Here is a 72089-nt window from a genome sequence, read left to right on the forward strand (position 1 = left end):
AACCAAAATTTTCAGCAGTAGTGTTAAAAATGTGTTAGAAATCACAGATTCCTGTTTCATCACAGAAAATATTTATAGCACACTCTTCCTCTGGCTACTTGACATCCTGGAATATAACACACTTGCATCATAAATTTAATGCATCAGTCAAATGAAAAATTTCCTGCATCCTGTGTAGTCTTGTCAGAATTGCTATGATAAAAATCTGAAACATAGGGGCTGGGATTCTGGCTCAGTTGTAGAGTGCTTGCCTAGCACATAAGAGGCACTGTGTTTAAGCATCAGAACCACATAAAAATAAATATATAAAATAAAAGTTATTTGTCTATCTATGACAAATAAATAAATAAACAAATAAATAAAATATTTAGAAGTAAAAAATAAAAATCTGAAAGATAGTAGGTATTCCAGAGCATATGAACATCCATACAAAGACTCAGTTGTAAAAATGCTGATGAGAATATAAATCGAATAAAGCTATTTTTCAAAATGGTATTAAGGTTCTTCAATAAGTTAAAATAAAAATGCCATATGATTCAGTAGTAGTAATTCTGGGTATTTAGCTAAAAAAATTGGAGTCATTACATCATAGAAAATACTACATTTATATTTTCATTGTAGTATTTTTCACAGAACCTGGTAAAAGAACTGAAGTACCTTTAAGGTAAATGGTAGGTTCTGCGTGGTGCCATATGCCTGTATTCCCAGAAGATTGGAAGGGTGAGGCAGGAGAATCATGAGTTTAGAGCCAGTCTCTGCAACTTATCAGTGAGGCACTAAGCAAATCAATGAGGTCTTGTCTCTAAATAAAATATTTAAAACAGCAGCTGGTGATGTAGCCTGGTGGTTGACTAGTTCTGATCTCAACACACAATAAATAAATAAATAAATAAATAGTCCCAACACATTGACCCTATGCTTTATTTTCCAAGAAGCAATTTACTTGCTTCCTTTCTGGATAAACTGGACAGGATGTTTCATATTCTTTATCAAACTATTTTCTGCAGGAGAAATATAGATTCAAAATAATGTTCATAAAAGGAACATAAGTTACCCTGAAGGGGAGACTTTTGTGACCCTGTTATGACCAGATTCTGGAACTCAGGGAAATAAAGATAATTTCTACTAACCATAAAATCTGCAAGAGTTTAATCTTAAAGAATTCAATTAAAAATCGTAAACATGAGGCTAATTAACATAAAGTTGTCATGGCAGTAGATACTTGAGAGTTTGATGTTATCCTGGGGTCAGCCCAAAGTCAAGAAGTGTACCTGAGCAGGACTCTTTGGAATCTTTTTTTTTTTTTTAGATGTCCAATAAAATTGGAGTGCAAGAGAGCCATGCTATTCTTTTTACAGAGAGGACACATTCTCTCCCTTTAAAGTGTCACCTTTTTCTTCCTTCACTCCTTTACATCACTTCTAATAAACTCTTTGTGTCTGCTTTTCTCTCATGTGAAATGCTCACAAAGAGAAAGCAAAATCTTTAAACTGCCATCTGGTTCTTGGAGAAAAATTAGAAATACTGCATCCATTTGAAATATAACATAAGAAATAGTTGATAAGGCAAAGAGGGAATGCTGGCATTAAAAATGTGAACAGAGCTGAGTGCAGTGGTGCACTCCTGTAATCCCAGGGTCCTGGAAGACTGAAGCAGGATGATCATGAGTTCAGTGCCAGCTTCAGCAAGGGAAAAGTGCTAAGCAAATTAGTGAAACTCTTTCTTTAAATAAAATACAAAATATTGCTGGGGACTTGGCTTAGGAGTTGAGTGAGCCAATAAGTTCTAAAATGACTTGTTATCCAGTGACAACTAATTGACTCACTATAGGCAGAATGTCAAGATTCAATCACAAATTTCACAGAAGTCATATGGAAAACAGATGGTGTCTTATACATAGTGTGGTGAAGGTGTTCCTGCACACTCTATCTGACAGGGTCACAGCATGGGGGATGCTGTGGCAGGGATCCACCATCTGGAAACTGGAACCATGGGGAACGTTAAGTGTTTGGTTTATGATACTCATAATATGGATAATAGGGTACATATTAATCAATAATAAAATATGTGTGAACTGAAATTGCAGGAAAATTGCCAGAATGAGACTAAGGATACAATTAAGACATACCTGGAGATGTGTTTTAATATCTCTCAGGATACAAACCGATAGTGTTATTCCTCAAGAAATTTATGAAGAAAAGATTGCAAATCAAGGTTCTTGAGAAAAGCTTAACAATTTACACTAAGCCCCACATTCTAAAGCTACAACCTGTGCAACATACATTCCCCCCACTAACAGACCCTCCTTTGCCTTACACAGGCATGATAAAAATGGGAAAATGGGAAACACATTGTTAATATTAATGGCAAATGGGTTGAGGTGAAGAGCTGCTCTTTTGTTAAAGATTACAAAGACATAAGAATTGTTGTATTTCACCAAGGATCAAAGAAACTCTTTAAGAAAGCAGTTAAATAGGTCATATATAAAAAAGGAAATTACCTTGGAAATTAAAAATAGGATAATATAAAATTAATATACATATATTTTAGAGGCACTTCAGATTAGTAGGCTCTTAAAAAATAGGCTTTCACTATTTTAAGTGTGCTTTATTGGGACTTTAGAAGTAAGAAAGCTTACCAATAATCATAGGTATGCTTTAAAGTTAAAGGTTAATGATATAATTATAGGTATGTTTTAAAATTAAAATTAATAATAGGTCAAGATACATGTAGTCCAGTTGTGTAGTCTAGCACCTAGTGATTGAGCTTAATCATGATTGGCAAAGATTACAGAAAAATATTTTAAACAATGTACTCAATATCTTAGGTAATTAATACATGTCTGAAAATATTGTAACTCTTGAAAATTATGAAAATCAAAAAAGGTTTGAGCTTTGAAGCTATCCATTAACTACATGAAAAAATACCTATAAAAAAGGTATAAAAATAAAAGCCCCTCTAGGGCTTCAGATACTTCTGAAGGCTTCTTGTAACTTGCAACTGTAGTCCTGCCTCCTCTTCTTTCACCTAAGCCACTCATCCTTCTGGACCCCTGGATCTCTGCTAGGGCTTGACCCTAGAAATAGAGATTTAATTTTTTTAATTTAAATTTAAAGTTGACTTTGTTGATGGGCTGTACTGAACTATAGAAAAAATATCTATATTTATATCTATATCTAACTATACACACACACACACACACACACACACACACACACACACACATATATGCCTGTGATTCATATTCTCATAGTACCCCATACAAAATAGGGGAAAAAAATACAGCATAATCCTACCATTAGGCTCAAAGAAACATTGCAAATAAGTTTATTTTTTGTACTCCATAGTCTGGGATACTGAAAGATCTATAGACTCTGCACCCTCCATCTTTTTTTTTTCATTTTAATGTTAATACTAGAAAAATTAAATTTTATTTGTGCCCCATATTTTTAGGGGAGGAGGGACATTGCTGCCTTAGGGAATTACTTATGAGTAGAAATGTCAAGATGTTTTCTCATAATACCAGAGAACAGAAATATTAAATAAAATTTTTAAATTGTGATATTTATTTTTATAAAAATTTATACATATATATTCACAAATTGATTTAACCTTATATACAGTGATAAATTTAAATGAACTTCTATCTGGGCTGGGTCTATGTATTGGGAGAAAACACTGCCATAAAATGATTCCATCCTGAGACACTTAATGCAATTCACAGCAAATTAAAAAAAAAAAAAAATCAGGGCTGGATAGCATTATTGTAATATCAGTTACAATAATCTCTGGAGATTTAAAGACCCTGGCCCAGGAATCTACCTATCTATGTTTCTATCCATCCATCAATCCATCCATCAACTCTGGGGTCATGGGGCTCTCTAGTGAGTACCTGTGGATCTGATCCCCAGTGGTTTTTTGTTTGTTTGTTTGGTTGGTTGGTTTTTGCTACTGGGGATTTAACTCAGTGTCATATGACCACTGAGTCACATCAGCAGCTGAAAAACCAGCCTCTGTCTCAGAGCAAAACCTGTCCAAGGAAGGGACATGGGCTTTGTCCTTGGAAAGACCCACAGAGCACTCCTAAGCACATTCCCACCCTGCTGAGTTGTTTATCTACAAATAACAGGAGAGATCTTCTGCACCAGGTGTCCCTGACTCAGTCAGGCTAGGTGGGGATCCATAGCAGTCCCCTAGCAGCCACCAATCAGCATGAGACAGGGAAATACCTGGGATGCCAGATGACCCTCCTCCCAGTAGTTTATGGCAGTTGATAACATGTTGGGAAACCATGTAGTTCAGCAGGTACACCCCTCTTGGCTTAAACCAATCAGTTCAAATGAATACCCCTTTTGTACTGACCAATCCCCCCTACCCAACTTGTTCCCGCCAGTGAATGTGCTAATCATGTTTTAGAGTTGTTATTTGATTTTCCCGCGGTGTGTGATGACTTGCTATGATGTATGTGAAGTCGCTGCCCTCTCCAAAGAATGTATAAAACTGCTGCAAACCCTGGGCTCGGGGCTTCTCAGCATCACCAGTTGCTGTGTGTGTGTGCGGGGACCCAGCTAGCTCGCAATAAACACCTCTTTGCTGCTTACATCGATCTTGGGTCTCTGGTGGTCTTTGGGGGTCCTGAATTCGAGCATAACACAACCATATTTGTATTTTATTTAGAGAGAGAGTGTCTTGTTATGCTCGAATTCGGGACCCCCAAAAGATCACCAGAGACCAAGATCGATGTAAGCAGCAAAAGAGGTGTTTATTGCGAGCTAGCTTGGTCCTCCACGCTCACACTGCAGCTGGTGATGCTGAGAAGCCCCGAGCCCAGGGTTTGCAGCAGTTTTATACATTCTTTGGAGAGGGCAGGGACTTCACATACATCATAGCAAATCATCACACACCGCGGGAAAATCAAATAACAACTCTAAAACATGATTAGCACATTCACTGGCGGGAACAAGTTGGGTAGGGGGGATTGGTTACTACAAGAGGGGGATTCCTTTGAACTGATTGGTTTAAGCCAAAAGGGGTGTATGTGCTGAACTACATGGTTTCCCAACACTTTATCAACCACCTTAAACTACTGGGAGGGTCTTCTGGCATACCAGGTATTTCCCTGTCTCATGCTGATTGGTGGCTGCTAGAGGGTTGCTATGGATCCCCACCTAGCCTGACTGAGTCAGGGACACCTGGCACAGCAGATCTCTCCTGTTATTTGTAGATAAACAACTTAGCAGGGTGGGAATTTGTCTAGGAGTGCTCTGTGGGTCTTTCCAAGGACAAAGGTGATGTCCCTTCCTTGGACAGGCTTCGCTCTGAGGTAGAGGCTGGTTTTTCAGTCTCACTGAATTTCTTAGTTCCTAACCATTGCTAAAGCTGGCTTTGAACTCACAATCCTCTTCATCAGCCTCTCCAGTTGCTGGGAGACTCATGCACCACTGCACATGGTTGATCCCTAGTCTTTTATCCACAAAAAAAAGAGCAGCCAAAGACCTGTCTTTCTGACATTATTTGTTTCTGGGTTGGATCCAATTTAGTGTCACTCAAAGAGTTGGCCTACTAGGCTCTGTTTGGAAGAAGTGCCTGAAGCCCTTTCCAATCTGTCTGTTAGGTGAGAAGCGTCCAATCCTCACGCAGCCAGTGATGAGGGGGCGGACTTCCACAATCTTCTGTTCCTTTTGTTTCTGGAGTCTGCCATTCTTTGAATCCATTTCTATGCTTCCAATCCTAGATCAGGAGCCCCAGGTTTCTGCACTACACAGGAACTGAAAGAAACTATCAGGGAGAAGAAGTAAGCATACTGAAAGCCAGGAAATGGTAAGTGTGTTCATATTTTGAGACTGGGTAGCAAGGCTATTTGAAGCAAGCGGGACTGGCAATGTTGGGAACTGGAATTGGTGGTCAGGGACTCCTCAGAGGTTTCTCTAGTGTCTGGTGGCCAGAAGGTCTCTCTGTGGCAACTCAGTCTTCAGTTTGCTCTGACTAGTCTAGTGGAGCTTAGATCAGCATTTGAGAGCCCTGGCATTCTTTGCCATCACTGTATGGTATTATCAGGGCCTTCCTGAATTCCTATGTGGAAATCTGTATGCCACTAGCTGTGTGCCACTAGCCAAGCATGACCCCAGATTGTGTGGTGAAGACTGAGGTAATCCTCAGGAGAGGAGACCAACTACATTGGCTGTGTTCCTGCATAAGAGAAGCTGTGTTTTTACAGAAGCCGTGTTTTTGCTCCTCCTGAGTTTTGTTGTTGTTGTTGTGTGTTTGTTTTTTTAAAATATATATTTGTTTGTGATCAGGAATTAATTCCAGAAATGTTTATTTACTGATTCACAATCCCAGCCTTTTTTATATTTTTATTTAGAGACAAGTTCACACTGGGTTGCTTAGGGCCCCAATAAGTTGGAAGGCTGGCTTTGAACTCTTCATTCTCAGCTGCCTGAGCTCTGTAAATCTAGGATAAGCAGTATTTCAAATCCAGAACAGCTATCTTATATGCAGAACTCCAGTTTAGCTATCCATAGGTCTGAGAATGAATCTCTAGATTTCCAGCTCACACCACATTTGCAAAGTCAGGGTTCCCTGCTCACCTTGATTGAGGATAAATTGAATAGATAGTAAAATGCCCAGGCAGCTGTATACTGGAGAGCTTTCTACCACACCTGGAGCTAATGGATAGATATGTTAATGAGCATCTTTAAGGCCTATTTCAAATGTTAAAAACCTTGAGGCTCACTTGTGCAAATACCTTCAACCAAATTATTTGTCCCAGGGGTGAAGCCAGGTGGAAGTTACAGGAAGAAGGATGGGATACAGAAAGGACAGATGTAAAACCAGGTGGTAGCCAGGGTACTTTTTTCAATATCTATTTTAAGTAGATTTTGACTCATACTCTTCTCAAAGCCATACATATACTCCAATGCTGGCACACCAAAATGGGGTTTTCTGCTATTATGCCCTCTCCCACAACCTAAAGTTCTATTTTCTCTTGCTTAAATAAATCTTATTCTTTTTACTCTTAATTTCACTGAGTGTTCATAGATTTTATTCTTCAAACTTTGTCAGACAGAATCTCAGAGAAAATTGTTAAATGGGAAAATTTAGTTTTGCAAGGGTAAAAGAAATTGAAGTTAAAGCGTAAAAGTTAAAGGGTAAAAGACCGGGTGTTGCAAAGTTTCTAAGCTGCAAGGTCTGAGTTAAAATGTAAAGGATTAGGTATTGTTAGGTTCCTATGCTACCTGCAAAACCTGAAATTTCTGTAGCTGTTAAGACAATGCTTGGAACTGCCCAGTAAATATTTCCCCTGACTGTTTGGTTGTTTAATAAGGGCTCTGTGTGGTCACATGTAGGCATTGCAGGGCCTGGACCAATCAGTTTAAATGTAACCCCCTCCTTAGGAATGACCTATCACTCCAGCCTGACTTGTTCCCGCCAATGAATGAACTAATCATGTTTAGGAGTTGTTGTTCAATTTTCCTGCACCTCATGATGATTTGTTCTGATGTATACAAAGCCCTCTGCCCTCCCCAAAAAGTGTACTTAAGCAGTGCTCAGCCCCTGCTCGGGGCTCTGGGCTGCTTTCCCTTCTTGAGTGGGCATGGAGCCCCAGCATGCTGGTTCAATAAATCCCCCTTCTGCCAATTGCATGAGTGGTCACTTGGTGGTCTCTTTCTCCGACGTTTTGCGGGACCCTTACAGTTTCATCTCAAAACTCCAGTTTTCACATGATCAATTTTTTTTCCCATGTTTCATATTGAAGGGATGACTTATCTGTAATTTTCTTTTCTCCAAGAACTGGAGAGCAGTTTTGAAAGATTTTGCTTTATCTTTGTGGGTCTTTCACATAAGAAGAAAGGAAAAAAATTAGAAAATAAGGTGACATTAAAAATAATGACTTTTCTAAATAAAATAGTATAGTTAATGTGTCCCAATTAAAGATTTTTTTCCCTTATATGTGAGACCACTTTATTAAAATGACCTGTAAAATCATTTCAAACATTTCAGCAATCATCTTTGTGGTGGTGTGGAGGAAAATAATAATGGGACTAGACTTGTTGTAGACGACAGGAAAGTTTAATCACAAGGGCTAGAGTGCACATGAATTTGAAAGTCAAAAGCCTTGTATATAACCTGGTCCATTTTTAATAACCTGTTATTGAAAAACCAGCCTCTATCTCAGAGCAAAGCCTGTCCAAGGAAGGGACATGGCCTTTGTCCTTGGAAAAACCCACAGAGCACTCCCAAGCACATTCCCACCCTGCTAAGTTATTTATCTACAAATAACAGAGAGATCTGCTGTGCCAGGTGTCCCTGACTCAGGCTAGGTGGGGACCCATAGCAGCCCCCTACCAGCCACCAATCAGCATGAGTCAGGGAAATACCTGGGATGCCAGATGACCCTCCCAGTAGTTTATGGTGGTTGATAACATATTGGGAAACCATGTAGTTCAGCACGTACACCCCTCTTGGCTTAAACCAATCAGTTCAAATGAATACCCCTTTTGTACTGACCAATCCCCCCTACCCAACTTCTTCCCACCAGTGAATGTGCTAATCATGTTTTAGAGTTGTTATTTGATTTTCCCGCGGTGTGTGATGATTTGCTATGATGTATGTGAAGTCCTTGCCCTCTCCAAAGAATGTATAAAAATGCTGCAAACCCTGGGCTCAGGGCCTCTCAGCGTCACCAGTTGCTGTGTGTGCGCGCGGGGATCCAGCTAGCTCGCAATAAACACCTCTTTGCTGCTTACGTCGATCGTGGTCTCTGGTGGTCTTTGGGGGTCCTGAATTCGAGCATAACATTATTACCACTGTGTACCAGTGATGAGTCCTTGCTTCCCTGAATGCTGAAATATAACACTGCAGAAGCACACCTAGGCAAGTATAGAGTGGAAAGTAGAAGGCTTTATTAAAGGATAGAAGAAAAGACTTCCCCCCCAGAGGAAGAAGGGGACCTGGAATCCCTAGAAAGAGGAGGTCTTTCCTTTTTTTAGAGCTAAGATTTTTTAGTCCTTCCACATTCCTGTCCTTTGTTTCCCTCTATCATCCTGCAGTGATAGAATATAGGTGGGAAGGCTTAAAGGTGGGAGAGAGGTGGCCTGGAGGAGTAATCTGGGCAGGAAGGGCCTGGGGTGGTTTGATTAGCACCTTGCTGTTTGCTGGGTTCTACTTCATTAACAATTCTTTAGGATGGGTTCCAGGCGTTGGGGACATTAACATTTCAATATCACCAGATGTTCTGGTTTCCTGGACTCCCTTCTCAGTAATGGTTTCCATTTTCTTTATCTTACTCAATGTTAGACCCAATTTACCTAACTACACTAACTACCAATCTTTAAATCTGGCTGCTCTGTTTTATATTAATATTAACCAGTAGCTTTAATACTTTTCCAATATCTGTTTGGATTGAATCAGTGAAGGAATCAGTGAAGCAGAGAATCTAGTTTTATTTCCAAGTGTGGTTTCAGTTATCACAGTGTCTGAGTTAAGATTCCCCATTGAAGGATTTACTGTGTATTGTGTTCTCATTACAACCTCCCATATTTGTTCAGTCCTTAGTTTTAGAACAGTCTGATATAAGGTGCCCACAGATACAAAAGTCTCTTGGCCTATTTAGTAAATATCAGTTTCTGAGTCTTGCCTTCTAGAGATAAGTCTGAACTGTATGTGTGTAGCCTCAAGGGGAGCAGTTGGTTGCTATGAAGCTGGAAGGAATCTTCTGATGTTCCTTTCATCTAAAAGGAAGTTCATTTTGGGAGGACCATACCAGGAAATGAATTCAGAGGCATTCAACCACTTAGCCACATCAACAACCCTACTCTACATTTTATTTAGAAACAGTTTGCTAGTGCCTCACTATCGCTGAGGCTGCTTTGAACTCTCCATCCTCCTGCCTCAGACTCCCAAGCCCCTGGGATTACAAGCATTCCCACTGTTAGACCAGGATGCAAGAAAAGACCACTGACTCCAATTAAAATCAAATTAAAGCAAGCTTATTATTTCGACCAACCAGGCTGCCTCTCCCAAAATGGCAGGAACAAGACAGCAGCCACAGCTTTCCTGCAGTCCAGCTTTATAGCCCAGAAAGTTACACAAAGGGGGGTTACAGATAACAGAACTCTGACAAGCATCACACTAATGGTAGTTTACATTTTTTGCTGGCCCCGATATCAGAATTTATGAGGCCCATTAGAGCCTCAGAGAGGGTCGTTGTCTGGCCAGGGAAGGCCAATATTTATGAGGTGTCACTAAAGTTTCAGAGAGGGCTGCTATCTGGTCAGAGAGCCAGGCATGGGTGAGTTCAAGACATGGGCAGGCATTTCAAGCAGATTCAGAATTTGCAGTAATTTATAGTAAAGCCGAAATTATCTTTTCATGGCATTGTGGCGAGATGGCTCCCAATTTTAAGAAAAGATCGGGTTGGGTCTATCACCACCATGCCTGACTGAGAGTTAATTTTTTTTTCTTTTATTGAGTACTGTGAATAAAGCTACAATGAAAATGGAACTGCAGTTATTTCTTTTGAGAAAAGTTTCCAAATTTATTTAGATATATACCCAGAAATATTATTACTGGATTGTATGGCTTTTTAAACTCAGATTTATTATTATTTTATTTTATTTAGGTACATGAGATTAACCCATGGGCACTTTGTCACTGTGGTATAGCCCAACCTGTTCCTAATTTTTGAGACAGTGTCTCATTCATTGGCTTAGGACCTTACCAAATTGCTGAGACTGGTCTTGAACTTAAGATCATGTTTTCTTATCCTCTTGAGCCACTGGGAGCACAAGCATGTGCAGCCTTGCTTTGCTATCCAAAATTATTATTAGTGGAATATATGTCATTTTTTTGTTAATCTTTTGAAGAACCTTAACACTTTTTTTTCAAAAGCATATTTATTAATTTTATATTTCACCAGTATTTTTACATGTATATGTAGTCTGGCATCCCTGTAATATATTTGTTTGCTTTTGTTTGGTTTGGTACTGGGAACTGAGCAACATCCCCAGTCCTTTTTATGTTTTATTTTGAGACAGGTTTTACTAAGTTGCTTAGAGGCTTACTAAGATGCACAGACTGGCTTTCAAGTCACAATTCTAAACCTCTGGGATTACAGGCCTCTGCCACTATACCTGTCTCTCAGATTTTTCCAAAAGCCATTCTAAGAGCCCTGAAGAGAGTGCAGGTAATCTATTGGACTCATGCATTAAATCCCCCAGGCAAGTTTATGTGAAGTAGCCAGAGTAGGAGTATTCTGCAAAGATTTGTTTCAATAAACAGGGATTTCTTCTTTCTAACCCCTTTTCTGAACCACTATTGGGTATCATAGTCCATAAAGGTGCTAGAAAAACAATGTACACTCATTGGTTTTCAATATATAGATTTGCATAAGCTCAGTCACCTTTGCTTCCAGAGCTTGGAATTTCAGAACATAGTAACTTAAACAAAATATGTTCAAGTTGAGAAACTCAGCGTACAAGCAAACTCCTTTTAGAGCAATTGATAGTTCTGGCTTGATTACTGGGGTGAGCATGTTTGGGGCTTTTCTCATGAAGTGCTAAAATCTCACTCAGGGTACCAGTTTTTTATTGTATTTCCCCCTATTACATCCACAATACAAACTAGGGAGAATATTTTCTGACAGCAACAGCCACTGGGAAAATATATTGGCAAATGTCTTTTTGAGATAAACTAACTACTTTGATATTTGGCTATTTATCCTGGCCTAGAACCCAGCTGATAAAACACTTGCAGAGGCTTTCATGGCTCCTAGAAATCACCATATTTTCTGTTGCTTAGACACTTGTATGTCACTTCTCCTACATTTCTGTTTACTGTGGGTGATGCTGGCCAATGGGGATTTAGTCCCAAATGCAGTGCTTTGCTCAAGACAAGACTAATATTCAGTGTACCCCAGCTTTTCATTCTGATGGATGGTAGATATTTTATAAATTGTCAAATGCATTTAAGTCTTTCTACTCATTTATAACTTTGTCAATGAGACACTCAGAACATGAGTAGCTTTTTATTAACTGTATTTATAGATGGAGGGAGAATGCAGAATTTTAATATTCTGATTTATTTTCAACATCATCCCCCCCTTAACATCTGCCTTTTATTGTGTTTCTAAGTTTGGAACTGAGTACCTTGCACATTCTGCACAGACACTCTAATAGTGAACTTCGATACTAATACCAAATTCCAACTTCAGATTGCATAATTTCGCCATTCATGTCTAATATTATTTTTAGTATGGATGGTTTTATTTAGGCCTTTCTATTGCTCTTAACAATGCCAAAAAATGACATATGTATGGATTCATGTTTGGTTAATTTATGATTCATTGTTTGTATTATTGCATATATTTTTATAATATGCATTGATGTCACAAAACAATAGCAAGTTTATTTGGGCTTCAAAATTGGAGGTTTTGAGCTACTTTACATATTTTTTTCCTAGATAGATTTTAGAAAAACATTTTAAATATACTAAAATTTTAATGGGGTGATATTATATATTGAACTGAGATAAATACATTTTTGTAATTTTGAGTTTTATTTACACACATGGTGTGTATAATGGAGCATTTTATGTCCTCTTCAAATTTTTGTTTTTTGATAAGTTGCATATATTGTATTTGAAAGCTTCTATACATGTAATATGTTACATAGATATCACTTGTATGTAATACTTATGTAATATTTTGTTCTGTCAATTAAACTGGTTATGATGAAGTTGTAGAAACAGACAAGGCAAGGCACAGAAGATAGAAGGAAACAGTTTTATATAGCCAGGCTCAGAGGGCACAGCTTTTGCTGTAATCAATCAATCCCCTGAACCCTGAATTCAGGTAGTTTTAGTTTTATACCCAGCATGTAAGGGGAGGGGCTCAGAAGTTCACAGACTGCAGAAGTCACATAAAAGCATTTTTTTTTCTTTCACTTTTCTGGGCAAGTTAACCCTTCAAGGACAGTACCTGAGAAGAAGAGAGCTTTTTCTCCCCTTTCTTTCCTCACCTTCCCGCTATTACCATGGAGCCCAATTGGTAACTTCTCTTTTCTTAGAAATGTAGACATCTGTGTGAAGCCCCAGCTCAAGGCCAGAGGCTTTGCTTACACATTTTTACAAACTACTCTACTGGATACATGTTTGTGAGAAACTAGTAAGGGGTGTCCATCACCTGGAGTGCTGATTTTTTCCTGGCCAGTGGCCAAGTAAAACTGAGAAACATGAAAATTAGAAGTTTATCTACATTGCACTCTTTTGTAGAGACTCTTTTGCTGACAGTCCTAAAATCAGCCAATGTGAAGATTTCTGGAGAAGCCCAGTTAAGACTTTCCTGTGGAGAAAGGGGGTGCAACTTCAATAAAACTAAAAATGTGTCTCATTCCAAAAAAGCAATTTTTGTTTTCAAACTTATATAGTATATAGTATTTTGAATGTACGCCTCTTTGCACCTATTTCCCTTGTTTCAACTGCATGGGCTAACATTGTCGTAACCTTATGCTATCATGTAACTATATATTATCAGGGTTCAGAAGCACAGTAATTTCTATAGGCTATGCTTCTGGTTAACGAATATCATATATATAAAATAAATACACACAAAAATATAAGCAATATACATTCCTTCTCTAATTCAAGATAATTTCTTTGTCCTGATCAATACTGTGTAATTTTTTTGTATCTGATTTTAGTTTGTATTTTTCTAATTTGTTAAGATGCTGAGAGGTTTTAATTTCTGAACATTTTTTCCAACCAAAGGTATCATTTCCTTTTTTATTAAACATGCTTAATTTTATGTGAGGTTATTAGTGTTTTTCCATTTTGTCACTTCTCTTTATATGTTTTTTGTTGTTGTTGTTTTGTTTTGTTTTTAAATATTTTATTATGTAGCTATGGCTGGACACAATACCCTTATGGTTTTTATTTATTGATATGGGGTGCTGAGGATGGAACCAAGGGCCTCACATGTGCCAGGTGAGTGACCTACCACTGATCCACAACCCCAGCCCAACTTTGTACTATTTAATGAACAAAATTTTTATTTTAATGCTACACTTATAAATTTTTAACATATTTGTGTAACTTTTTGAAAGTAAATAACTGGTCTGTTTTGTGGTTCTTGAGATTTAAACCAAAGTTGCCATTATACTCATTAACATCCCCAGCCATTTTTTAAACTTTTATAGAGACAGGTTGTCAACAAGTGGCCCACACTGACCCTGAAATTTTAATCTTCTTGCCTTAGTCTCCCAAATAGATGGCATTAGAGGCATGTACTATGGCATTTTTGGTATAAATCCCTTTTATTCATGCTGGGGATTGAATACAGGGGCACCTGACAAATTAATCACATTTCCAGTATTATTTTATATGTTATTTAGTGATATGTTCTCACTGGGGTTTTTAGTGACTCATTTGGTGAGGGTGGCATAGAACTCACAATACTCTTGCCTGAGTCTTCAGAGTTTTGGGATTTCAGGCTTGTGCCACTCAACCTAGAAGAAATCCTTTGTTATAGTTTTGACAGATATATATTAGGTATTAAACCTAGGGGTGTATACCCTTAAGCCACAGCCATATACCCAGGCCATTTATTATTTTATTTTGAGACAGGAACTTTCTGACGGTGGTCATGGCCTTGCCAAATTGTTGATGCTTTCTTTGAATTTTTGGTTCTTCAGCTTCTGCCTCCCAAGTCATTGAGATTGTAAGTGTAATACCATTCACAGCTATATTTTATTTTTGTATTGAAGTATATATTACTTCTGAAAATGATGTTTTTTTTTTTCTGGTATTTAGAAAGCATATAATATAGTTTCTGCCCCCCTCCAAAAAAAATCTCCTTGTCCCAATGGTTTTTCTTTGAAAAAAATGTCATATTTCTATTTATGAAAAGCACTGCAAACTTTCTCTAAATTTCAACTATTTTTTTCTTTTTCTTTTTCTTAATAAAGGTTCTATGTTACTTACACATGTCTATTTATTTATATTACAATAAGGTATATACATATTTCTATAAATTCATACTATACAACAATGTGTGGTGAAATCATCTATTGTTCAGTGATGTACTTCAAGTAAATATAATATGTAGACTAAACATTTGGTAATACAATAATCTATATGTCATTATTTACTCTGACATTAAAAACAAAGAAGTTTAGAGTGCATTTCTTGCAATGAATACCCATCATTAATTGAGGCATATTTGGTACAGGTACATATATATTACATTATATACAATTAATGTTTTATTGTTATACCTCAATTTATCATCTCTCTTTTAATTGAATTTGTCATTTGGAAGCACCCACACATGACACTCTGTGCATATGTACATTTAGTGTGTATTTAAAATTTTCAATTTTGCTTAGTATGTTCTGCCCTTTACTCTCCTTTTTATGAAATTTTCTTTTCAAAATTATTAATTTTTATTAATTTTAGGCCTTTTATTTTAACTATGAAAGTCTGTAAATTTTCTTTTTGTCCTCAGCTTTAGAGGCATTCCACTATATATAGCTTTAATGTTGTGTAATCAACCTCTAATTTTCTATATATTTTACCCCAATTCTGAGCACTCCGCACTATTGTTGTCTGAATGGAGGGGATCTCAAAATTATTCATGCACAAGGCATAAAATGGATGGAGGAGAATGTAAGACTGGTGGATACTGTGTATATAGATGCCATTATTATTATTATTTTTTACATAAGTGTATTTGTGGAGGGTCTGGGGGTTTGGCTCAGCTCTAGAGGGCTCACCTAGCATATAAGAGGCCCTGGGTTCAATCCTTAACACCACATAAAATAAATAAATAAAATAAAGCTATTGTGTTCAACTACAACTGAAAAATAAATATTTCAAAAAAATTGTGGAATATATGGGGGTAGGATGGAAAAGAGCAATAAAGAATAAGAAAAAACTTGAGCAGTAGAAGGGTTCAGATGCAACAAGTCTACAATAGCATCATGAGGGTAGAGGGGTAGTGTTCTTGGAAGCAGAAATAAAATTGGGGGAGAAAGAAAAAGGTAACTGTTGAACAGTTCCCAAGTAAAAGAGCCAGGTGAATGGCTTCTGTGTTTAACTCTTCCCATCTAGAAGTCGAATTGGTAGTTCATAAGGTATTCCTCAGTAAGTAGTAAATTTATTGAACAACTAACTACCATTTTATTCCCAGAGTTTATTCTGTTACCTCTTTAGGACTTAGTAAATGGTCTTCTTTCTTCTTCTTAGAATATGGGTGTCTCTTTTTATCAAATGAGTCTATGATAAGTGTGTTGAAAATTATGATTCTAAACCTATCACCAATCCCCACAATTCCAAGAGTATTGAGGGCAGAAAAAAACAATACTCATAACTAATGAATCACTTTCAGTGGAAGCATGGTACCAGTGACCAAGATGGAATGCAATCAAGATGCTTCAGTGGTAATGTGGTGTCAGAACCACCACCCTAGGGATTTGGGAACCTCTAAAGCACCATATGCATCTCAGAATCTTTTACTCACCTTTTAAATACAATTACTGCTGCTTGCATAAAAAATAAAACACTATGTATAAGAAGGGTGAGTGAGAATTAAATCCTCTGGAGGCACTGAGGTTGGTCTTTAATTCTAGTGGATAATTAGTCAAATAGGGAAAACTTGAAATTGCCCCATCTTTCCCAACTACATGGAATGGAACATTTAGTTGTACTGAACTAAAATGACAAAAATGCATTTCAGGGAGGTGGTATCAAAGAAATTTTTATGGCAGAATCTTGGAAATGTGGGATAAAAAAATACACATCCATATACAGTTATATCGAGAAAAAGATAAATGATAAGTTCATAAATGCAGGGGTAAATTCAGTGTGCTATATGAGTTGTATGTACAAGATAATGGTAACATCCAAAAGATGAAGAAAGTAGTAATTGAAGTGATTTAGAACTCTATAATTGTGGGAAATAATAAAAAAAATTTAGTAAAAAAAAAAAGATACTGTTATATCTGTTTGGATATGCCTCTGTCGTCTGCTATTCACCTGAATTTGATTCTCTCAAATGAGCTTAGGAGAGTAAAGTGCTTTCTGAATTATTGTTTTCTCTTGTTTTCAGGATTTTGTCAGCTATGTCTTGTAATGCCCAGTCCTGAACTCACTTTTGTGGCTCTTTTAGAATTTATTCTCGCCGACAGAGGCACAGAATCATTTCACTCATTTGGTTTAACGAACTGACTTTTCTCTATCTTTACAAACAATATTTGGAAGAGCCAGTCTACTGGGGGGTCTTCCATATCATATAATATGGTTCTCAGACCCTGTGAGGTTTGAGGGTAGTTCTCTGCTGTATTACTACCATCTTCCCTGTGAGAGGGCTTACCTGTTTTCTGTGTTTTGAGTGTTCGATCAATTCAGAAGAAAAGCATTTGTGGTCACAAGCTAAGGAATACTAGAAGCCATGAGATTTGAGAAAATGAAAAGGAATAATTTTCTCTTAGAGCTTTCATAGGTAGTATGGCTATTTCATCATTTTGAAATACTTTGAAATTTATACATTCATAGTCACTCACACTGTGAACATCTTGTATTTAAATAATCCAAAATTGTAAGAAATAATTTCTGATTATTTCATTCCAATAAGTGTCTAATTCTCTTTTTTTCACTATATTAAAAATCAGAAATTACTGCAAATTAAATCTATGTATTTAAATTTCCATCATGATAATGTGATCAGCATTAAGTAGTAATTAAGAGTCCATTGAACAAAGTTGCTATAAAACATGATTGAAACTTCCCTTCCTTTTCTGAGAGTCAGAAACAGGTTGATCAGGCAGTTTTAAATTTCAGAATAGAATGTAAGTTTATTTGTGATTCATTTCTCAGTACCAGTTTCTTGGGCGGGGGATATAGCTCAGTTGGTAGAATGCTTGCCTTGCATGCACAAGGCCCTGTTTAATCCCCAGCACCAAAAACAAAACAAAACAAAAAACAACAAAAGCAAAACAAAACAAAAATAACAGTTTCTTTGTGATGTAACATATTGGTGTTCTTTGGTAAACTATTCTCTTTATGCTAGACACTCACATGTTCTCTTTGCTTTTAGTTACTTCTGGTAACTTCTTCCTTAAGTATTATTTCCTTATGATCCTAATAGGGATACATTTTATTATTTGGAACTAAAAAAAAAAAAACTGATTTTCAGAGAAGGAGGTTTTACACTGTTATACATATCTTGATCACTTTTGTTTTATATTTTGGAGATTGGCTGATACATTTTTAGCTTTTTAACCTACTCAATTTAAACGTGGTCAATTTGTTGGCTAGTTTTCTATCATTTGTTTCATTGAGTGAATGTTGTTTGATCAATTTTAGGGTCCCATTCTCTACTTTTTCTACCTCATTGTTATTGGTTTCTTCAAAGTTTCCCATCAAAGTCTCTGATTGGTGGTGGGTATAACTAGCAATTAAACGCAGGGCTACTGGACTACTGAGCCTCATACCTAGCCCTATTTTGTGTTTGTTTCAGAGACAAGGTCTCACAGATTTGCTTAGTGCCTTGTTGTTGCTGAGGCTAGCTTTGAACTTGAAATCCTTCATCCTCAGTCTCCAGAGCTAGTGGGATTACAGGTGTGTGCCACCTTGCCCAGCTACCTCTTGCATCTTTTAATTTGATGTTATTTTAAACTTGCAAATACAACTGTATTGCACTAACAGAAATATATTTCCATTCAGTATATAACTATTATTGTGGTAGCAATTATGGGGGGTAATGTTTCTCTATGATTTTTATATACTACATATTAAATTAAATATTTGATATATCATTGTTAGTGTCATTTCCTTGACAGTGTTTTACAACATGTAATATTTTTGTAGCTATGCTGTAACTAAAAATAAATAAGCTCATATTTCTTCAATCTTATTTGACCCCAATCTAGCTACTTTCGGACACACTTTTTAGTGTTTGTACTCAAATTTGTCATTTTATGATGAGTAGGCCAAGGACAAAATTTTGATTCATCCAAAAAAGAAACATTTAATTTTATTTATTCCAGTCATCATCACATCTGATAAGCCTATAAAGAACATAGTAATGTGACTACTTCATAAGTGATTGTGAATTGTTTTAGTTTAATTCTGCTTAGTAATTAATGTGTTGCTACAATGTGTCCATTAGAAACATAGCCATAATTTATTTATTATACATTCATTAAAATATGATCTTTTGAGAGAACTTTAGCATGACAGCATGAAGATATTCATAAAAGTTTAGCCCAACAGAACTAATGAACAGAAAGAAAAACAAAACAAAACAAAAACAACAACAACAACAAAAAAAAAAAAACCAGTTCCAACTATTTATAAATGCTGGTCTAGAAATGTATATCAAGAAAATAGACAAGTAAAGGTATAAACAAAAGTATAAAAGGCAATAGAAATACACATTTTTCTACTTCTTAATGGATATTGAAAGGAACATATAAAACTGTATATTTAGAATATATGTCCCTAGTACCAGAAAAATTAAAAATAAACAAAAAAAACCTCACACCATGTGGGAAGCATTCTCAGTATTCTTCCTTATATTCTTTGACACATATTTTGGGGTTTCTAACGAAAAACATGTAAAAAAATAGGGTGTTTAACATTTTTATCCATCTCCCCCACACACACATTTGGTTTGTTACAAAAATCCTGGTTTAATTTTACCAATTTACACTTTTTTTTCAGGGTGCAATCAATAGCTTCAGCATGTACATCTTGCAGTCTACCATGTGCTTGGTGCCACATTAGTTATTCATCAATGGATAGTCCTCATATGGGCTGAGAAAAACTATCATTCAATTTCAGTTAATCCAGCTTTTCTCTTATTGAATGTGCAGGAGCAACTCTTGTAAATTCTGTAAGTCTACCAACTTAACTAAGGCACTGATTGATTAATTAATTAAAAAACAAATTTACTTTGGGGCCCGGGCTGTGGCTCAGAGGTAGAGCACTTGCCTAGCATGTGTGAGGCCCTGGGTTTGATCCTCAGCACCACATAAAAATAGATAAATAAAATAAAGGTATTGTGTTCAACTACAACTAAATAATAAAATTTTAAAAAATTACTGTGGATTTGACTTAAGTGAATGTGAGGCTCTTTATTTTATTCTTCTTATTCTTGTTTTTCTTTGTACTGGGGTCAAATGTAGCAGTGTTCTATAATGGAACAATATTATCTCTGCCTACGTTGCCCAATTGGTTTTATACTTTTATAAGTATCAGGAAGTAAACCCACAGGAACTTAACCACTGAATCACACCAAAAACTTTTTTTTGTTTAGTTTTGTTCTTTTCTCTTTTTCTTTATTTTAATTCTTGAGACCATGCACTGAATCATGGGTACATATCAACTAAGCCACATTCCCAGGTTTTTTATGCTTTATTTTTAGGTAGGGTCTCACTAGGTTGTTTATAGCTCTTCTAAATTGCTGAGGCTGGATTTGAACATGTAATATTCTTGGCTAAATCTTCTAAATCACTGAGAGTCATGCACCACCATACACAGCTGTGTGTGTGTGTGTGTGTGTGTGTGTGTGTGTGACAGGAAATTACTAATTTGCTTAAGGTCTTACTAAATTTCTGAGGTTGCCTTTAAACTTGAGAATTTCCTGCTTTTGCCTTCTGAGCTGCTGGTATTACAGAAATTCACCATCATAACTAGGAGTCTTGTACTTATTTGGATGGCCTTACCATCCCAACTTACTAAAATTATAGATGTACACCATCATGATTGGTGCTTGCTGAGCAATATGTATATATATCTGAAGCAAGATACATATTTCAAATTTGTTTTTTATTTTATTACTAAATTAATATTTGTTAATAACACTGGTTATTAAACCTATACTATTATAATTAGGCCTCATGAAACTGGATAATGAACTAAAAGTAATGTATATATTCTGGTCTCAGGGGATTATAATTCTTCAGTTATTTACAATATATATCATGTACCTCAACTGTAAGTTATCTCCTTCAAGTAGAAATTAAAAGTGAGGCTAAACAATGTGTAGGCCAAATTTCTTCACATAAGTACTAAGTACTGATTTTGTAATTTAAACAACTATTAGATAATTCATTAATTTATTTTTTATAAATTGTGGGTATTAGTTTTTTTAGAGGTTTTGGTGATTGACCCCATTGTCACTTTACCAATGAATCACAGCCTGAGCATTTTCAACTTTAAGACAGGGTCTCTCTATGTTGCATAGGACCTCACTAAGTTGCTGAAATTGGACTTGTAATCCTCCTGCCCCAACCTTCAACCTTCTGTGATTACAATAGTGTGCCACTGTTCCCCCTACAGTTATGAGATTTTAAGAGAGCACAATTGGAAATAGAATGACCTTGCTTAGTTGTCTTTGTATTTTTAATAATCTGGCTTCAGCCTCCAAAATTGCCAGTTTTACAGATGTATGATAAATTGTGTTATTTGCATCTATTTGAATTACTTATATAACTAAAGTGTAAATAACATGTCAGGGAACTTTATACTCAGGATCTTATTTCTCAGGTTTCATTTTTTTCGTTTAGTAAATGCCTTGTGACTCTTTATTCATAAATCTGACTGTTCCTATGCATAGTTTCTTCTGTCTGAAACATTGTCATGAGTTAAAGATGATTTTTTTATTTCTTTGTTTTCACACAGACCTGTGCCTTGCTATGTTAGAGTAAGACCCAGGACCTACGTACTAGTAGAGATAAGAGAAATTGCCAACAGTGAACTAGAGCAAAAGCAGAAGTGAGGAGGCTGAGGATCCCAGAGAACTGAGAAGTATGTGAGACCTAGCACACTAATCAGCAGGGAGATCAAGTTTATACTCTATATAAAATAAATAGGCAAAGCAAGAAAGCACATGTGTGAAGTAGTAAAAGATAGTGGTTAATCATGTGAAATTTTTATTCAGCCATAAAACAGCAACAACAATCAATAGAGTATTAGCAGAATGTTAATTAGAACATGATAAAAAGTTCATTTTAGCAATAAGAAATATATACAATACAAAGTTAAAATTGGCATTAGATATCCTTTCAAAAAGAGATAAATAGACAGATATGGCAAGACATGCCTGTAATCCCAGGACTGAGGGCTGATGCAGGAAGATTATAAATTGGAGGCCAGCCTGATACACTTAGAAAAACCCTCTGTCACTGTAAAAAAAATCTAAAGGACTAGGGATGTAGTTCAGTGGTAAATGACCCCTGGGTGCCATCTGTGTCCCCAAAATACAAAATAGAGAGAGTGAGAGAAAGATAGGGAGTGAGAGGCAGACAGAGAGAGAGAGAGAGAGAGAGAGAGAGAAAGGGAGGGAGAGAGAGAGAGAGAGAGGGAGGGAGAGAGAGAGAGAGAGAGAGAGAGAAGCAACCAAGATTAAAAATGCACATTTGTACATGGGTTGTGGCAAAACAGTGAAACACCTGCCATGCTTGTGCAAGATCTTGGGTTTCATCTCAGTCAGTGCATGCACACACACACTCACAAAAAATGCATATTTATTTACATAAGTATATTAAAAACTTTACAACTTGAAAATTTTACAATAGTGGTTGATGTATAGACATAGGTTTCGTATATACTTATCACAAATTATAAAGTACAAAGGAAAACCAAAAAAAAAAAAAGCCATATTATATTCACATAAATGCAAGTGGATCTCATAATGAAAACTCAGTGTTTCTTTGAACAGTATCAGTTACATTTTTATTTCCCTATTTTCTGGCTGGTATTTTGGCTGCTTTATGCATTCCATAAATTATTTATCTATTCATTTCCTGCAAAGTCCACATGAACTTAAGATTAACTTTATAAATATTTTCAGTTTGTAATTATTTATCATTTAGTATATTCACATGTATACCATCCCCAACATTTAGTTCCACAAACTATTTTAGATGGAAACAAATTAGTGCCCACTACGAGTTTTTTGTTGTTAATGTTGTTGTTTGTTTGTTTCTTTTTCACACAGCTCTTGGCAATGACTAATCTGTGTTTTGGCTTCATGGATTTACTTGTTTAGAAAATTACATATAATATTAATTGTAAAACACATTATAGTTTTTCTTCTTACTTTCAATTAGCTTAAGGTTTCCATGTACACATTCATTGTAACATTTAGTGCTCTCATGAAATATACTTGTTCAATATAGCTGGGATAATTGCTCAGAGGTAGAGTGCTTTTTTAGCATATATGAGGCCCAGAGTTCAATTCCTAGTAACACAAAGATAATATTGCTGAGTAATATTCTACTGTGAGGACTTACATGTTTCCATTTATCTATTTACCTTGCATTGATTTTACATTTTGGTTCTTGTGAATAGTTCAGCATTAAATATTTCTATATGAATGACAGTCTCAACACATCTCCAGTTACTTTTGGTGTATTTCAGAGGTAAATGCTTGTTCATCTAGTAGTTCTTTATTTTACCAAGAAACCACCAAATTAATTTTACTTATGTATTAAAGAGGCATGAAATTTTTAATTTTCTGCATATGACATTTTTTTTCTCTTTGATATTGATCCACTTTATGGTATTTTTTTGCAAATGTTATTTTTTTTTTACATAATGCAAGAAAGTTGCATTTGGATAGGCAAAAGAAACAGAAAAATACTGCCAAAAAATAGTGGTTTATTCAGAGGTCTAACTAAAACAAATTAGAACTGTTATCAGCAATTTGTACATGTCAAGTGCTATAAATCATCTAGATTTTAGACTTATCATTGACTTAACAGCTTGAAAAATTTGGGGGTCTCTGGGATGTATGACATTTTTCAGTGGTTGAGGCTCTTATCATGGGGTAATTATGAAGTGTGCATTTTGGCACTGGAGTGTGAGAGCCTAAGAAAAAAAATTATTTGGGCTGTGGGCTCAATCAGCTTCTCAATAAGGAGCATTGACTGCCCTCTAGCAAAGGTTATAAACTGGAACAAATAGTTCTTTGAAAACAAAAAGGAAAACTTTATAATTATGTCATCACTTTAATGTTGAGGTTATTTTTTGTACAGAAGGTTTTTCAAGTCCAATTTCTTATTTCTTATTTTTACTTTGGAAGCATAACTAAGACTTCACAGCTAAATCTGATTTATAAATATGTAATTGCTTTCTTCTTAATTTTTATAGTTTTTGCTCTTATATTCTAGTGTAAAATACATTTCATGTTAAATATTGTACATAATCTCATCGAAATCCAATAACATAACTTGAAACATAAATATTCATTTATATCAATCTTGCTTAAGGCAGAGACTACTTATTCTCCATTTAATTTTTCTGACAAAATTGTCAAAATTAAATTGAACAGAGGTGTGGAGTTTACTTATACACTTTCAATTTTTTTTTCATCGTTGCATTGTTCTATCTTGTTCATATGTTCACTACCTGAATATTCAATAATTATAATGCTTAAGGTGATAGGATATATCAATGACAATAAGATACACTATGTAACAATAGATAATTTTTACTTAATTTTAGGAGACATAAACAAGAACAACTATTGAGGAAAAATTGAAGCACAACATTTTTAAAGGAAAAACATTTTTTTTTTTTTTTGTACCTGAAATTGAACCCACGGGCACTGCACCACTGATCCACATCCCCATACCTTTTTATATTTATGTGGAGACAGAATCCCTCAAAGTTGCTTAGAGCCTCACTAAGTTGCTGATACTGTCTTTGAACTTATTATTTTTCGATCTCAGCCTCTTGAGCCACTGGAATTTTAGGTTTGTGCCACCATTCTTGGTTAGCTGAATATTTCACAAAGATTAAATGTTGTTCACCTGTATTATTGAAAATTATTCTCACTAACAGAAGTGTTAGTAATCAGGAAACTTTAGGATAAATGTGGCTCCTTTAGTTGATAGTTGGAACTGAATTTTCATCTCTATACCCAGGGACCACTTTCGTGACAGGGGTGGCTTTACTTACATCGGGTGTGTCTTAGAATTTATTATTATTTAAATTATTAGTTGTTTACTATTAATTTGTATTCATTTCTTTTCACTAAGACTCATATTTATATTTTTCTCTATTAAATATTTAGAATAATTCTTGCAATTAATAATTATTTAAGATGATGATGATGATGTTTATTTAAGATGGTGTCCTATCAATGCATATATATTATAATCATGGAATGTACTTCCCATTTATGTCTATTAAAAATCATTTTGTATTGATTCAAGTTCCATGTAGCTTCATTTTCTTATATAGAAAGGCCCAGATAATAATCTCATCAGAAAGTTCTAGTGCATTCTTTGGGATCTTGTTTAAAAGTGCTGTGTCCTTCTACACTCTCTTTTATGGGTTTTCAAATTTTCATTTTTAGCACTTTGGGGACACAGATGAAGTATTCTCTTTCTAGAATTTCCAAAGAATAATTTATCACCATGCCTACGGAATGTATTGTAGTATTCTCATAAAAATGTATTGTTGATTATTGATTTTCTAAATTGAGACATCAGCCATTACTCAAAATTATTCCAAGTACTTTCTAGAAGTTTCAGAAGAATACTCTTGAATATATTATTTCCACTGGTGATGTACACAATATGGACACGATCCTGATTTTTTTGGTATGTCTCCATCCAAAACCTCAGAGAGTAAGAAAATGTTCATGTAGTATGTGGTCTAGTGGAAATCTTTGGGATTTAGAGTCATGCATAGTTGATTCTGAATTCTACCTGGTCTTCTTAATAATTGTGGATATTTGAACATGTTTCTTTCCTTCAAACCATTATATAAGCTTCATGTTTAAAATAGGGTAGTATGATATACAGTGCATGATATCAGCAATTTTTCCTTCTTTTCTGTATTTATAAACTAGGTATTGTATTTTTTATCTTCACATGTTAAAATGCAGAACCTGTTTCCAAGTCCTTAAAATCTAATATTTCTTTCTTTTGGGGGGTGGAGTGGGGGAGGTTTGGAGTATGAGGGATTGAACTCAGTGGCACTTGGCGACCGAGCCATATCCCCAGCCATATTTTGTATTTTTTTATAGGCAGGGTCTTACTGAGTTTCTCAGTTCCTCAACATTGCTGAGTTTAAACATTTTCAACAATCCTCCTGCCTTAGTCTCCTGGGCCACTTGGATTATGGTCATGCATTACTGTGCCTGGCATTTTTTATTTATTTATTGTGGCTCATAGGAACCTCTAAAGATGAAAATGAATAGGTACCTACACTCAAAAGATCTTGATTTCTTTTGATTTTGCTTTTCAAATCCTGTTGTGTCCAAAATAACAAGCCCACATTAGAGGAGGAATTATCAAAGCAGAGAATTAAGGTGCCCTGATGAAGATGATACGTAACCCTCTGAAGTTCAACAGCCATCAGCTAACTGTTTCTACCAGAAAAAAACAAACAAACAACAACAACAACAACAACAAAAAACCAATAAGACCAGCATAAATTAATAAACCAGACCAATTATGATATAGTAAGCTTTAGAGTGACTCATCCATCAATTATAATTGGAAACCAGGATTCTGTCACATACTTTGAGAAAATTCTATGGAAAACAGCAGTTGCCTTATTGGTACTGTTTTCTTTTTTCCCTATGTCTGGACCATTATTAGGTACTATTAGCTTATGCAGACATGTACACATCAGATTGATGCTAAAACTCTCACAGTACCTCATACCAAGTGAGGAAACAATATCACAGCCTGGCATTAGGTCAAAGGCTAAGTTGCAAAATAAGATGTTTTTCTTTAATATATTTAAGTTTTAGAGTCAAGGCTGTGAAAAGATATACAAAATGAGACACCCACTCTTGGAACTTTCTCTTCTCTTTTATGTTGTCTGACACCTGAAATGTTAATAAGTCTGTGTTCAGCATCACATAGAAAGAAAGAAAAAATCAGTATCTTTTAAACCCTGTCTTGTTTGGTCTTCTTTCTCTTTCTGAGGACAGTGCCACTCTTGCTGTTTGGTTTTGTGGAAAAGAATTGATGAAAAAGTGTATTCTCACACCTCTTGTATGGAATGAAGGAGTCCAGGCTTTTTGACTCCCCAAGGTCAGAGGAGCCATATTCTCAAAATGGAATGTCACCACTATGAATTAAGATGTGCTAGAGCCTTAAAATAGAGGGAGTTGTAAGGATGTAGTTTTAAATACATATATATTCTTAATTAGTAATTTTATATTTGTCACATAATAATAGTACTCTTGATATATTCAGTTTTGTGATTAAAATAAATTTCAAACATGTCTTTTTTATTGTATATACTAAGTTAGTTAAAAACTACACCTGTGCCTAACATATTACTTATATTGGACATTAGAGGAATGCTTCCCAATTGAGAGCTCTAACTGCCTTTTTAGAAAATAGATCAGAAAAATTAAATTAAAAAAATATATTGCCCATTATATGGTTTCCAACAATTAACAATATGTGTGCATATAATTCATACATTGATATTATCATATAGAAAAGGCTTAATTTAAATATTCTACTGTAAGGCTAGACTCCATCACTTTTGGAAAAACTTGCCTTTTAAAAAAGCTGCTATCTGTACTCAATTCTAATCACCTTTAAAAAAAAGGGAAGTAAATGCACCCAAGAACCTGCCTATCTTGACTCATTCTGTCCTCATTCATTCCTGGAGTTGATTCCATCTACTGTCATTTGGAAAGTAGGCTCAGCGGATTCAGACTAAGAGGGCAGCAGTTTCCAATCAGATACTCTTGGGTAATAATTGTTTGATCCAACATATGATAAGTACAAGAGGTATGGTTTACACTATCTGATCAAGCTTTAATTTCTGGAGCTTGCCATTCTTTCAGATCCATTTCTAGGCTTCCTTCTTAATGCTCAGGAAACCCAGGTTCTGCTTCCACGCAGATGATAAAAAATCTATATGGAGAATGCAAGGCACACTGAAAGCCAGGCAATAGTGACTGTGCAGGGTTTTGAGACAGCATCTGTACACTGGAACGGGAGGGAGACCATTTGAAAGAAGTTTCAAACAGCAATTGCTATGGCTGGAAGTGGTTTTGGTAGATGGGAACTTTCCAGCATAGTCTCCAGTATATGCAAAAATGAATCATCTTATAGAGAAGTTCATTCTCAGTCTCCTTTGACCAATTCAGTGGGAAATGTGTCAGCAGCTGAAAGTCAGAACATTCTGTATTATACAATCATGATATCTTCAGGCATGACCTGAAGTGTATGTGGACAGCTTTGTTCTGGAAGCGTGGCATCTCCTCAGATTTTGTGGTACTGATTGGCATGATCATCAGGAGAGAATCCCAAATCCAGATGTAATTTTTTTCTCTCATAAAAGTGTTGCTGGTTTATAGGTAACTGAGTTGCTTTTTTCTCCTGAGCTTTCTATATGTCTGGGAAGCAGGACCTCAAATTCGGAAGGCTGGACTTTTTCTTTAGTTTTATTTTTTTATGGTCTCAGAATATAATTCTCTTTTTTTTCATTTTTCTGTTCACACTCCCAATGCCAAATTTATTACTCCACAACATAGTAAACTGTTTCTCATATTTCAAATAGACACATTATTTTGTAACTATATTTTTTAACACTAGATAGCACAGTTTTCATAATATTCATTTTATTTTTTAATTATAGGTGGATACAATATCTTTATTTTATTTTTATGTGGTGCAAAAGGTCAAACCCAGTGCCTCACATATGCTAGGCAAGTGCTCTACCTCTAGGCCACAACCCAAGTCCTAGGTGGCACTGTTTATGGGATTTGTATCCTCCTGTTTGTGAGAATTTAATATGAGAGAAAAAGAGATAGAGAGAGAGAGAAGAATCACTTGATACTTTGTAATAAAATGCTCATTCTTGTCCTCTCTTATTCTTCCAGAGACACAGATACCTTACTGGAATGTATTTAAGTGGGGATTCCCATTGTAGACTTGGCAGGATGACATGTCCTCATGTCATTCTCATACATTCTCCTGGGTCAGTTGTTTCTGAGGTACCCAACGGTGTCATGTCTATATAGTTTTGGAGTGTATAGCCCATTTGAATCTCTGTGTCCTCTCCTGCCAAGAGAAAGCAGTCTGAAATATAGTGTGGAGATTATCTGGGGAGTAGTTGGATCCCTTGCACCTGAAATAAAACTCCTGAGACACTCTTCACTTAAGTCTTTTTTTTTTTTTTTCTTTGACTACTGGAAATACTGCTACATATAATGGGCATGCAGTCATTTCTTTGACTTACTCATTTTAACTCCTTGAATTTATACCCAGAATTAATTAAACCATGTTATATGTTATTTCTGTTTTAAGTAGTTCAAGGGGTTTATATTATTTTCACAAGTGACTTTTTTAAACTTACATTTTCACCAACAGTGTGCAAGGGTTATCTTTTTCCAAGATCCATAGTTTCTTGACGCTTTTGGGGTATTAGATTACTGACAAAACTATTCCCTCTCTTTTTTGGGGTATGCACTGGGGATTGAACTCTGAGGCACTCAACCACTGAGCCACATCCCTAGGCCTATTTTGTATTTTATTTAGAGATAGGGTGTCACTGAATTGCTTAGTGCCTCACTTTTTTCTGAGGCTGGGCATTGAACTCAAAATCCTCCTGCCGCATCTTTCCAAGCTGCTGGGATTACAGGCATGTGCGACTGTGCCTGGTGACAAAAGCTACTCTAACACCTGTGCTCAGTATACAGGTGTCCACTATTTGACTTGTGCATCAAATATGTCAGGGAAGATTGTGGAGTCCAGTCTGCCAAGTATCTACAGAATGAGTGTGTAAAAACCTTTCTGGGAATTAACAAATATTATGTACTTTCTAATCCCTTCTTTGAACTACTGCTTGGGATTTTAGCAGCCCATTGAGATGCTTGCAAATCAATGTAAAACCCATAGTTTGTGATCTAGGGTAGATTTGAAAATGATCAGTTAGCTTCACTCCCAGAACTTGAGCATTTGGAACGGCTTTCTATTTGGGGTCCTCTGCCTAAGCCTCCTACCTTTCTTTTTCAGAGTGCTTTGTTATATGTGAGGTAACTAGTTTCTTCCATTGAATGGAAGATGTTAAAAGATTACATTAGTCAGTGAAGAGAAATTTTCCTGCTGAGAAAAATTGGCTGTCATGGAATTTTTAGAGGTACAAACTGGAGACTGGAGCTCTTTGTTCTGAACACCCACAAATGCATAAACCAAATTATTTGTGATTTTATTTATCTGTCCTGATCCCAGGGTTTTAAGCCCATGGATGCCCTTGCATGAACATAGATAAGTATCATTTTTTTTCTGTGTTCTTAGTAGTATGAATTTGAAGATGCTTCTTCAGCAAAAGCAAAATTAAGATCTAAAGCACAGAAAACTATTTAGAGGTAGGGTGTTGAGTTCATAAGAAGTAGTCTGAGCAGATGCATCCAAACCTGCACTGAATCCAGTGTTGCCATGCATCATAGGAAAATGAGACTGTTGCATTGCCAACTGGTGCAGCTTGGTCAAATCTGGCTGTGGAATGGCATACTGTCCTTGAATGATATAAGCCTCTAGAGATGGTCCCTCCAGGTCAGGGTTGAGGCACATGGATGGGGTGGTGTGGAGAAAGCTCACACTGTCGCTGCCTGTGCTGTATCTGTCCTGACCACCTGCAAAGATGACTGGAGAACTTGATGGCTTGGGCAGGTACGGGATGGTCATGACCACGCAGATCTGTTTGACACCCTCAATGATGGATTGCAGAATGCCAGCAATAGTGATGGCCAGCTCAGTTGAATTGGGGAGCATAACCCCTGTCACCTGGACTTGAGCCCCTGTACTCTCTCATAATCTTGAAATCACCTTTTCCAATGAGAGAGCCACACTGACTAGCAGGGACCACCAGCCTCAGAGTGACTGGGGGTCTACTAGCAGCTGTAAAATTGATCATAGAGCTGCTGATGTCCTCTTCCAGTTTGTCAATGATCATAACAAAGGCTTTGAAGATGACATTAGTGGGTCCAGCCAAAGTGATAATTCTCTCAGGACAATTCCCTTCTGAGATATTGATACATGCACCACTCTCCTCGCGCATCTTCTTAACCAACTCGCCTTTCTTTTTGATGATACTGCCAACTTCCTTCCCATGCATAAGTAGCCAAATGGTGAGAGTGACATTTAGTCCACTTTCAATCACACCGGTGTCCATGTCGAGCAGTGTTATGGGGAGCTGGACTTTGAGTGGTCAAGTCTTTGGTCACTGGTGGAGGTAAAAGCCAAAAACTGCAGGTGCCAGAGGACTGAGGGGAAAAGGGGAGCTGGCAGGAAGGAGAAGGGTGGGAGGCCAGGGGCAGAGGAGGAGGAAGGGGGAAAGGGAACCAGGAGTGGGTGGAGGGCAAGAGAGGGCACTCTGGCTGCTGCCTCTGCTGGTCGGGGCCAATTCCAATGTTTTTAATTTCAGTTTTTTTTTTTTTCCCTTTCTAGTTAATGTTTTCCTGCCTGGTTGGTATGCAATAATGAATTTGCTTTTTTGTTAACTTGCCTCAGTAGGAGTGATTTATACTCCTTTTTGTAAATTCGTGTGATGGTTGAATATTTCCCTTTTATTAAGTGAATTTAGAAATATTTTGACTGTAACATACTCTTTTGGAATGCCTTCTTTTCCCCACAAATATAAACCACTTTCATTCTGTCATATCAACTTTTTGCTACATATGTGCTTTGCAAGTATTTTCTCCTACTTTATATTTTAGCTTTGATCACTGAGTGTTCCTCATTCTAAAATATTTAAAATTGGTCTCCAGATACATAAATCCATGGAAATATACAGAAAAGTTTCTTAAAAATTGACTAACAGAGATCACTGATGTAGTTTCTCTTTTCCCAGTATTCAAATAAGTACCATGCACATTTATTGTAAGAGGATGACCAAGGACAGGCAGAAAGTATGAATAGAGTATTAGTTGGAATAACCCAAAGCTCTGTGCAATTGAGAGAGTTTCCAGGGTTCCAAGAAAAAATAAATAAGACCTCCACTCTGGACATGGCTCTGTCCTCTGATCTGCATCCAGAGACAGTGTATGATGTCACATTTTTATCCATCACACTCACTTTTGTACATAATTAACCTGTCTTGCTACATTCTCCTGGCTCTGTGTCCCTCCTCTTTCTTCATCCACTGTGCATGAAATTTCAAGTACTCTGTGCATGAATAAAAATAAGCTCAATGGAGTATCTACCTTCTATGTTGCTATAGTTCTCAGATTCTATGATGCTTGAATGTTGTAGCTTGTTATGACAGCACCATTCTCTCTCTCTCTCTCTCTCTCTGTCTCTCTCTGTATGTATATATATATAATTGTTTTTCTCTCTTGAAGGCTATATCACTACAAGAAAAAGGGAAACATTTGTAACCACAGAAAAAATACCAATACCAACTAGAAGCTAGAATGATTCTCTTCCAGAGTTTCTGAAAAGAGTGTGGCTTCACTAATACTTTGATATTAATTTTCTGTCATGATAATGAAAACATCCATAACTATAAAAGAATGAGTTTTTACTCTTTTAAGCTGTTATATTTGTGATTATTTCCTTTAGCAGCAATGGGAATCTAGAGATTTTTTGCAAGTTTAATTGATGATGTGACCAAACTGAATCATGCTAAAGTGGTAGGTATCAAATATAAATACTGTTTTTCCAGGTTGTGCATATATTTGCAAATTATAATTGAAAGCTGCGTAACATATTTTCAGAAACAGAAACAGCTTGGTGAGGCAAACTCTTCAAATTTGACAGCATTTAAATTTTTTTTTCTTAAATGCTGCTTACTGCACATGTGACTTTAGGAAGTATTCTTTTATATAGCTTCTCATTATTTATTTGTTATAAAATATTTTGTTCTAAAATACTTTTGAATATATTTTATTTTTTGCAGTGTTCAAAAGTGGAGGGCTGATTCTGACAAACTTCCTGAAAATATATGTTTTTATTTTTAAAGATTGGAGGAATTCTTTATTGCTTCTGTAATCTACTTAATTGAGAACAGAGAATTTACTGCTTTATGTTTCTTTCACTTCTTTCACTGAGTGGATGTACTTGTGTCTGTTTGGTGGTCTTGTTTTGTTGTTGTTGTTTGTTTGTTTCTGAATTGTAGGTTTTTGAGATTCTCACCAATCTTTTTAACATGGTGAAAGTAAGGTCTATACAAAGTAGCTTCCTTGTGTGGCTTGCTATTTTAACTTTGTTCTTTCCCCAACTGTGTAATAACAGAGCTTAAAAAGTAGATACTTTCAAGGTCGCCAAAAATGAAGGGTGTAAAAATTAAAAAAAAAAAAAAAAGTAGATGAAATGGAAAAGTCAACAAAGCATATGCACCTGGACTTCTGATGAATGTGTATAATGTGGTGAATTTCTGACTGAATGTTATCTAAAGTGTACTGTCATTGTGTAGATAAAAATTTGAGAGTGAAGACTTAAATTCAGAATGTTCACATAAAATTGTTTTCTCATCTTTAACGTGTTTTAGAGTTTTCATCAGGGATATTAAAGGTTCCCTATACTTCTTATTGTGTAGTGTTTGGTGACTTTGAAACCATTCTTGAATTCACTTTTCTGAAACTTTAAAAAGCTGAGAGCAAAGTATCTTATAGAACATAAAACAATCAATATAAAGTATAATTGTTGTTTAAATGGTATCTCAGACTATAAGTCATGACATTGAAAATTTATGCTTACAAACATGTGGCACATAGGAAATAAAATTTACCAAAACCTACATATCTACTAATATTGTAGCCAAAATGTGACTAATAACATTTCATAATTTCTCCATATTATCTATTAAATTCTGTATTTGTTACATTATTGTCAACGTTTTACCGCACTGCCTAAGTTTTATAATATATTACAAATCTTTTTTTTTTTTTTTTTTTGGGGGGGGGGTACCATTGATTGAACCTAGGTACACTTAAGCACTGAGCCACATCCTGAGCTCCCATGCTCTTTTTGTATTTTTATTAGAGACAGTGTTTTGCTGAGTGACTGAGAGCCTTGCTAAGTAAAAGAGGCAATATTTGTATTTGTTATCCTGCTGCATCATTGTCCCAAGTCACTGGAATTATTATAGGTATGTATCATCATGGCTAGCATGTATTAGCAATCTTATGATTGATACTTGTTTCTCTTTGTTTTATAATAATCTATGATTATTTCATACAAAAAATTATGCAGTGTATTTTTGGGATGTATAATGTGTACATAAATATTTATAGTAATTGCATAAGGACTACAAGAAAATAAACAGTCTGTGGTAAGGTTTTTATTTTGTATTTAGTAAACTCATATAATATTGACTCTAATTAAATTGAAATGATAAGATGGAAATTATAATTTTCATAGCAACCAGAAAAAATAATATATAGTGTCATTGAAATACTAGGAAAGAATAAGCTGAGTTTAATAATTATTTGTTCAAAATTATTGATGGCCTCACTGGTCCTAAATGGTCCAAAGTAAGAAATAACTCAAATGTTCTTGAATGTTAAAATTAACAATTTGTTGTGAATCCATAAAATATAAAAGCAGCCATCAATACAAACAAACACTGTACTGATGCACACATGCTTATTGACTCTCACAGATACTGTATAGTTCAGCAGCTGTATTTGAATTATATTGCATGATGTCAGGCAAAATAAAAATGTAGTTCTATAATCCATTACACTAACATCCTTCTAGGAACAAAAAGTTGCACGTGAAAGAAAATGTTTTTTTGGGGGGATGATGTAAATATTCTGTGCTTAAAAGCAGTGAAGGTTTTATCATTCTATTTGTTAAAACTATATGATGTTATTTCTATGACATTCAAGAGATGGACATATGACCTCACCAAAAGTAAACATACAAGGAGAGGGGCTCATCACTCATTCCCAATTGAAAATGCATTAGCTCTGTGTGGTTTCCTTGTGTGCTGTGTGGATTTATCCACTTCAGCCTTTCATGTGGGGTTTATAGAAAAAAGATTTGCCATGTTGAAAAAAATAAAAGAATTATTTTCTTATATCTTCAGGTGTTTAGTCAAACTGCTGGTGGAAAAAAAATTTTTTTCAGTAGATGTATCTTGTTCTCTTGCTTTCATATCAAGAGACTGTTTCATGAAAAGAATGTCTAGGTTTAATCTAGGTTAAAAATTATAAGTAGACTATGAAAAACAAAGAAAAGGAACAAACTAAGTTACCTGTATATTGTATGTTATGCACATTTTTTACTATTATCTCATGATGAGAAATAAAAATGATTTATTTGGCTTTATTTTCAAAACATAGTCCAATTTGATCTACCCAAATTATTCCCTATTTAAAAAAAAAAAAAAAACTTGAGTGTTCTTGAAAGTGTTTTAATAGTAAAAAGTAGTAAAGGATATGAAGCTGAAAAGAATCATGCTTCTGTAGCAGAGGTGTAATTTTTCAGTTACTAAATTCCTAGAAAAGTTTTATTTTATTTTATTTTATTTATTTATTTATTTATTTATTTATTTATTTATTTATTTATTTTGGTGCTAGGGATTCAACCTAGGGTCTTTTGCATTCAAGGCAAGCACTCTACCAATTTAACTATATCAAGAGCCCTAGAAAATTTGCATGATTATTGTGACCTAGGAAAATCTTTGAGTCAGGCAGTTGTGATTCTGAGTTCAAAACCTGACTAGCCTCTACTAGTATCTGTGGTATGGTAAAATTTTATAAATTTAGAATAGACATACAAATATTCTCTGAAAGAAAAGGTAAAAAAGTATAAATTGCAAAAATATCTCCAGTTCCATATCCTTCCCTGTATCCCAGCAAATTGCCAATACTCTTTTATAGCTGTTTTTATCAAGAGATAGTATCTCTTTGTCAATATGTGAATAAAAAAAATGGCTATTATATTACAGCCAGTAGAAGAGAGAGAATATGGAAATGTACTGGTATTGTGCTTAGACATAGAGTGTCTTGATTTCTTCCCATTTTTATCTTTGTAAACCCCACCATCTTAAGAAGGAGAAGCTCATATTAGGCTTATGAAGGAGAAGAGGCCATGTGGATGAGAATGAAAAGACTAGAGTGGACAGCCATTTCTCTTCCAGGAACAGGGCAACCATGTCAAATAGCAGAGCATATGCTTGTAAAAATTTCTGCTGAAATCAGAATAGCCCAGAAAAACCCAGTCTAAATTTGGCTTACTCATAAACTGTTCATTTGAATCATGAATTAGTAAGTTTGCTGGTAGTTTGTAATACTTGACAGCTTGGTAATACTTGATAGCTTAAATGCATTTAATAGAAACAGGAAGCCAGAATTCAAAACATGCTAATTTCAAGTTAACTGCATAGATTTAGGCATGGAAAAAGCACTAAATTTATTTTTCTTGATTTAACATTGAAAGTTCTATAAAATGATTTTGAGTAATGCCAAAATGCATGTAGACATGAAAATGTTATTAGTACTTTAACTCACAGCATACTCTACAACGAAAGATAAATCTGCCGCTCGACCAGCACGCTAGCTTCATACTAGAGGTTCTAAGAATAGAAGTTAACTAGTGAGATCAAAATAAACACACATAAACTCAATTTACCTTTTTCTTTGACCAGGTCAGAGACGGCCCCCCCTCTGGCTCCTGCCTTGAGCCACCCTGTGGGGTAGCGAGGTTTACACAAGAGCCTAGCAGGAGAGAGAGAGGGCACACCAGGGAGAGGCCTTTTATTAGGGAACAAGAAATTCAGGGGAAAATTCCATCCAATGAAGGTCGAGGGGGACAGCATTCCAAGGTCAGGGTCAGTGATTGGTCTCAGGGTCATGGTCAGTCATGCCCCCACACGGAGGGGCTCTCGCACCTAAAAAGGGTGGGGATTAGTTCTGACACAGCTTGGCCAGAACACCTCACACCCAGTCAGGGAGGTGCCCAATCACATGCAAGAAAGGCTTCCAACAGATAACCAGACAACCATAGCTGGATCACTAGGATGAAGGCCCAATGGCAAAATAAAAAAGTTTTAATCTTTTTGTCCACAACTAAATTTTAGTCTCAAGGTGTAGACTGACATGAAGACATGAGGACACTTCCCGCAGGATTTGCATCATCCTCTGTTTGCTGTCTAATATATGAAAAGGCTACTGACCTTAACAATTATCACTTTAGAAGAATGGCCTCTCTTAGGCAACTCTCATCTTATAGCATACTCCTGGGCCTAAAAATACCATTTCTTTCTCATTTGGTTTAAAGAAGAAATATTGTTAAGAAAGACATGTTTTTTCACCTCTAATAAGAAAGGGGTTCAGTTATTCAGTTTTCTGCAGTCCAGGAAACCACAGCACTCAGATATACACTTGTGATGTGGCAGCCATTTGCCACATGTGGCTAATGAGTTTTGGAATGTGGCTGATCTACATTGAGAAGTATTAGGAGTGGAAAGAAGTGCGAGAATTGAAAGCTTAATGAAAAATACATGTAGTTAGCTAAAAAATTTCATTGTTTATATATTAGAATGATAAAATTATGGATATTTTGGGTTAAAAATATAATAGTTTTCTTAGAAAATATAATCATAATTTTATTATGTAATAAAAATTTTAATTATTCTATAACTTAAATTGTATAAAGTACCAATTTTGTGATAACTTATAAATTATAAGAATGTATTTATAAATTATTATAATTATTTATTTTATTTGTTTTACTTATGACCTCTAAAAATTCAGTTACACATATATTTTATCATTTTATTTCTTTTAACTTTGATGCTATAGAAGATTGACTACTTTTTCTAAAATCTAGCTGGATCAAAATTTCTGAACATGAGCTCAGTGTGTTGTTGCATACCTATAATGCTGGTGAGTCAGGAAAGTAAAGAAAGTTAATCACAAGCTTAGGGCCAGCCTCAAAGACTTAGTGAGATTCTGGTAAAAAAAAAAAATATATATATATATATATATATATATATATATTTTTTTTTTTTTTTTTTTTTTTTAAACAACTGGAGATGTTTCTCAGTGATGCATCTCTGGGGTCTATCCCTGGAATCAAACAAACAAACAAACAAGCCTCATTTAGCCAGAGTATGAAGGTCATGAAACCCAAAAATGTAAAGTAATTCCCACTATATTATTTGCATTTTTGAGTCTGTCATTGGCATTATTGTCACTGATAATTGATATAACTTTATATTAAACATTAAATACTTATGTCCCTTTGTATATCAGGTTTCTTGCACATAGAGAGCTCTGTCTGAGAAGGAATATAATTAATATTTTGTTATTTTGGGGTCCTATAGCCTGAGTTGAAATTGTTTCACCTTCCACTCAGAGGCAGAGGGGTCTGAGCTTGGTGTTTTTTTTATATTTAGGTAAAAATTATTCAATCAGAAATGATTTGGGTGATAATTATTGAATCAGAGCAACAACCAAAGAATAGAGGGTAGGCTTCAAAATCTGGGAGACAATTCATCTCTGTCTCAGGCAAATCTCTTGATTCATCTCCAGGCTTTGTGATGTCTGGGTGACTCTGTCATAGGCACATTTCCTCTAACATTCAGGGTCTACATTATTTTAAAAAATGATGTCTGCAGGACTGGGCATTAAGAATCAGAAGAAAGGGGCAGAGTAAAACTAGTCAGAACTAATTGTGAGAACCTGGGTTTCCTGAGGTCACCTTTGTAATCTTTTAACCCTAGTTTAAATTTGATGAAGCTCAATATACTGGCCTGAAACCAACTCTGTACTTTCTTGCCTACACCGCTTCAGAGTGGATGTTAAAGACAGGACCATTTTGATTCATGTAAATAATTAATATTTGGGAGGAGCTATGGTCCAAGGTGTTTTCAGTTTCTCTTTCCTTACCAGGTGGCACCCATTTTTGAGTGCATTTTCCTAATGTGTGATAAGCATGGTTTTCTGAAGTTTCATCTTTTCTCAGCTAATTTACTATAATATGAAGTATGGTTCCCTGGAACATTTCAAATAACACAGGGTTTTAAATCAGCTTTTCCTCTTAGGTTTGGATGGAATTTTAAAAAGTGAGTGTGCGTGTGCATGTGTGTGGTTGTACTTTCACACGAGAAGAACATGTGGTTATAACATGGAACTCTTTGTAAAAGTATTTGTACCTAATTCCAGGTGTGAAGATGCATATTCATAATCTCAGCATTTTAGTAGGATGAAAAAAGAGGATGAATAAATTAAAAATAAAAAAAATATAAAAAGGAGGGGAATGATGCTCAGTGTGTAGGCAGTCCTGAGTTTAATCCTTGGTATTAAAATTAAAAACAAATCTTTGAACCTTTTGTTGATTTGTCTTTTATAAGAATAGACTGCAAGTTTAGGGCCCCCTTAAGAAACTTTAGAGTGTGATGTCTCTTCAGTATCTGCCATGTCTTTGAGTGGCCATGGTGTAAAAATTACATGAAACTGACCCAAGGTGCCCACAGCTTCCATGTTTGTTGAATTACCTACAGTATACCAACTTGTGTGTAACCCTCCCTTCCTACAGAGCAGCTTGTGGTCAGGGAATGGTGCAACTTGTTGGACTAGCTGGATACTCTAGATGTTACAGGAATATTCTTCATAGGTTTCATCTAAATAGATCAAATATTGGAATATTTGATCTATTTAGATGCTTCTGTAACTTAAAAGAAAGGCAAATATTATTTTTGTCCTCCCTTTCCTTACTCATCTTGGAAAAAATGATTATAAGGTGCCAGAATTTGAAAGGAAAATAAACTGTACCAAGAATTCTGAAAAAAAAAAAAAAAAATCCTCGTGTGTTTGTTCAGAAGTCTTCAAAGGAAAACTCACTATATGCTAATTGAAAGACATAATGTAGTGCCTCAAGTTTGGGGTGGTAACCAAATATTTAAGTAAATATGTATCATTTTGTTTAACATTTCATTATCTATGAAATGTAATTTATCACTAATATTTGAAAGATTTAAAAAATGTTTCCAAAGAGAAATGATAGAAACAAATTTTAGAATAAAATTGTATTCAAACTAAGGTCAATTTTTGAGCCTGTAAAAGAACATTATTGAAGGTTAAGTTAGATCTTATTTCTATCTGTGGCTATAGTTTTCATTGCTGTGGAGCTATTTCTAGAATATCAGATTGGAAAAATTCAGAGATAGGTAATAAGCAGCTTTTTTTTTTCTAAATCTATATTGCAATACTTCAAATTCATAAAATATAATATATGGATGCATCTAAAATCTTAGGCTGTCAAGGGCTTGTTTTTAGAAGAAAAAAAAAAAAGGTGAAAAGCAGGTGAACCAAAGGAGTTTAGAACATTTATATCTTTCTGGGAACATTAGGACATGCCAGTAATAACAATTACCTGGAGGTTGAGGGCGAAAGGTTAAAGTTCAAGATTAGTGTAACAACTTAGTGAGACACTGTCTCAAAAGGAAAAATAAATTAAAAGGCATAGGATATATCTCCATTGTAGAATGCTCCTGTACCAAAAATATAAATAAATCAAAATTCCAAATGAAGGATCCCTTACCCTGAAGCCAATGAATAAGTATTTTCAGTTTTAAGAAAATTGAATATATGTTGGTTTTGGCTGACATGCGATGGCTCAATATTCTAAGGATTTCACATAGAGAAGAAACTTAGGCTTCATTTTTATTTTTTCTTTTACAAATATTTTGTTCTTACCCCTGAATGCAAAAGTGTTCAATTAAATATTTTTGATGAAAAAAAAATGGATATATGCAGAATGAGTAACTGAATCAGCATATTTAAAATAGTGAGGATCTTCTAAATCATAATGGGAAGGGGTCTCTTCACTGCTATAGCAGAACAGAAAAATTGGAAGTAATATCTTCAACAAGTTACTTCCTAAAATGGCCTATATAGTGTCCAATTTTTCTCTGACATTTTTTTATTTTCTATGCAAGTTTTCAATTGTCAACTTCCTGATTTATATGATTTATAAGAACCTGGTATACATAAGTGTGTTCTTTTTTTCAGAATAAGTAACTTGAGCATGTAGATATTGAGATGTTAAATTATAGAAAATGAATCATAAATATAAATGTTTTTCTATTCTGGGGCTTGAAACTGGTACCTCAGTTAGTAAAATTTGAAAGGAGTGAACCTTAACCTTGTGGGATCTGTACTAAATGGTTTCACAAATGAATTATTGGACTACTAGTTGTTGAAATAATGGTTGTTGTGCAAATTTGAGTATTTGGTATCAAAAGCAGTTGCAGAGTCAGGAGTGGTGACACACACCTCACATCACAGTGGTGTGGAAAAATGAGGTAGAAAGAAATAAGTTTGAGTCCAGTCTCAGTAATTTAGAGGCCCTAAGCAACTTTGTGAGCCCAGTTGTCAAAATTTAAAAAAAAAAAAAAAAAAAAAATTGAAACTTCTAGAAATGCCTTTCTGGGGTAGAGTGCCCCTGGGTTAAATATCTAAATAATAATAATAATAATAATAATAATAATAATAATAATAATACAGAAAAAAGACATCACAGATCAGAACCTTAAACTAACTTCATGTATGTGTTTATTGACTAGTGATAATTGAGACCCTGGAAAAAGTAGTATTTTTATGCTGTCAGGGAGGCATTTAGGGTGCCAGAACCTTTCAGAATTTTTTTGTTAACTGCTTGGTATTCTCTCACTTCCTACTTTGAAATGAGCCAGGTGAGGATACAGTTTCACAGTGAGAGTGGTTATCCAAATCTGGAAATGTTAAACTGATGTGTCAGTTTCCTTATAAACTGAGAGATTAACAGTCTATTCACTTAATTTGCTTTTTAATTTTTTTATAACTCTTTGCCATGTAATTCAAGTTGACCCAAGGACCTAAGTGTTTTGTAATAGTTTGATAGTTAAAATTTTTATTCTATTGTTTTAGAAGTGAGTTGTGATGTTGTGGTCTGAAGAAGTAAAAGTAATGTTTTAAATACAGTACTTGTTTTATGGTATGTGTAAATATGAGAAGATAGACAACTTTGACCATTCAAATAAATATGTGGACTGTTGGATGTTTTCGTGTGTCTTTAGTGATCTCATATGGTCACTGAGGTGACCACTGTTGTATGAGTAAAATTATTACCTATAATTTTGCTATGCATGTCTCAAGTATCATTGCTTTGTTTGTTTGTGCTTCTTTTGAATATTCAATAACTAATTGCTACTATTATTCATCCTTTGGGATTATGTTGGATTTTTTTTTCCACTTCTTTGCCTCAGTGTTTTACTTCACACATGCTGCTCCCTGGGTTCCATTATACCAACTTTATCCATCAATTTTGCTGCTTGTAACTAATTATTAGGGCTGGGGATATCCCTTAGTTGGTAGAGTGCTTGCCTTGCATACACAAGGCCCTGGGTTCAATCCCCAGCACCACAAAAAAGTATCTTATTGAATGGATGAGGTCACTACTATATGTGAAAGACACTTCTTTTAACTCTCAGTACATTTTTTATTAAATAAATACTATGTCATTAATCATATAATTTATGTGATATGTATTTAGTCATTTTTATTTCAGGAACCATTGACATTAAGTGATGTGATCATTGATTTTTCTGAAGAGGAATGGAAATGCCTGGACCCTTCTCAGCAGACTTTATATGGAGATGTGATGTTAGAGATCTGTAGAAACCTACTCTTTATTGGTGAGCCTAAATTTAAGTCAGAATTTCTAATTCAAAACCAAGGATTATTTTTTTTAAAACTTTGTAGAGTGTCTTATTGCAATTTCTATTCTGCATGAAAAAAGTTTTAGATTCTTATTTTTAGGACAAAGATTGGCATTTGTTTATGTAGAAAAGAAAATGTTGAAGGTTTTTCTTTTTATGTTTAATTTATCTTTTCTAAGTAGTGGTCACAATGTAGAGAATGAAAATGGTTTCAAATTATTTTAGTGTTTTTGTCTGGAAAAAAAATGGAAAATAATTGTGTAGAATCTTATGGAGTATTTTCTTTTTCTTTTTTCCTAATGAGGACAACATTAAGAAGACTTCTGTAGTTACCAAGAAAATAACAAAATGTGACACATTTCATTTTCCATCAAAAATTTTTGCTTTCTCAAAGTAATCCTTGGTCACCTTTCTGTCCCCAAAGAAATAACCTTGGGATTTGAAGAGAAAACTGAAAGTAGACATATCAAAGTGGGTAGAAATCAATGAAGCAAAGAGTACAGATAGAAGGTCCAAATGTCAAAGAAGAATTCACATTTTAAAATGTTAATTGATAATCTAAAATTCAACAGAAATTAGTTTTTTCAAGCCTAGGTTTGTTTCTATTGCAATCAATAAAGAGCATTCCATGCTCTATATTTACCATGCAATCAATTATTTAAGCTCCTTCTTGTCCTCCAGTGATCTCCCTACATTCAAATTAACAAAGTACTGTAGGAAAGTTAAAAAAAAAAAAAAAGAAGAAGAAGAAGAAGAAGACACATAGACAAGAGGGAGGAAAGGTGGCATAATGGCAAAGAGGCCAAGCTGCCAAGCTTTATTTGTATCAATAGATTAATTTAGGTCATTGGCATCATGACTACATATTGTTCATTTTATTACTAGGCAGGTTAGAAATTTAGCAACATTATGCACTTTATTCCTCAGTTATATACTAAGTTGCAATGTGCAAACTTAGGAGTTTTGTATAGCTCTCAAGAAATTCCATTGTATAAACTTACTATTATGTAGAGAGTTTCAGGCTCATTGAAACATTGTGCTTGTAAAAAAAGAGAATTCCTTTATTTTCAGGAGCTCTCTTCCAGAGATCATGTTTGAGGCTGATAAGACTCTAGTGCAGAGCCTTTTTGAGCAGAGCATTTTGCCATAGCAGCTTGATATTGCACATGCATTTAATTACATTACTAGTTTCTAGGGAAAATTCCAGGGCATTCTAAGTGTGGGAAACAGAGTGCCTGTTACCCCTGGCCTAGGAATTTGCTCACCAGAGGAATGATTCTCTGCATATTTCCACAGTCAGAATCCCTACAAAATATTCCACAGTGCCTGTGAGGATATGCATAACCTGGCACTTATTTGTATTCGGGGGCTCCCTTGAAAATCTGCTAATTTCCAAATACCTCTAAGTAAAACCATAATATATTAATATTATAGATGAGTTTTTTAAATATAATTTAAATATTTATTCATTCAAAATTTTCTCATCAGAGCTTTATATGAATGCTTATACTGGACAGTCTGTGAATTTATTTTGCTATGTAATGAATAGCAGTAATTCACAATGCCTGCTCCTAGTGGTTATGTAAGTATAGCTGATCAATGTGGTTTAAAGAAGAATTTTCAGGGCTTAGACTATAGTTTAGTGGCAGAGGGCTTGCCTCACACATGTGAGGTACTGTGTTTGATCCTTAGCATACATAAAAATAAGCGGATAAAATAAATGTATTCTGTCCACCTATAACTACAAAATAATTAAAAGATAGATTTCTATTGTAATACAAATATTCAGAATTTTGTGGGTTACATTACTCTAATTCTTGTGTCTTTTTTGAGTTTCACTCTTTAGACAGCTTCAGTGTTTTCATTATTTTTCTCACATCAGTGATATTGTTTTTATTTTTATATCTATATGTTATGATTAAATAGAAATTATCATAATTTGTCACTTTGGGAAAACATTAGGTGAAATTAGACTGCACTTGAACCATGTGCCAATTTTCAATCAAGTTTTCTATACTTATACTTACATGTATAAATATTACCCTTGTTTTATTTATGATTTATATATAGTGCCTTGATTGTTTACCCTGTTCTTGTGCTTCTTCATGTAATATATCTAAATTTTGTTACGTATATATACACACTGCAGATTGAACTCAGAGTTTCTATATATATAAATTTTGTTATATACATGTATATGTACTGCAAATTGAACTTGGAGGTTCTTATAATATTTACATTCATCATCACCCCCTTTTGACTTTTAGACTCTTGGTAAGTGGCTAAAGCTAAAATTTTATTTCCATGGCTCAGCCTTCCAAGTAGCTAGAATTAATGGCATATTCATCATCTCTCTATATATGAATCTGTTCTTTTGTCTAGGAGTAAGATTTTAGCTTTTTAAAGGTACCATAAAGATTTTTACAATTCTTTTAACTTTTATATATTTGTCAAATTTGTAATTGTGATCAAAACTGTGTAACTTTCCTGAATTTACTGTCTTATATATTTTAAATTTACTGGTCAGTAGTGTTCTTTCAAATTTTTTTTTGTAACATTTTTTCTAGAAAATTTGGATCAACTAAAAAGTAAGTTCATTTTTCATCCAAACAAGTGTTCCTTTGTCACACTTTTTCATCCCTGATGCTATTCCTTTTGTTCTGTATAGTTGGCTACAGTAGATATCTCTCATAAGTAGAATTACCTGGTATTTTTTTTTTTCAATTACTATTTCACTTAACACACTATACTAAAAGTTGACCGTTGTAAATATTATATAATTTCTTATCTTTGAAAAGTTTGAAAGCTTTTCATAGTTCATTCCAAATTACCTTCATGTAATTATGTGAAATGATATTCGGTTGGCTTGCCACATTGGTCTCTATTGAATGTTGTTTTAATGAGAATAGATCTGTAAATATATTTTAATTTTACCCTCAAGTTGAGGGCTAATTGATGTACTTTCAGTTTTCTTACTCGGGGCTTTCTCAATTACCCTCAAAATATATTGAATATTGTAGCTTTTATTATTTTTATATCAGGAAGGAGTTTATAAAAAACTTTAATATGTGTAGTTATTGAATTGTTCAAATAACTTATTTGTTTATACAAAAGTAATATTGATTATTTGGTATTACATGCACTGCTTAGATTATTTGGGGTGCTATAGGGTTTTTTTTTTCTTTCTTTTCTTTTCTTTTTTTTTTTTTAGCAGAGGTTCTTTACAATTAAGCCACATCAACAATACTTTTTTGGGAAGAGTACTAGGGATTGATCTCAGGGGCACTTGGTCACTGAGCTACATCTCAAGCCTCATTTTTTATTTTATTTAGAAATATGGTCTCCTCGATTTGCTTAGCACCTTTCTTTTGATGAGGATGGCTTTGAACTCAAAATCTTGCTGTCAAACTCCCAAGCTGCTTGAAATACAGATGTGTGTTACCATGCCTGGCTGGCAGCTGTTTTTATATTTCTTTTTGTGACGGTGTCTATATAAGTTGCTTAGGGCCTTGTTTAATCACTGAACTTGGCTTTAAACTCATATTCATAAATTTTGACAATCACTTTCACTTTTGTTTTGGAACTTATTGTGTTATGTTAGAAAGCAACTTCAATATTTTAATATCTTTAACATTTGTTTTGTGCTTTTAACCTGATCTCTTTGGAATAATATTCCATACACTATAGAGAAGATTGCCTCTGTAAACCTAATTAGTTTTTAATGCTTTTTGAAGTTTTGGTTTTTTTTTTTTTTTAATTCCCTGGGTACTAATGCAATGCTATTTTTTTTTCTTTGCATTAATTGGGAATTGATGTTTCCTACTATAGCTTTGTTGCTTTCTATGATGTTGAATTTTTAGTGTGTGTTTTCTTTCTATATATGAAAAATATGTTTGTGTTACAAATATATTCACTATGATTGTATTCCCAGGATTGGTCATATTTATCTTTATATAATAATCTACTTTGTCTCTTATTTATATAGTATTATAATCTTTGCAATTTTGAATGTAATATTTGTCATATCTTTTTGATTTAGTCTTTTTGTGACCTTATATCTAAAGACAATCTTCTGTAGATTTACATCTGAAATAGTTAACATATTTTTAGGTTTAATCTTGTTAGTCACATTGTGTTCTGATTAGGTTTTTTCAAAATAGTTTATTTGTACTTAAGTTACTGATGAGGAAGAAATTACTTCTGTAGTTTTCAAGTTTTGTTTATTTCTTATAATTTTTTCTACTATTAAAAAACTGCCTTAATTTGTAGTTCATAAATTTTTATAGTGATATTTCATTTTTAACTATTTTTTATCTTTGATGTTTATTTTGTCATTATTTGGAATTACATAAAAGTACTTAAAAACAGTAGAATAAATTGGAAATAACATTCTTATGTTCTTATGTGAATACACAACCAGTGTAACTCCACAAAATTTACCACCACAAAAATAGGTAGTTATACTTTATGAATGTATAATATATGAAGATATGTTCTACTGTCATGTATTACTATAGAAGAAATTTTAAAAGTTTCTTAGTTTGCACTATGTTTCAAACTGAATTAACTTTGGTTTTCTAAGATAATCAGTGTCTTTACATGTGTTGCCATGATTTATTATTGATTTCACACCTGCTTTTCTAACTTATGCTGATTAACAAAGAATTATGATAATTTTTACGCTTTAGTTTTCCAAATTCTATAGTAGAATCAAATATTTTATGTACAACAATGAAAGTAAATATATATATATATATATATATATATATATATATATTTTTTTTTTTCATTTTTATCATTGCTGTTGTGCAGATTTATTTTATTGGAAAGATTCCATTGATTATTTCTCTTAGAGCAGGCCAAGAAGTAAAGTCATTTTTGAATATGCATATATCTAAAGCCTGTATTTTTATTAAAGTTTAAAAAATGGTATTGGTGGATAAAGTATTCTAGGTTCATATTTTCTTTTTCTTTCAACACACATACCTTTATGCTCCAATTCTTTTCTGGAAGGCTTTTGCAAAGAAATCAATGGTTAACCATAAAACAATATCATTATAATTAAAATTTCTCTTTTTCTCAGTCATATCAAAATTTTTTCTTGAAGAGTTTCAAAAGTTTGATTTTAAATTTATTAACTTGTGTTATTTATTTATTTATTTACTTATTGGTACTGGGGATTTAACTCAGGGACACTCAATCATTGAGCCACATCACCAGCCTATTTTGTATTTTGTTTAGAGACAGATGCTTCATGCATCACCATTGCTGAGTCTGTCTTTGAACTCATAATCCTCCTGCCTTAGCCTCCCCAGATGCTGGGATTACAGTCATACACTACATTATCCAGCCCTACCTGTGTCTTTTAATTAATTCTAGCCTTTAATATATTCTTCAAATTTCTAATGTATGAGACTGTGTGTGTGTGTGTGTGTGTGTGTGTGTGTGAAATGTGTGTGTGTGTGGTGCCAGGAATTAAGCCCTACCTTTTGCATGTGAAGTAAACATTCTACCATCTGAGCTCTGTCCCCAGCCTGTGGCATTGTTTTATAAAAAATATTTTTAGTATATAATTTCTGCTTTTTCTGTTGCTATATTTTTTCTGAATTTCTTTCAGTTTTCTACATTGTTATTTATTTTATTAAATATCTTTCAAGTAGTTATTTGGCATTGCTTAGTTATTTAACAGCATCAACTTTTTAACTCTCAATTACTAGTGTTATATTCTTTGTTTGCTTGAGTTGATAATACCCTTTATTATAGGAGCTATTATTTTCATTGAAATTTTTATATTTAAAATCTACATCATTAAAGTCATTTTGGAAAATATTTGTAAGTTACAAAGGAAACAAAAATAGGTCATGTGCAATGATATGTCAATGTAATTCCGTATAACTGGGAAGCCGAGGCAGTGGAATGCCAGTTGAAATAAATTTCAGCATCTTTCTGATAAAGTGTCTCAAAAAAAGCATAAATATAGAAGTGTCTTGGATATATTTTAGTGATAGAATACTCCTGTTTTCAATCTTAAGAAACAAAACCCAAAGAGATAACAAATAAGTAAGAGATATTCATTTCCTGCAACATTTGTGTCACAGGTGGAGTCTGAGTATTTTGAAGTGAAGGGCTGTGATTTGATATTGTTGTGGTAATAGTAGTCAGTTTGAATGTTGTCCTCATCTGTGGTGCTATAAATTTTTAAGATGATTTTCAAAGTTTTCACAACTTTTGTCAGTGTATTCTAGCAAACTCTGTATAGTTCTTGAGTAAAAGTGGCTTTGAATTATACTGTTCTCTAACTATCCCCCCAACTTTATAAAATTTTATATATTTGCAGAGTATATTCATCATAGTGTAGTAAGCGGAATAACTTGCTATTTTAATTTTTTTCAGGTATGACTTCTAATCAAAACCAAGAATTTTCAGGAGAGCAAGAAATAAAATGTTTTTTGCAAAACTTGATAAAGAGAAGGTATGTATAACAAGACAGATAATGCTTAATTTTAAATAAGGAATAGAAATTGAAAGAGAAGGAAATTATAAAAATTCTTTAAATGAAGGAAAAAATATGAAAATTATTTATACAGAAAATTACACAAAATTACACAAAAATGCCCCAAATTTATTCATCCAAGCATTCATCAGGTTATATTATTATAAACATCTCAAAAGATTGACTGCTCAAATGTGCCAGTCACTTTTTATTTTTTTTAAAACTTTTAATTACATTATTGTAATCGTAAACTTTTTACTACTTTGTATTCTGTGTAAAAAAATTTACAATTCAAAATATTTTCAAATTAAAAAAACTTATCAAATTACATATATATGTGATATTTGCAAGCCATTATGAAGCTGCACCTTAACAATATCTTCAGGAAAATAAAGATTCAACCAGTTTGCTCAGCTTTAGAAATAGGCAAGTTTTTTAAATTTAATTTTATTTTTTTTAGTAGCTACACATGGCATTACAATGATCTTGGCAATTCATACATTTGAATCATTGGGGTATAATTTCTCATTTTTCTAATCTTACAGATTGCAGAATCACACTGGTCATAGAATCACCTATATACCTACAGCAATCATAAGGTCTATTCTATTCTGCTGCCTTTCCTATCCCCCCTACTCCTCCCCTCCCCTCCCATCGTTTCTCTCTATCTAATCTAATGTGCCACACTTTTTTTTCTTTTTCTCATCACAACATCATACATGTATTCTGTATAACGATGAGGTTCTTCTTCCATCTTCAGTGCAACTCCCCCACTCCCTCTTTTTCCCTCCCACCTCTCTTCCCTATTTAGTGGTAGTCTTCTTCTCATGCTCTTCCTCCCTATCCCATTTTGAGGCACCCCCCTTATATCATAGAAGACATTCGGCATTTGTTTTTTTAGGGATTGGCTAACTTTACTTAGCATAATCTGCTCTAATGCCATCCATTTCCCTGCAAATGCCATGATCTTGTTATATTTTAGTGCTGAGTAATATTGCATTGTGCATAAATGCCACATTTTTAATCCATTCATCTATTGAAGGGCATTTAGGTTGGTTCCACATTCTAACTATTGTGAATTGTGCTCTATAAACATTGATGTTGCTGTGTCCCTGTAGTATGCTCTTTTTAGGTCTTTTGGGTATAGTCTGAGAAGGGGAATAGCTGCGTCAAATGGTGGTTCCATTCCCAGCTTTCCAAGGAATCTCCATACTGCTTTCCAAATTGGCTGCACCAATTTGCAGTCCCACCAGCAATGTATGAGTGTACCTATTTCCCCGCATCCTCACCAGCACTTATTGTTGTTTGACTTCATAATGGCTGCCATTCTTATTGGAGTGAGATGGTATCTTAGAGTAGTTTTAATTTGTATTTCTCTGATTGATAAAGATGGTGAGCATTTTTTCATGTATTTGTTGATTGATTGCATATCCTCTTCTGAGTAGTGTCTGTTCAAGTCCTTGGCCCACTTGTTGATTGGGTTATCTACTTTTTTGTTGTTTAACTTTTTCAGTCCTTTGTATACTCTAGAGATTAGAGCTCTATCTGATATTTGAGGGGTAAAAATTTGTTCCCAGGATGTAGGCTCCCTATTCACTTCACATATTATTTCTTTTGCTGAGAAAAAACTTTTTAGTTTGGGTTCATTCCGTTTGTTGATTCTTGGTTTTAAGCCTTGTGCTATACGTGTCTTATTAAGGAATTTGGGGCCTGCCCCCATGGGATGAAGATTAGGGTCAACTTTATCTTCTATTAGATGCAGAGTCTCTGGTTTGATTCCTAGCTCCTTGATCCATTGTGAGTTGACTTTTGTGCATGGTGAGAGAAAGGGTTTCAATTTCATTTTGTTGCATATGGATTTCCAGTTCTCCCAGCACCATTTGTTGAAGATGCTATTCTTTCTCCATTGCATGTTTTTAGCACCTTTGTCAAATACAAGGTACTTGTAATTTTGTGGATTTGTCTCTGTGTCCTCTATTCTGTACCATTGAACTACCAGCCTGTTTTCCAGCCAATACCATGATGTTTTTGTTACTATTGCTCTATAGTATAGTTTAAAATCTGGAATTGCGATACCACCAGTTTCACTCTTCCTGCTTAGAATTACTTTAGCTATTCTGGGTCTTTTATTTTTCCAGATGAATTTCATGATTGCTTTTTCTATTTCTGCAAGGAATGTCATTGGGATTTTGATGGGAATTGCATTGAATCTGTAAAGTGCTTTTGGTAATATGGCCATTTTAATAATATTAATTCTACTAATCCATGAGCAAGTTAAATCCTTGCATCTTCTAAGGTCTTATTCTATTTCTTTCTTCATGGATCTGTAGTTTTCATTGTATAGACCTTTCACCTCTTTTGTTAGGTTGATTCCCAGGTTTTTTTGTTTGTTTGTTTGTTTGTTTGTTTTTGAGGATATTGTGAATGGAGTAGTTGTCCTTATTTCCATTTCAGAGAATTTGTCACTGATATACAGGAATGCCTTTGATTTATTGGTATTGATTTTATATCCTGCCACTTTGCTGAATTCATTTACTAGTTCTAGAAGTTTCTTGGTTGAACTTTTTGGGTCCGCTAGGGATCATGTCATCGGCAAATAGTGCTAATTTAAGTTCTTCTTTTCCTATATTTATGCCTTTAATTTCTTTTGTCTGTCTAATTGTTCTGGCTAGTGTTTCAAGAACTATGTTGAATAGAAGTGGTGAGAGAGGGCATGCCTGTCTCATTCCGTATTTTAAAGGGAATACCTTCAATTTTTCTCCATTTAGAACGATGCTGGCCTGAGGCTTAGCATATATAGCTTTTACCATGTTGAGGTAATTTCCTGTTATCCCTAATTTTTCTAGTGTTTTGAACATAAAGTGATGCTGTATTTAGAAATAGGCATTTTAATGAAAACAAATCAATACAGTAATAAAATGCTTAAAAATCAATTATGTTTTAAAACTTTCAATAATCTCTACATGAGTGCACATTAGATAAATGTCTACAGATCGATAATATAAAATTGCAGTATTCTAATCTGTCTTTATTATGAAGTAATAAGGACTTGATTTTCTATACAATATAGACAAATTGTCTTATCATTTAAGGCATAGCAGATGTAGATACTTGGAGAGACCTCTATATTTGTGATAAATCTTTCAATATCTATAGACATGTTTCTACCCTAGGTAATTTGCAGTACATTTGTTTTTGGTGTAATGCAATATTAATTCTGTAAAACTCATTAAAATTTACTTCTTATTTAAATCCTAGAAAACACCCATATGATCATTTTAAAGAGCTTTACAATGGTAAAAGTGAGAAAGATTTTAACCCATGCCCCAAATTTATTTATCCAAGCATTCATAACCAAAAAACAAATTACAGATACAAGGTATGTGAAAGCACTTTTAGTAAAGCTGCAAGCATTCCTGAACACCAGAGAATTAATATTGGAGGGAATCCCTACAAGTTACAAAAATATGTAAAAGCATTTAAAGATTCCTCAATTGTATATCAGAGCAGTGATAAAGCCTCCATAAGTAAAGGATGTAGAAAACATTTTACTCAAAATTTATCCATTACTAAAATCCACAGGCTTTACAGTGAAGATAAACCTTATAAATATAAGAAATGGGAAAATGTCTTTAAGTGTTGTTCAAGCATTTTTAAAAACTACAGTAATCATAGTGTAGAGAAAATCTGGAAATATAAGGAATGTGGCAAAGCTTTTAATCAAAAATCATACCTTAGGGGCTGGGGATGTGGCTCAAGTGGTAACACGCTCACCTGGCATGCACTGCATGCTGGGTTTGATTGTCAGCACCACATAAAATAAAATAAAGGTGTTGTGTCCCCCGAAAACTGAAAAATAAATATTAAAAAAATATTCTCTCTCTCTCTCTCTCTCTCTCTCTCTCTCTCTCTCTCTCTCTCTCTCTAAAAAAAAATCATACCTTAGTATACACCAGAAAATTCATACTGGAGAAAAGCCATACCAATGTAAAGAATGTGGAAAAGCTTTTAATCAAAGATCAAGCCTTACTCAACACCAGAGAATTCATACTGGGGAGAAACCATACAAATGTAAAGAATGTGCCAAAGCTTTTAATAAAAAATCACACCTTATTCAACACCAGATAATTCATACTGCAGAGAAACCTTACAAATGTAAAGAATGTGACAAAGCTTTTAATCAAAAATCAAGCCTTACTCAACATCAGAAAATTCATACTGGAGAAAACCCATACAAATGTAAAATATGTGGCAAAGCTTTTAGTGGAAACTCAGGACTTATTATTCACCAGCTAATTCATACTGGTGAAAAGCCATACAAATGTAAAGAATGTGGCAAAGCTTTTAATCAAAAATCATACCTTACTCAACACCAGAGAATTCATGCTGGGGAGAAACCATACAAATGTAAACAATGTGGAAAAGCCTTTAATCAAAAATCAAACCTTAGTAAACACCAGAAAATACATACTGGGGAGAAGCCATACAAATGTAAAGAATGTGACAAAGCTTTTAATCAAAAGTCAAGCCTTACTCAACACCAGATAATTCATAATGGAGAAAAGCCATACAATTGTAAAGAATGTGGCAAAGCATTTAATCAAAAATCAAATCTTAGTAAACACCAGAAAATTCATACTGGGGAGAAGCCATACAAATGTAAAGAATGTGGTAAAGCTTTTAATCAAAATTCATATCTTACTAAACACCAAAGTATTCATACTGGAGAAAAGCCATACAAATGTAAAGAATGTAGCAAAACTTTTAATCAAAGATTATACTTTATACAACACCAGAGAATTCATACTAGGGAGAAACCATACAAATGTAAAGAATGTGGCAAAGCTTTTAATCAAAATTCATGCCTTACTCAACACCAGAGAATTCATACTGGGGAGAAACCATACAAATGTAAAGAATGTGGCAAAGCTTTTAATCAAAATTCATGCCTTACTCAACACCAGATAATTCATACTGGAGAGAAGCCACACAAATGTAAAGAATGTGGCAAAGCTTTTAATCAAAAATCAAACCTTACTCAACACCAGAAAATTCATACTGGGGAGAAGTCATACAAATGTAAAGAATGTGGCAAAGCTTTTAATAAAAATGCATACCTAAAACACCAGATAATTCATACTGGAGAAAAGCCATACAGATGTAAAGAATGTGGCAAAGCTTTTAATCAGAAATCAAACCTTACTAAACACCAGATAATTCATACTGGAGAAAAGCCATACAAATGTAAAGAATGTGGCAAAGCTTTTAATAAAAAAATCAAGCCTTAGTAAACATCAGACAATTCATACTGGGGAGAAACCATATAAATGTCAGTAATGTGGCAAAGCTTTTAACTGAAGATCATTCCTTAGTGAACCCCAGAGACTTCAGATGGTAGAAAAGCCATACAAAGGCAAATACTGTGGCAAAGCTTTTAATCAAAGATCATGCCTTATTCAACAACAGAGAATTAATACTGGGGAAAAGTTATACAAGTGTAAAGAATATGGCAAAGCTTTTTATCAAAGATCACACATTTCTCAACACAAAAGAATTCATAGTGTGGAGAAACCACACAAATGCAAAGAATGTGGCAAAGCTATTTCAATTAGAAAAAGTCTCATTGTTCACCAAAAAATTCATACTAGATAAGAGCCATATAAATGTAAGGAATGTGGCAAAGTGTTAAGTATGCTTCAAGTGTTACCAAGCAACAGATGATTCATACTTCAAACCATCCTCACACACCTATAGACTGTAAAAGTCATTTTTTGTGGGATCACACCTTATTGGTCACCAGAAACTTCAGACTGGAAAGAAAAGTTACAGTTGCCTGGAGATAGTTTTGAAGAGCTGACTGCATGAAACCCCTCACTGGCCCAACCAGCCATGACCCAGGAGCCCATGGAAGTGAGCAGGAGCACAGTTGGAACCTTGGCCCTCTTTCCTCCTGTGAACCTCTCCAGGTTCACTTGCCCCTTCCTCAATCACTCTGTATTGATTGAATTAAAATAATCTTTTTTTCAAAAGCTATGTTCGAACTTAAAGGCCACTTTTGTACCAAACCAACACATTAATAAAACTATCCTATGACTAAAGTCTATGATCACATCAAAGTTTTTTTCCATAACCTCAGATGGATAGGATGGTCGTTTGTCAATATTTATTTATAAAATATATTTATTTATTTTTGTACTACACCAGGGATTGAATTCAGGGGCACTCAACCACTAAGCCACATCACAGCCTTATTGTATTTCTTTAGAGACACAATTTTAATGAGTTGCCTAGGGCCTCACTTTTGTTAAGGCTGGATTTGAACTTGTGATTATCCTGCATCAGCCTCCCAAGCTACATGGATGAGAGGCATGCACCACTAACTACATCCAGAAGTCAATGTCTCTTGCTCTGCAGTTAGATACAAAACTTTACTCAGGATTTAGTGTCCATAAAAACATTCAAAAGTTGTTTTTGTCACACTTCAGGCATCAGATTCTGGCCTTTAAAATGTCCTGCATGATACAATTTAGCTTTCTACATCAAATGCAGAGTTTACAAGTTTGAAACCAGATGACTGAGAAACAAAGATATTGAACAGGAAAATGCAACACATCCTGTTGTTAAATCCACACATGTAGTGGGTTTGAATGATTACACTGAATAGACACCAGGAGTCCTGTCCATGACCCCTGAGGCCCCTGAGCCTCCAGAGGGTCTGCACAAATGAGAATGAAGCACACTGCCCTTCACCCACCCCTAAACATACTATATAGCATTTACTAGACAGACCAGGGGAAGCACTGTGTGTCTTTGTATCCAACTCGTGGCTCTGCTTGCATATATATGACATCTGTTTTAGAGAACACTGATCCAGTACCTGATGAAACATAGCTGCCCTTTTTTTTTCTCTTAAAAGAATACCAGAGCCCTGCACACTTTACAAATCCATAATGCTGTTACATTTGGGAAAAAAATAAGAATGGTTAAAAAAAATGGTGTCAATGAAAAGCATTTGAACTGATGAGTCCATCCTACCAGCAACTCTTATAAGGATACCGTTGTGTCACTCAGAAAAATGCATGTCCATCCCCAGCCACACTGTGAAAGCTCAGATAGTGAAACCTTTCCCTGGACTCAACCTTGGCTCAGCCTTCAACGTGCTTCTTCCCAGGGAATGATGGTTTTGACAGTTAATAAAGTATGAGAAAATCTCTTCCACTGCAGTACTTCAGATTCTCTCAGGATTCTGGAAGACTCAGTCTTCAGCTAGGCACAGTGGTACACATTTGTCATCCAAGCAGCAGGGGAGGGTGAGGAAGAAGGACCACAGGTTCAAATTCATCCTCAGCAATTTCACAAGAATCTAAGCAACTTAGGAAGATCCTAACTCTAAAAAAGATTTGGGGATATGGCTCAGTGGTAGAGAGCACCTTGGTTTAATCTTATGTACAAAAAAAAAAAGGAAAAAAAAAGACAAAGAGACTCAGGTTCTGTAGTAGTCAGACTCAGTATTTGCTGTGTGTCAGTCTGGACAATTGCATCATTTAGAAAGTTTTTGTTTTTTTTTTTTTTTTTTTCAAATGATAATAGCTATAGTTACTGAGTGGTCACCATAGTGCTATAAAGCACAGATACCTCCACTGACTTTTGCTGTAACAGAAATATCTGCATGATAATCTCACAATATTAAGATGGTGCCTTTGTTGATGGTGGTTTTATTTGATAGCCTCTGGTCAATTACTCTCTCACAATAGGTGTGCATTAAACCCCCTGCAAGTCCCACTAACCCAAACTCTGTGAGCAGTAGCAGACCCTGAACAGACCCCAAGTAGACACAGAGACATCCATGCAAACTCCACTGCAGGTGTGGACTAAGCTTCGTGCCCCACTGCTCAGAGTTCTCAGCCATGGCAGTGGTCACACCCAGTGGACATTGGGCCTTCTAGAGGCATTTCTGATTTTCAAGGTAGGGAATAGGATTACTAAACATCATCATGATGGGCAAGCCCCTTACCAAAAACAAGTCTTTGGTCTCTAAGTTTAACCATGCTAAGGCTCAGGAACCCTGGGTAGATCATATATTTCACACAAAAAAGAACTAGTATTTTTCTAATTTATTATTTTCTCTCCAGTGCTTTAAGCACAGTTATTGTCTCCCAGTAGGTGAGGAAGGGAGGGAAGACACAAAAGAAGGAGCAGAGGGAGACACACAGCATATTATCAGAAGAAACCTAAAGCCTGCAAGCAGGAGAATTATTAATTTGGGCCTCATTGTGGTGCTACTAAACCTCTGTCAAAGAGTTCTACCAACCTTCCCAAAGCTTACCAGTCCCAGGTCAGTCTATCAATGCTGAGACTGATGCCCCTGCTTGAACAACAGGCAAGATTCTTCCTAAGCAGGAACCCCGTTGAGTAAGTAGTCTTTCTACCTCTTCTATCCCAAGAATGCACATTGGGTCATTGAGCATTTCACCTGCATTCACAAGTACACACACACACACACACACATACACACACACAAATATGCAAGCCATCAGAATCTGCAGCCCCATGCTGGAGGTGGTGGCCTGGGACATAATCTTGCCACCTACAAAGAAAACCTTTCACTTCTGATCCTGCACATTCCCGAGTGTTCTGTGCAGTGCTTCACTTTCCCCTTCCAAAGTGCCATCTGAGAGAATAAACCTCCAGTGAGATGCAATGCCATGCAAATCCAGGCCACTGTCCTCTTCTCTCTACCTGAGTAGTATGTCCTTGTCCCAAACATCCTGAGCTCACCCCAGACAGGTATCACCTGGTGACAAATGGAGGATCAAAGGACAGAGGAGAGATTGTTGACTGGCATCAGAATTCTCTGCTCTGCTGGCCAAGCTTTATGCCTCACCAGAAGATACTCCATTAAAACAAGGAGTCTTGCTGCTCTGTAGTCACCCACAAGGCTGCTTAGGGTCCATGAAGCATGTGACCTAGAAGATTATAAACACAGACCCTTGCCTGAGGGAGCAGAGAGCAGGCTGCTAGAAACAACTAGAGTCACTGTCTTTTTTTGTGGAAATAAACAGTATTTGTGTTACCAAGGCCTTTTTATATTGGGACTCTCTTTCTTTGACAATGGTGCTTTGCTGACCATGAAGGGAATGACTTCTTAGATTGCTTGTGTGTGTGTGGGTGGGTGGGTGTATGTTGGGGCAGAGGAAGGTACTGGGGATTTAACTTAGGAGCATTGTACAGTTGTTCTACTATACCTGAACAAGATCCCTATATGTGTTTTTTAAAATTTTACTGTGAGACAGGGTCTTTCTAAAATGCTCAGGCTGGCCTTGACCTTGCAGTTCACCAGTTTTAGTCCCCTGAGTCACTTGGTTTACAGGCATGTACCACTACCCAGGCACGGACCACTGCACCCAGTCATGACCTTTTGGAGAGAGCTAATTCTTAGCAATAGTTAGCCAAATCCCCAAGTTGTTCACCTTGTGCAAATTAAACAATATAATTTCCATACCACCACTATCCTCCCTATTGTTCTCCTACCATCCAAGGCCAGTTTTTGTTTGATCTAATCACAGCATGTCAGGTACCAGAATACCAGAGATGGTCCATGCCCCCTAAAGCTAACTAAAATTATAACATACTAACACTAAATTCACTTATGCTGTCTCATCTTCCTGCACAAATACAGGAAAGTCTCTTTCCCATGTTCTCCATCACCTTCCACATGCTCATCTCTTGACCAACCCTGAAGCTTCCCAAATGGCTCTGCACTTCTGCTTATGGAAAACTGTAGATCTCTGTGACAGTCCATGTGTTTATGTGAGTCTCCCATACCTGATTAAAACAAACCCAAGGCACTCTTACTACAATGTCAAACATATACAGCTTCTCAAAAGGGCCAGGGCAACTGCGTCTGTAACCTGCACTCCTGGGTTTTAGTCATGGGGAGGCACCCAAGCCCCTGCTTTCTGTTAAGCCCTCCCATCTTAGTGCTGGGAAACACAAAGGGCTGCCAGAAGTTTGAGGGAAGGAGGAGCACTGCTCCTGGGATGTGGGAATTGTGCAAGCACTGTTCCTGTTGCATACAGTCTCTTCTGCCATGGATGAAAATGTGGGTTGCAGAAGAGGCACAGGAGCAGATAAAGGCCACAATAGTCTGGAGTAGAGCTAGACTTGGACTCAAGATTCAAATTCGAGTTATCTTCCCACCTTCTCATTTACCTTCTCAATCAACACTTTAAAGCATCAAAGAAGGCAGGCCATATGTTCTGGGTGTTCATAAAAGCATAATATACTTTTCATGAGAAGAAAATATCCTGTCTCCACTTTCCTCCTCCAGATTGGTATTATTAGGGCCTGTGACCATAGCTCTGCCACCACCAGGACTTCAGGCTGTGGAGAAATTGTCAGCCTCTCGTGTATGGGGAGGAGACCTGTATCATTCTGAAAAAAATTTCTATTAAAATCCTATAGCCATTGCTCCCTGTAGTCAAAGACTCTGGCTTCATATCACTTCCTGGTATCTGCAGTAAAATCTGCCTCAGTGAGGAACACTTCAGGGACTCTGATGGGAGCAACAAAGAGAAGCCAGATCCACCTGCAAAGCACCCACCACTAGCAAAGAAAAAAAAAAATAAACAAACACACACACTCTTGCCATCTAGTGGTCTTATCCGGCTTATGGGGATATGCACATTGTGGTCCACCATCTTCATTTAAGAAAACCATGGTCCACCCAATCATGGTTACAGTGCAGTGTCATGGCCTTTAGAGATTTTTTTTAACCTTTAAAAATATGTTTTTAGTTTTAGGTGGACACAAAATTTTTATTTTATTTCTATATGGTGCTGAGGATCAAACCCAGTGCCTCATGCATGATAGGAGAACACTTTTCCACTGAGCCAAACTTCAGCCCCCTTTAATCTTCTTAAACAACAGATTGGGTATTGCTTTCTTCTCTGGAAGAGAAATAAAGATCAAAACATTTACAGGGATTTGACTATTAGCTGTGGGTGGTGTTGTTGAGGGTCTAAATGGAGATATTGCAACAGGATTCCCTGAAGATCTGAGCAGTTGGGTTCCATACACCCAGCCCCTTGGATCTCAGGGTCTGTACATCAGGGCTGGAACTAGACTGCAGGTTAGTGAGGTGTAACTTATTGAGACCATAATATTTTTTTATAAAGTAGTTAAAAAAAAACAACAACAACAAAAAAAAAAAAAACACCTTGTTCTTGGAGGAGAGACCAAATCAGGGCATAGATTCTCAGCCCCAAGCATGCAACTAAATGGATTATGAAAATTAAGATTTGTGAGCCACTCTGAGTCTCATCTAGTAAGGCTGGGATGAAGCCTGAAAATCCACATTTCTATCCAGTTCTCTGGTGAAACATATTTTTCTGGGGCCCAGTCTTTGGGACCAAGGATCAATCATACTATGACTTGGGCTAAACTACTTCTTACTAAATGATAGAGGACAGATGTGAGTGGTGGTACTCTGAGGTTCAGGGAATAATTCTATAAAGTGGGCCCACTCTGTTGACCCACACACACTTTCCTTTTCACAAAGTAATTAACCTGCATCCCTGCCTGACTTAAATGGAGAGGGTATGTCACATTCTTCATTGAACTATCTGTTATCTGCAGGAGAAAATCAGTCGAGAAATAATGTCCATAAGAGAAACCCACATTACCTTGAAGAAGGGAATTTCTGTGACTCTCTTCACATACCAGATTCTGAAAACCAGGGAGATAAAGATATTTGTTTATAACTCTAAAATCTGCAAGAATTTATGCTTAAGAATCCAATGAGAAAAATTTAAAGCATTCCCTCTAAATTTCAAAAAAAGTAAAAGGCTGCCCTTTTTTGCCACTTCTATTCAACATCCTCCTTGAAACGCTATCCAAAACAATTAGAAGAAAGAATTAAAGATAAATGAATAGAAAAAGAGGAACTTAAACTATCACTGTTTGCTAATGACATGCTTCTATATTTAGAATATCCACCATGCGGCCTGCGCAATGGTTTCATTAATGAGGTTCTTGGCATAAAGTTAGCTAGAAGAGATCGAAATAAAACACACAGACTCAGTTACCTTATTTCTATTGCCAGGTCCGAGACGGCTCCCCTCTCTGGCTGGGACCTCTAACCGCCCAGCAGGGCAGCAAGGATTACTCAGGGCTAGCAGGAGAGAGAGAGAGAGTGAACACGCCAGGGAGTAGCCTTTTATTGGGGAACAAGAAATTCAGGGGATAATTCCATCCAATGAAGGTTGAGGGGGGGCTGCACTCCAAGGTCAGGGTCAGTGATTGGGCCCCCAGGGTCAGTGGTCAGTCACACCCCCACACGGACAGGTTCTCTCATCAGGAGAGGGCCGGGAAAATTCCGACACAGCCAGAAGCCTCAGACCCAAACCGGGAGTCACCCAGTCACGCGTGAGAATGGCTTCCCACAAGAATATCCAAAAAATTTCACCTGAAAACTTCCTTGACTGATAAATAAATTTAGCAAAAGAATACAATATAAAATAAACACCCATAAACCAAATGCATTTCTATACTTAAGCATAGTATAATTAGAATAATTATGAATCATTTTTTTAAAATTAACACAATATCTTTATTTTATTTTTTGTGGTACTGAGGATCGAACACAGTTCTTCACATGTGTGAGGCAAACACTTTACTGATGAGCTATAGACCCAGCCTCAAATAATTATGAATCATAAATAGGAATTCCTATGCTTGTATAATTTTACCAAAATAAATTCTATGTCATATTTAATTAAGAAGAACAACTAAAATAAAATAAATTAAAAGATAGTGAATAGGAACATAGAACGAAATTGATAGCATCATAGTGTGATGATGAAATGTCTTTAGGTTTATTCCACAATTTTCTGAATCTCTCCCCAAGTGGAGTCTGCTAAAGGTGTTCAGTCCTGAAAATAATTAGGTAAAAGTTCAGGATGCTGCAAAGAGGAGCAGAAGGGACTGCACACCTGCTGCATTGATATGCAGGTGAAGGGATCCAAGGGAGCAGGGAATCTCAAGACAGCCCACATTTAACTAGGGCAGAGAGGAGCAGGGTGCCTGGTTATGTATTTATTTATTGGCAAGTATATGGAGTTATTCATAGAATTAGAAAAATCTAGAATTAGTTTTCCTGGATTCACAATGAAAGCCAAATATTCTTTTTATTCCTTGAAGAGAGAGTCCCTTGACCCCTCTTAACAGTAAGTCTTGTCTGTAATATGTGATTTTTTTTTTGCACCCTTGATATTTGGGGAGCAAGATACAGAACTCTGTTTTGAATCAGATCTGCTCTATTTGCATCAAAACAAGCAGCCAGAGGTGGGCAGTTAGTAATGCTGTTTTGTTTTTGTTGTTGTTTTGTTTTGATTTGTTTTTGTTTTGTAAAGTTCAGAGTATCCAGCTGCAATTATGGATGCACCTCTGGGCAGAGTATTTTTGACTTTTGTAGAAAGGCAGGTGAGCACCCAGGTCCCAAGATCCAGGTGAGTGGCAGGAGCCAGACAGAATGCCCAGGTTTGCTTTGGTCTGTGCAAACTGCCATCATGTGGCCACCACAGGTATTTCTCTCAAAAAATGCCTCACCAGAGAGCAAGGGAGCCCAGGGACAGCTGGGTTATACACATGTCTGTGCTCTATGATGTCTCTTCTGTTCTGATCTTCTTATTCTGCCTCCAGATTAAACTCAGAAAAAAAATCAAGCTCTAATGTTGCCATCCAGGTCCAAGTCTACTCTAGGGCACCTGCCACACCTGCTGGAAGCCTTCACCAAAGTGTGCACACATCATTGTCAGGGTTTATTGGGGAATTACTATTTCTTTTCTGTTGCTACTGTTTTTGTTTTAGCTCCCTGCCCCAGGTAGCCCATGTACCAGTCAACTCCACTGGCCTTATAGTCCTTTTACAAGATGTATTGACAACTTCCCAAGAGACTAAAAGACCATATCCATTTGTGTATTTTTACACAGATAAAAAGATAAAAATTCAGCACTCTAAAGAATGTTTTGTGGTGGTCTTATTATAGGAAGTGGCCAAGGTAATGAAACTTTGAAGGATCAACCTCAATTTCTCAGCATTAGAACCAAACTTAGAACTCTGATAACCAGGCACACACATTCCAGAGAGGGTGCATTATTCAGCTCATTTAAATGGAGATGCACAAAATAAATATGTTTTTATGATGTATACAAACTTCCAGGGTTCTAGGCACAAAAATGTCCTGAGAATATTTACATGTTGTCTCAGCCTTCACACCAGGATCTATGACTATTTATCAGGAGGTATTTACAGGTAAAAGAGAGCAGTCCAGAGAAGAGCAATCCAGGCAACTCCTTATCTTGGATCACAGCTGGAAAGTCTTTTGACCTTCCCCTTCTGTGTGTGTGTGTGTGTGGGGGGGGGAGGGTAGTAATTGTGAGCACCTAAAATGGCAGAATTAGTTATCAAGACACATGTGGTAGGGTGGATATTTAAATATTGGATTCTACTTTTTCTACTGAAATAATTATGCAAAGACCTTATTCTGTAATCCAATGTATGGAGGCCTATGCATATATTCATCTATTTCTAATCTGTGTATAAAAATTTTCAGCGGAAGAGACTCCTGTGGAAACAGCCATGATGGTTATGTTAATTGTTTTCCTACATGTAAGACAAAGTCTTTGCAGAGTTTCTTGTAGACCATCCAAAAGCTACATTTTAATTCTGCCTCCTGTGGAAAGAGCAAGTGCACCACAAAACTCGCAATGATATCTGTGGTCTGAGGTTAGCTGAGCCTTCTGGAGAATTGTCTCCACAGGAAAAACCTGGAGATGGCCAGAATATGCCAGAACAAATCCCCAAAATGGGGACTTCTCTAAACTTTTAGAACTTTACCACTTGAATGACCTACATGCCCTTTCCAAAATAATCTGGACTGTATTATTTCTCCTGACAACATAATAGGTGTGATATTCATATTACATACATGTAGAAATAACAGAAAAATCATTTTCCCATCATTGTCAGTATTTGTTGGCCACTGAATATTTCTTTTGTGATGTTACTTTTTTCTTTTAGCCACCTGCCCCAGGTAGCCCATGTACCAGTCAACTCCATTGGCCTCCTAGTTCTTTTACAAAACTTATATACAAACATCCTCGCCAGGAAAGTTTTGACACAAAGAGAAGTGAGAGTTACACTAATGAAGGAGGTAAAATAGTATATATTTTGTATTACTGTGCCATACCATAAATCTCTATATCCCCATCAGGTCAGGAGCTGTGTTTTTGCATACCTTAAGAATATTATAGTAAGACATGTCTTTTCTTGCAGCAGGTCAGTCTTTCAATGCTGTTGAAAGGTGATGTGATCCAATTGTATATTCATTCAGCCAGGGGGCAGGGACAGTGTATGTGTGTCCAAATGGGCTGCATTAGTTTCACAGGACTGTTGTAAGACAATGCACAGATGGGGTAACAGAAATTTATTTGTCCTAATTCTAGAATTTGTATATCAAGGTAATTGCTGGAATGATTTCCTTTGAGGTGCACTCTTTGACATGTAGATTGCCATCTTCTGTCTCCATGTTTGCATGACTTTTTCCTGGGCTTCTCTGTGTCCTTAGAATTTAAGTTGCTCTAAACATTAAAGTTTCAGACACAATTGATTATACTTGCTAGGACCATTTGCATATTAAGTGACCTAATTAAGACTTCCAATGATTTGAAAAGAATATCCTCACTTAATAGTCCTAACTCAGTCTTTAATAAAGAGCTGTTTTGAGAATAGCTTGGTTGTTTTTCAGCCAGTGCCCATGTGATATTATTCTTCAGTATGTGGCATACCCTGAACCTAAAAACACTTGCCTTCTCTTTGCAGCCCATTGTTCCATTCTTTGATAGATGTTTAGGTGTCACTCTTATCCCTGAATTGTGTCTAGCTTCTAGTACTGATTTGACCAGGCCTGTTCTTTACTTGTACAGCTGTGGGCTTTCCCTCCTTTTTTATTGAGCTGTGTTGGATATTACTTTCTCTAATGACAAAACAGTGATCACTGCTTATTTCTCTTTGATTTTGTTTATCTTATCATGACAGTTTTATTTACTTTTGTCTAATAGTAGCAATCTATTACAGAATCATCACTTTGTGATTAGTTAAGCATTATTTCAAGGTGTACTTGCCTATCTCACATTCAAGATATTTGTATAATGCAAGACAGGTTTTCTTCATTTGGAGATTTATGTAGTTAACAAGAATATTTGGTATATATTTTAAAACTAGTTATATGTAATCTAAAGACAATATTCTGAACATAAATGTGTCAATGATGAAAATTTCCAAAAGAATCATGGAGTGATATAAGCTTGGGGTAAAATATATTTATGCTGCCAAGTGGCTGCACTTATGTAAAGATTTATGAAGAATTTTTTGTAAGTGTATGAAGAAGCTTTTTTTTTGTTTTGTTTTTCTAAAGAGATATTTCTAAGACAATTGCTAAATAGATATTAATTGAAATTATGAAAGTAATTGTGGCATAACCTTTTTTTTTCCTCCCCTAACTAAAACCTATGGAATCTCCTCTTTAAGCCCAGTTTTTTCATTTGTCCACCTACGCCTAAAAAAAACACTGTTTTAATGTGTAGACTATTTTTAAGCTTATTTAGCAACTATTTATACTTTTGTTATTAAAACAGGGATACAAACCTGAAAAATATGTAAAAGTCATATTTAAAAATTCTAAAGTTACTAATGACCTTAGAAAATGTGATAACTGCTATCACTTTTTATTTGTTTTATGAAAAGAATTTAGATATTCACTTTATATTTATTTTAATCATTACAGATGCTTTTCAAGTTTGGGTGAAACAAAAAAAAATGAAAAATAAATATCTCATTATCTTAAGAAATTGTTAGGCTGAGCAAATGTTAGTGCAGAGTTTTATAGAACCATTCTGGAAGATACCATTCAGAGTTTTACACAAATGTTCCAGATTGGATCACATCACATCACAGTATGATAGATGAAGGTGTCAGAAGTGCTAGACAGAAATTTGTACTAGGGACGGTGAGGTAGATTAAATTAAGCTTCTTCTTAATTATTATCAATTGCAGCATAATTCATGGAGTAATAATCGTTTTAACTTGATAGCAAATAAATATGTATAAATTTATTAACTTGTGATGTAGCTTAATTTATAAGATAATCCATATTCAAAAAGTGTGAAAGGGTATAAAATGAAATAACATTTAATATCATGAGTTTTTTTTTTTTTAATTTGCCAATTTACTCCAAACAGTGCCTAATTTCTAATGATCTAGTGAAGTAAAAATACTGTTAAGGCTTTAGCTTAGTGTACCATCAAACAAATGGTAGACATTGTGGTGGTAGTTTTTTGTTGTTGTTGTTTAAATAGATAAATGAGACTGATTTATGAATATTTACACATCTGCAAAACCATTTAGGTTTCTAGTGTCCACCAGAGTATCTGCCTCCTTATTGACTGGCTTGGATATGAAACATTTTAGAAAGCCCTTTAGTATTTGTTCTACAAGCAGCTTTTTAATTTTTTTATACAAATCTTCATTAATTGCATTATGAAATTAATCATCCAGGTAAGAAAGGGAGTATTAGACTCACTACCCAGTGTATGTATGTATGTTTGTGCGTGTGTATGTGTGTGTGTGCGTGTGTATTTTTTTTCAAATTTTTATTCAGAAGTGGGGTAAGGGTTTCACTTCAGTCACAGCCTCTTCCTACACCTGTTGTGCCTGGGATGTTTCAGGAGTCCTTACTAATACTGCAGGTATTTCTTTCTCTTTTCTATGCTGTGATTATTATAAGCCAATAAATAGAATAAATATATCTCAGAGATGCCAAGTGTTATCTCACTTGTAGTTGTCCATTGGGCATCTGTAGGCCTCAATGAATAATCAGTGATTTTTGGCAAAAGCAGCTTTTGAGTCCTTTGATATGAGGAGAATTTGTGGCCATTTAGCAGAACTTGTCCCCATGGGTATGATTATCAATAGAATATGTATGATATAACGTGATGGCATGACTTGATAATAGGAATAAAAGTAGTTTAACCTGATTTATTTATTTATAATTATATATTTTATAGATATTTAATATACATATAATTGTTTACTTATATATTTATAATTTTGAATATATGTATCTCTCTGTCTCTCTCTCACATATATATGTTTATAATATTGTCTTTAAGATAAGCAGGGTTTGGGGATGGATTGGGTGAGTGTAATGGTGAAAAGACCAAGGACAATTGCTGAATTTTTGACTTGAGCACTCTAGGGTAGTTGCTGATACCCAATCCTGTATGGGGCAGAAAGACCACACCAGACAGGGAAAAGAGTGCTAGTCTTGAGGATGGCTTTTGTGTTGATGTTTGTGATTTCTCCTAGATATCCACATGAACATGTCTGGAGGTGACAGGAGAGGACTGGGAAGAAAATGGATACTTGGGAGGGAGGGGAATTCAGAAAATACTGCCATGAGACTGAGCATGAGCCTGAGTGTGGGTGAAGATATACAAGTAGAGGGAGCATTTCTCTTAGATGGGGCTCAGAGAAACCTATATTTAGCAATGGAGAAGAAAAGTCTATGAAGGAGACAGAGAGTGAGGGCATCCAGTTAAGGAGATAAAAACCAGGGAAATGTAATGACATGGATTTCTGGAAGAGATTATTTTAAAAAGAAAGGCAAAACCTCTTGTTCTGAAAACCACTAAAAAGTGAACTACAGGGTGGCAAAGATATCACATCTTATTTGTCCATTAATCTGTTGAAGGGTACCTAGGTTGGTTCCATAGTTTAGTTACTGTAGTTGACCTACTCTATATTGATGTGGCCACCAGCAATATATGAGTGTATCTTTTCTCTCACATCTGCATGAACACTATTATTGCTTGTTTTCTTGATAATTGCCATTATAACTGCAGTGAAATTAAATATTGAAATAGCTTTGATTTGCATTTATCTAATTGCTAAAGATGATGGCCTTTTGTATATGTTTGTTGATCAATTGTATTTCTTCTTCTGTGAAGTGTCTTATTCAGTTCCCTAGTCCATTTATTGATGGGTTATGTCTCTTTTTTTGGCATTAAAGTTTGTTGTGTTCTTTATATATCTTGGAGATTACTGCTCTATTTGATGTGTGTGTGGTAAAGATTTATTTTCCCATTCTGTAGGCTCTCTCTTCATGTTATAGATTGTTTTCTTTGTGGAGAATAAGCTTCTTAGTTTAAATCCATCCCATTTATTGATTCCTAATTATACTGTTTGTGTTTTAGGAGTCTTCTTCAAGAAGTCAGGTCCTAAGCTAACATGATGAGAATGCGGACCTTATTTATTTATTTATTTTTTCTGTAAGGCACAGAGTCTCTGTTCTCATGTCTAAGTCTTTGATCTACTTTGAGTTGATTTTTCAGCACAGTGAGAGACAGAGGTTTAATTTCATCTTTTTCCTTATGGATTTCCAGTTCTCCCAGCACCAATTGTTGAATAGGTTATCTTTTCTCCAATTTATGTTGTTGGCACCTTTGACTAGTATGGACTGGTCTACATGTCTTTGGGTACTTTTTTTTTTTAAACGATTTCTCTGTAGTTCAGTTTAAGGTCTAGTATTGTGATGCCTACTGATTCACTCATTTTGCTGAGAATTGCTTTGACTATTGTGGCTCCTCTATTTTTCAAATGAATTTCATAATTGCTTTTTCTAGTTTTATGAGGAATGTCATTGGGAGTTTAAAAGGAATTGCATTGAATCTGTATAACTATTTTGTTAGATTTGCCATTTTGACCAAGATCATTCTGCCTATCCAAGAGCCTGAAACATCTTTACATCTTCTAATATCTTCAATTTCTATCTTTAGTGTTCTGTAGTTTTCATTGTAGAGGTATTTTACCTCTTTTTTTTAGATTGATTCCCAAGTATTTTATTTTATTCTTCCTTTTTCTTTTTTTGAGGCCATTGTTAATGGAGTGGTTTTCCTAATTTTTTTTTTTTTACAGTGGATTCATTGCTTAAGTATAGAAATGCATTTGGTTTGTGGGTGTTTATTTTATATTGTGCTATTTTGCTGAATTTATTTATTAGTCAAGGAAGTTTTCAGATGAAATTTTTTGGATATTCTAAATATAGACACATGTCATTAGCAAATAGTGATAGTTTGAGTTCCTTTTTTTCTATTCATTTATCTTTAATTCTTTCTTCTAATTGTTTTGGATAGAGTTTCAAGGAGGATGTTGAATAGAAGTGGCAAAAAAAGAGCATCCTTTTACTTTTTTTTGAATTTTAGAGGGAATGCTTTAAATTTTTCTCCCTTAAGAATAATGTTTCTGGGGCTGGAGTGGCTCAGTGGTAGAACGCTTTCCTGGCATGTGTGAGGCCCTGGGTTCAATCCTCAGCACCATAAATAAATAAATAAATACCATTGACAAAAATATATATTAAAATAATAATAATAATAATAATAATAATAATAATAATAATAAAGCCTCCACTATCAGAGGGCCAGGTGCAGCGGAGGCGCCCTGGGTGGGCACAGGGCCCAGTGACAGGGAAGTGGGGCGCAGCCCCCTGGGAGGCCGAGGTCCACTCCCCCCCAACCCCCCCACCCCCGCCTCCAACAGTGCAGCAGCATGGGAGGTGGAGCCTGGAAACACTGTTCTTTGGCAACGGGGCTCTGAGCGGCCTAGAGGTGGCGCCAGTGGCAGCAGCAGCAACTTAGTGTCCCCAGGCCATTTGTTCCCCTGTCTGCCGGACTGTGGCAGCCGGCACCAAGATGAAAAACGGTGCGCTGAGGTTGAGCCAGAGCAAGCAGGTAATGGAGGCACCAATGGTCCCCCTGCACGTAGACGGCCCGCCAGCCAGGCGTCCCCTCCCCCCAGGCGTCCCCTCCCCCCACCGCCACACACACACACACACACACACACACACACACACACACACACACACACACGGCCTGCTTTCCTCACCCGACCTGGAGCTGCTCAATCTCCCCTCTCCTGAGCTCGAGCTCCTCATTATACAGTCCAAAGGGCTGGTCGCCACCACGCTGATGAGCACGCAGTTCCTCTACCCCAATGTGACGGCCAGTGAGGAGCAGGAGTTCACCAAGGACTTTGTCAAGGCCCTGGAGGATTTGCACAAGCAGAACCAGCTAGGCGCGGGTGCAGCGGCTGCTGCTGCGGATGCCACAGGAGGACCCCCCTGGCATGGCATCAGGCGCAGCACCTTCGGTGGCTGCGACTGAGGCAGCAGTCTATGGGAACCTGAGCAGCTACTCTGGTGGCGCTGGGGATGCTGGGGGCATTGCCATGGTCGCCTTAGCCACCGAGCCTGTTCCTACGCTGCCCTCCCCGCCACCGCCCCGGCACTGGGGCAGCGCTTGGCCGCGCTCAAGGAAGAGCCACAGACAGTGTAGACATGCAAACTTTGGGGAGAGCCGGGGATGTTGCCCATCCACATTGACGCCAGGATTTCATCAAGGTGGAGCGCAAGCGGCTGCTCGACTGCTTCACAGCCTCCAAGTGTGGCAGTTGCAAACTCGAGCGCATCTTGGGGGTCTGGAGGAGAAAGTGAAGTCTCCAAGAGCCAGAACAAGGAGCTGGCGCTGGCATCCACCGCCAGTCTGCAGGTGGCGCAGCGCAGGCAGAAAGTCCTCAGCCACGTCAACAGGGGCTGCCAGTTGCCTCCCCAGCACCAAGCGCCCACATATGGAGCCCGAGCACCGGGCGCATGCACGGACCCCCTCCTTGAGGGGCGGGCTCACGGGGCGGGGGTGGGCGCCCCCGACTTGGAGAGGGTGAAGCCCTGGCGACCCTCTCTGGGATGGTGCCCAGGTCTTGGAGAAGTCACAGTCCCCAGGGATATCCCCGTGGGTTCCCACAACTCAGAGAGGGCGCCCTGGACTTCGACAAGCTGGACCCCCTGCTCGTGGGGTGGGGCAAGCGCATGACCCCCCTCTCCCTATCGCGCTGCCTCTGTTCTCAGTGATGCTGTCCTGTGTTGCACAAACCCAATCGCCCAGGTGCCCTTCCTACACAGCTACACATCGCTGTGGAAGGGGCCTCTGTGGGGAGCAGCCTCCAGCCTGACTTTTCTTTAACTTTTTTTTTTTTTTTTTTTTACCTTTGGAAGAGAGAAGAACAGAATGTTCCATTCTGCCCTATTTATGGTTCTACTCGGGAACAAATGGTTGTGTATGCATGTGTGTTTCCTTGTGTTGGTTTTTTTTAAAGAAATGGGAAGAAGAAAAAAAATACTATGCCTTTTTCTAGCTCTCACTACCCCCTTCTGTCCTTCCAACACCCCTCCCCCCTGCCCTTTTTGTTCTTTTGTTTTTGTTTTGCTAGAAGTCCACATTCCTGTTAGTAATCCTTTGTTCACCCTCTCCCAATTTTCTGTTTTATGTAAAGTCTCCCTTTGCCAAAAAGAAAAAAAGAAAAAAGAAAAAACAAAAAAAAGAAAGAATAAGTTTACCTTGTGTTTACCATAGACAGCTTTTATATTTGATAGTGTTAAGATAAGATATATTTCTACTATACATAGTTATCTAGTGTTTTGGCCATGTATTTAGTCAAATGCTTTTTCTGCATTTATTGAGATAATTTTCTGATTCTTGTCTTTACATCTATTTACTTAAAAAAATATGTTTATTGATTTCCATGTGTTGAGCCAACCCTTTATCCCTGGGACAAACCCCACTGATCATGTTAATATGCTTTTTGTATGCTGCTTCCATAATTTTATTGAAAATATTACATCTCTGTTCCTCAGGAATACTTATCTGAAATGTTCTTTCCTTGATGTGTCTTTGTCTGGTTTTTGGTCAGGTTGATATTAGTTTCATAGAATGAGGTTAGAAGGTTTTGCTATTTTTTATTTCATAAAATAATTTTAGAAGAATTGATGTTCATTCTTTTTTCAACT

At 35.8% G+C, this 72089-nt stretch overlaps 1 long non-coding RNA gene and 2 pseudogenes across 1 annotated transcript; 1 reads left to right on the top strand and 2 right to left on the bottom strand.

The window, feature by feature from the left end:
* Positions 1-29977: 29977 nt before the first annotated feature.
* On the bottom strand, positions 29978-31426 carry LOC124101924 (poly(rC)-binding protein 2-like; annotated as a pseudogene).
* Positions 31427-56726: 25300 nt separating this feature from the next.
* LOC131424679 (uncharacterized) lies at positions 56727-61567 on the bottom strand. The gene is made up of 3 exons (XR_009228077.1): positions 61219-61567; positions 60817-60859; positions 56727-60252 (listed from the first exon to the last, which is right to left on the bottom strand). It is a non-coding gene; the product is annotated as an uncharacterized LOC131424679 (long non-coding RNA).
* A 5578-nt stretch (positions 61568-67145) lies between these two features.
* On the top strand, positions 67146-71655 carry LOC124101925 (transcription factor JunD-like; annotated as a pseudogene).
* The last annotated feature ends 434 nt before the right edge of the window (positions 71656-72089 follow it).

Source organism: Marmota monax, unplaced genomic scaffold (genome assembly GCF_021218885.2).
Source record: "Marmota monax isolate L192 unplaced genomic scaffold, Marmota_monax_Labrador192_F-V1.1 WCK01_AAM20220418_F8-fsc00616, whole genome shotgun sequence".
Taxonomy (NCBI): Eukaryota; Metazoa; Chordata; class Mammalia; order Rodentia; family Sciuridae; genus Marmota; species Marmota monax.